The 56,591-nt window shown below is 31.6% G+C and overlaps 4 protein-coding genes across 5 annotated transcripts; 3 read left to right on the top strand and 1 right to left on the bottom strand.

Annotated features, from left to right (window-relative positions):
• Positions 1-13,042: 13,042 nt before the first annotated feature.
• On the top strand, positions 13,043-21,922 carry LOC133702317 (ABC transporter B family member 2-like). The gene is made up of 12 exons (XM_062126637.1): positions 13,043-13,576; positions 13,880-13,934; positions 14,143-14,318; positions 15,863-16,063; positions 16,188-16,447; positions 16,783-17,323; positions 17,507-17,886; positions 18,448-18,863; positions 19,241-19,482; positions 19,568-19,815; positions 20,428-20,840; positions 21,133-21,922. Exons 1-12 carry the CDS (start codon positions 13,313-13,315, stop codon positions 21,687-21,689), a joined length of 3,753 nt encoding a protein of 1,250 aa, XP_061982621.1. The 5' UTR covers positions 13,043-13,312; the 3' UTR covers positions 21,690-21,922.
• Positions 21,923-23,106: 1,184 nt separating this feature from the next.
• LOC133700943 (protein FATTY ACID EXPORT 1, chloroplastic-like) lies at positions 23,107-25,185 on the top strand. Its single transcript, XM_062124682.1, has 6 exons — positions 23,107-23,366; positions 23,436-23,619; positions 23,732-23,899; positions 24,482-24,528; positions 24,625-24,665; positions 24,766-25,185. Exons 1-6 carry the CDS (start codon positions 23,247-23,249, stop codon positions 24,857-24,859), a joined length of 654 nt encoding a protein of 217 aa, XP_061980666.1. The 5' UTR covers positions 23,107-23,246; the 3' UTR covers positions 24,860-25,185.
• A 9,758-nt stretch (positions 25,186-34,943) lies between these two features.
• On the top strand, positions 34,944-36,601 carry LOC133700411 (transcription factor MYB39-like). 2 transcript variants are annotated; one of them, XM_062123928.1, is made up of 3 exons: positions 34,944-35,297; positions 35,386-36,123; positions 36,295-36,601. In XM_062123928.1, exons 1-3 carry the CDS (start codon positions 35,035-35,037, stop codon positions 36,308-36,310), a joined length of 1,017 nt encoding a protein of 338 aa, XP_061979912.1. In that variant the 5' UTR covers positions 34,944-35,034; the 3' UTR covers positions 36,311-36,601. The 2 variants fall into 2 exon arrangements, with proteins under 2 accessions (XP_061979912.1, XP_061979914.1); XM_062123930.1 differs by having other exon boundaries at positions 35,386-36,127.
• An 8,408-nt stretch (positions 36,602-45,009) lies between these two features.
• LOC133700820 (inositol-tetrakisphosphate 1-kinase 1-like) lies at positions 45,010-46,638 on the bottom strand. Its single transcript, XM_062124501.1, has one exon. The coding sequence runs from the start codon at positions 46,474-46,476 to the stop codon at positions 45,421-45,423; it is 1,056 nt and encodes a 351-aa protein (XP_061980485.1). The 5' UTR covers positions 46,477-46,638; the 3' UTR covers positions 45,010-45,420.
• Between the last annotated feature and the right edge of the window lie 9,953 nt (positions 46,639-56,591).

Genomic DNA, 56,591 nt, shown 5'->3' with positions numbered 1-56,591 from the left:
TTATTTTGATATATTTTTAAATAAAAAAATATTTTTTTAAAAAATCACTACTATACTTCTAAACACAACATCCTATAACGGGGTTAGTATCTTTCGGTGCCATTGTTCATGGAGCTTGGATGCTCTTTTTATTGTTTTTCTTCCTTTTCTTTAGAAAGATGATAAATATCATTAGAACGTCTCTCCCCAGAGAAGCTTATCAAGGTATGCTAAAATTTATGATAGTACTGCATGTCAACGTGCGATCTATCTGGTTTTCTTTCCTGATCAATCCTCCAAAGAAAAAACGATCTTGGGTTTTTTCCTGCTCTCCTAACTTGGGATTGGGTGCCTTGTTTTAGCAAAAGTATGCTTCTTCAAGCCAACAAATTTATGGCTTCAATTATTTTTTTTTGTTTTTTACATTTTCATGTTCCTTTTGCAGTGCACATTGGATTTTGTGTATCCCAGTGTGGTTATACTATTCACCTCGCGGATGGGTAAGCACAGTTTTATGTATTTATTTTAAATTTTATACCGTCAACGGCTGATATCTGGTATGATTTCCCTCGAATTTCAAATATCTGTTAAGCTAGTAAACTGATCTGAGTAAAATTTCTTTTATAAATATGAATCGGTGGCATGTTGGATGCATAGTGGGGAATGACAAGTTTGAAAAATGAGAATGGCACAAAGAAAATCAGTGTTACGACAAGCACTTCGCAATCTCAAATACTATACATGCGCAAATCCCAAGCAAGAACACCTATATACCCAGGAAACCCAGTCCCAGTGAAAGAGAATTGAAAAAAGCAAATAAATTAAATCAAACAACAAAAAACCGAACTACAAAGAATAAATTGGGCATGCATATAAATTAACATAAAGAATTAAACCAACATGCCAACAAGAAGTTATTAAAAAAATAAAAAAATTAAATCACTCTTGTTGAAGCGTAGATTAAATGATATAACCGAAGATGATTATTGTCACAAGAGTTGTAACATTTGTATTTAAGACATATTTTGTCTGTCAGTTGCTGCAAGAGATATATGTAAATTGGCTTCGAAGATTCAACAAAAACACTACTTAGTGTTGATGTACTTTAATACTAAGCCTAAGCCAATGTAAAAAAAACGAAATTACTTTTTTTCTACACAATAACCATAGAAGACAAGAGTAAATGAAAATAATTCAAAAAGAATGTACTCTTCTCTTGATTTTCAATAAATTAATAAAAGCCTCCATATATAGGCTTTGAAAAGGAAGAAGAGCTTCTTCTTTTTTTTTAATCTGGGACAAAGGATATATATATATATCAGCCTTGGAAGAGAAAAGAAAACAAATTATTATCAATGTACGAAAAAACTTTATGATTAGATTTTGCTTCTTTTCTTCTTCTTTTTTTACTAATTCTGCCAAGAGTTTATTTTTCTTTCACTTTTAATTAATTTTAGATATTTTAATATTTCATGTTAGATAATATTTTCTAACCAAGTTTTTAACCCCCCAAAAATGGATGAATACTATTTTTAATTAGACCTCAAATGTTCAAATTAACCATGTTTAAAAGCCCTTTTTTGTTCAATTATCCCTCAAATGAATAAAATTTGACTAATCAATATATAAGACATTTATAATTGTAGAGGGTGAATTTGGGATAAATAACTTTTCATTTTGAATCTTCTATATTTAATTAAATATTAGTATTACTCATGTTCTTTTTCACCTCCATTGATTTTATACATTTTAATATTTTATATTATAGTACTCATGTTGGAGAATGTTTTATGACAAAGTCTTAATCTCAAAAAATGGATGGATCCCACTTATAATGATGTCTCAAATACATCCAATAACCATGTCTAAAAGTTTTTTTTTTTTGAAAATACCCCACATAAATAGAAATTGATTGATTGGCATATAAAAACACTAAATTATAAATAGAGTGAATTAATAGGTTAGTACATCAAAATATATAGCTTTTGATCGCAAAACTTCTTAAATAAAGTAATATTAAATTTATTCAGTTATTAATGAATATAATATCTTGAATTATTTAATTTTTTATATAAATTAAAATAATAATACTCGCATAGTTCTTTCCTGGAATTTATTTTAACTCTTATAATTATATTTTTTAATTATGAATAATTTTAAGATTTTATTAATGGTTTAGAGAATTTAATCTTTAAAAATTCTCTTAGAAGCAACTAAATTTATCACTTATACAAACAATCTCGCATACAAAATATTATACAATATTCTAGATACGAAAATCATTACGTAATAGCTATCATTCTTTTTCACTGTAAGAATAGATTTATAGTGTTACCGATTGTATTACACAAATTAGTTTTTTCTTTTAAATCCAGCATCTTGATTATGATAGAATTGTCATCACGACATGTAAAAGACTGAAATTCAAGGTCATTTTCTTTGATGAGGAGCTCTTTCAAAAAAGCTCTAAGAAAATTCAACTTTCGGAGTGAGCCCTATTAAACTTTCCTTCCCCGGCTGGGCCAGCAGTATGACTATGTGGTTGGGACGAAGACTCCTGTCGATTGAGAGTCCTGAAATTGCTCTCAATGGGAAAAAAAGGCCCGCGATGATCCATGTGGGTAGCAAGGTCTACGAGTTGAAACTTCCAAGCCCATAGGCTCTAGAACATTCTCGTCCCGACTGTTCACATGCTTGCTAGGGCCCGGCACACGTGGTTTTCCCAACTCCCTCTGTTCTGTTAATAGTATCTTGATTGGAACAACAGTATCATCTGCATGTGTTTTGTTCTGTAGTATCGTTGGCATGCTAGTGATAAAAGTTTTGGATCAATCCAGGAGAACCTTGGTTGAAATCTGCAGAGAGTTTTGGAAGATCATGGATCATGTTTACCAAGGTTGTCTGGTTGGCAAATATATAAATACTGTCAGCTATATCTTATGGTCTGGTTTATATATATTTTGAGAACTGGTTGATGTTCTTAGACTAACATCAGAAATCTTCGATGAACTTCTCCGAAGGGATTGACAGACCCCAAATCCCATACACGAAAAACAAAATGTACAGCAGTAATTAATTGCATGTTCTTTCTGAACCGAAGATATCTGGGAAGATCCTATCTATCCACTGGAGCTACCATTCGTTTAATCCTCTAGAAGCATCCGAGATACATCAACTTTCTAATTATACAGTTTATGTCATTACCATTATAAGCAAGGGGAAAAAGACCTAGAGCTACTAGCTAAGAGCTACTCTACTAAGCAATTAATATTATCATCGTACGTTGTCCACCATCCCAAGAAGTAACTGATACCAAACATTTTAATTGATTGGAAGGAATCTTGTGTTCAAAATGGATTGGAAAGTGAATGATCTTTCTTTACAGTGACTTCAATTAACAGCATACTTAGCTGAAAAATCCAAAGAGAAGTCCTTGCATCATACAGATTGATCAATTTAATTTCCATATATCCATGGAGATTGGCTTGCCAATTTTCCATATTATGTACCCTTCTTTTCTTTTTTTCCTACCCAAGAAAAAGCTGCATGCATTGCGTTTCTTAGCTAGCAAGATAGGTTTACTTATAAGCCGCTAGCTTTCCATCCTCTCAACCACTGGGGGACTTTCTTGCATGTGCACCCATCGACGAGTTTTTCATGGAAAAACCTTTATGTGAAAATCTTCATGTGGAATTCTTCCTTGCCTGGCTAGCTTAATAATTAGCTGTCTCCGATATTCCTTTAATATAGTGAATTTTTTTATAATTTAATAATTGTGTTAAGAACATAACCCTCACATCACTAAATTAAAGAGTAAATTATATAAAATAGTCCTTATACTAACAAAAACTAATTAGTTAGTCCATAGCTATAGAAAATAATAGTCAATCCTTCTTTTTTTTTTACAATATTTTGAGAGTAATTTTAGTCCTTTAATCAATTTCATGTTCCTTTCAATTTACTTCTTCGCCTTTTTTTTTTCTTTCCTCAAAGGTAGAATGAGAAACCAATAGGTAAAATGTGAAAGTTTGAGTATGAGGGTAGGTATTTTAAAATAAAATTATTAAATTGAGGATAGTCTACATCTTTTAAGATACTATTTAATTATTTCTAGGAATAAAAAACTAACTAACTAGTGTTAATAAACTATAAGGATTAAATTATAATTAACTTCTAAATTAAATAGATGTACTTATTAAATAATTAATATTTACTAAACTAATATTTTATAACTATATAGTGCATCCTACTAAGAGAATATACATCTAAAATAAGATATTAATAAAATACCAATTCACAAGCAATTATATTAATCAAGTCGAATATAATATGTTAAAAATATGATTGTTGGTATTCTTGAAATTTAGTGTGCGCTTAGTATTATGATGTATAGTGATTTTCAAAAATATTTTTTAATTGAAAATGCATTAAAATAATATTTTTTATAGTTTTTTATTTTTAATATCAATATATCAAAATCATCAAAATTAATAATTTGATGTTTTCTTAAGTAAAAAATATTTGATAATAAATGACTACTACAATACCAAATAAATACTTAGTTTGGATGTAAATTTTACTTGGACTCCGTTTATTTTTGCATTTCAAAAATATTTTTTTAAAAAATTAATTTCTTAATATTCTTTTATTTACTTGAAATTAATATTCTGTAATGTTTTTAAATTGTTTTGATATGTTGATGTAGAAAATAATTTTTCTTTTTACTTTAAGGAGATATACATATCAATTTTTCTTCTTTCACAAAGGTTATCCAGTTTTATTCGATATGAAAAATTAAGATGAGATTTCATTCGTAGACCTCACTCTTTTTATTTATACAAAAATATAATATTTTTTTTTGTTTAACGTAGGTGTCCGGGTCAGCTTGCGCACACCTCAACTAATCTCACGGGCCCTAAAATTAACGACCATATAAGTCTCTAGTGGTCATCATATAAGCAACCATATGACTTGAATTTGAAACCATAGAGAAAGCAAATTTTTTGATCCCAAACTCTTATCACTGGACCACCACTTAAATGGTTAAAAGTATAAATTTATTGATCATTCGGGCAGTAGTTTAAATTTATCAGAACCCAACTCGCAAAGTAGAACCATTATATATATGATATTAGTTACAATTTTTCAACTGATCACCTTATAGATAGAGAAGGTGCGCCTATTTATCAATAATTTATTTATTTTTATTTTAATGACATGGATGCACACGTGTAGATATCATTTAATTACTAATCTGGAATAAATTATTGGATATGTATCAAATTTGAAATAATTATTGACTGAATCATCCACTTATAAATTAAATCCGACGTATTAACGTTTTATTCGATATGGAACAAATGCTTTCGAATAAAAGCAGATGAAGAAAATACACACATGTGTTGGGTTGGGTAATATCTGGGGTGGCAATGTAATAATAGTTTTTTTAAAAAATTATTTTTTATTTAAAAATATATTGAAATAATATTTTTTATTTCAAAAAATTATTTTATTATTAATATATTAAAACAATATGAAAATATTTAAAAAATTAATTTAAAACAAAAAAAATTAAAAAAAAATCTCAATTTTTTCAAAAACCTTTAAAATAATAATAATAAAAAACTGTCTCTAAATTTAACCATACATATTCAACAATGATGTGGAGTGCGGAACTTTTTCAAAAAAAAATTCCAAAGTCTCGTGAAGCGTACTAAATCTAATCTGACAACTTGGTTTAGTGAACATCATGATGAATTTATTATTGCTAATTTTTTTTAATCGTTTTGACTTGGAAGCCTTCTTTTATGATCCCCCTCTTTTCCCGTTTCTAGGTGAGTGAGAGGGATGGTTTTGGTTGATACCCATGTACAGCTTAGCTTAGCCTAGCCCTATAAGCACCAATCTTAACCTCTAACTCTAAGCAGGGCTAGTTATGTTTGAAATTAGCACCACCTCCCCTGAAAAGTGTGAATTCTCTTAATTAATTGCTGGATTGGCGCCCAGTAGGAGTGTTACAGTGATGTCACTCAGATCGTTTGCTTGTCCATTTTTGTGAAGGCGACATCATTGAAGCAGTTGATATCATGCCCATCAGCACGCCTTTTAAGGTTTATCTTGTAATTTCAAGATACATTCTTTTAGTTGCTAATATAATAAATAATAATTACTCTTGATTTTAAATATTATAAAATTAATTAAGATGTTCATAGTTAATATCAATATTAATAATATTTTTTTTATCCTATGACCGTCCAAACTCTTTTTGCCATGCCGTGTAAGAAATTATTTTACAGTTAAAAAGTTTATTTTCTTTTTGTTTCCGACTCCTTGAATGCTTTGACTTTTGAATCCTTTCAAATATCGGATACTTCTAGGACAAGACCTATCAGCGAACCTCCATGTGATTTCTTTTTATTTATTTATTTAACATAACAGTAAATAAAAGTGATTTCAATAACAACCTAGATTAAATTTAACTCGAGGTTAAAAAAATATCCTAAAATTTTTTATAGTGCTAAGAAAGTAATTAGTGGTATCTTATTAGTTATTTTCTAGATCTATTTTTTTTAAAAAAATATGTACAAGTATGAAAGATAAATCCTAGATTAAAATATTTTTATTATTTTCAATGAATCAGGAATTTTATTTTTTTTATCCTTTTATTTGGTTTTTTCTTAATAACAAGTTAAAAAACTAACTAATAAGATACTATTAATTACTCAGAGCACAATAAAAATCTCCCAGAATAAATAATTTATTATTATTATTATTTATTTATTTGATCAAGTAGATTTAGGATTTAAACACAATTTCTTTTCTTATTAATTAGGTCCTGTAAAGGATTATATCTTATTGTTCAGAAAAGATTTAAATCTATGGTTTAGATCTTCAATCAATGAGACATGATATATAGAGTGACCAAATCTCCAATTGATATATGATAGCAGGAGATTTGTTTCCATGCTTGATTTCAAAAATTATGGTTCACCCATGCTGTCAAGCATTTTGTCATATTATTTTTTTTTGTCTCAACTTTTAATTTTCATGTTTTTATTTATTTATTTATTTAAATGATGTAAACATATATAGTACCTTGATAGGGAGGAGCACGTGGCTGGTATAATGATCAAATCAATTAGCAACTCAAGTGCGCCGTCCGCCAAAAATATTAGCTGTTCATATAATTGTTTTGCCTCCCGGCGGTGGTTGCACTTTGCTGGTCCCCGTTTCTGTGCAGAACCAATCACCGACCGTTTTTAGTTCGGTCCTGGATGAACCCTAACCCTAAAAAAAAGGTAAAAAGAAAAGAGAGACAAGTCAGCCCGAGGGCCGAGCAATTAATGACATGAGCCTGTCATCCTTGAAGCCAAGCCATGCCAGCTACCCATGGCCACCTCTCCACCTCTCCACCTCTCAACTGCTTTGCACCCGAATTCATTAATATTCATGCCTTCGAGGTAGTTTCCACTTTCCATATCCCCTCCTTTTAATGGCAATGTCATTAATCTTACTAACCTGAAGCTCTTAGTTTCCTTATTCGCGCAAACATGATACTTAATTCATAATTCTACATGATTTTTCCTGCAAAATTCCTTGATGAATTGCCACAATAATTCATAATTCTACTGTGGACTCCTCTCACTCCTCTCCCTTTCATTTTTGGGTTTAAGTTCACCACTTAATTAGTCATTGCTCGAATCTAACAAGGAAATCATTAACTTATGTAGCATTTTTAGTGACTCTCTTCTACTCGTATTAATCTATTACATGTTTTATGTATTATAATAACTGAACTTGTTTTGTACTGTTAAGAAGACACAAAATATAATAACAAGTTAAACAAGATATTTTTAGCATAATCTCAAGCTAAGAACTAGAAAAAATCCTTAGAAAAAATGCATTTGGAAGAGTCATTGAAGTTGAAAAGTGCAAATTAATTCTAATTGCATTAGAAATCCAACTTGAAAAATAAAAAATCCTAGTAGGATTAGAATTGGATCAGAACAAATTTATTAAATTGGATCCCTGTATGCTTTTTAGACCATATCTAGAACTGTAAATGAAATTTTTTACTATTCAAGTAGCTAAAAACTAAACATTTCAAGTTTTCTATCGATATATGACAGGTCCAATAAATTTTCTAGATGAGAGAGAACGACATGTTTATTGTAAGATCTAAAATTTACCAGCAGACTAACACGTCCAACCCAATATTTCCATGTTGGGATAATGATATAACAACCTATTAATGATGTGGAAAGGCCCCCCATATGATCATAAAATCTTTCTAGAAGCTTAAAATCAATACACTAGTTATTAGAATCAGATTACTATAAAGAAACTTCAAAATAATCGGATTAGAAATTAGTTATTTACTAGAAAACTTCTTCACTTCCTCAACTCCATATATAACCAATCTTAATCTCTGAAAAAAGAGGAGATCATGTTTAGAACATAGAAGAATAAAAGGAGAGGTTTTATTATTTTTTCACTAGTTTTTTATCTCGATCCTTTTCTAAATTTGCGACAAAATCAGTTATCAATTTTAAAAGGTTAATACTCTTTGATTTTAAATTACCAAGAGGACTTGTGCTTAAAATTATTCTATATTTGATTGTGATACATAAATATCTTATATTTTTCTATATTAAATTTGATGATTGATGACCGAAATTCTATATGACGTACAACATATATTTTTTATTTTAAATCTATTACTAGTTACTAGCTAGTTTATGATGGACTCATGAATAATTAACTTGAGTATCAAGAGTATCTAATTTTCAAATACATGTTTGATTATTTGATACTTGAAAAATAAATCCTTAATTAAATTAAGTCCATGCATGTTTAATTATCATGAATCAATCACACTCATCTTGATCTCAATGCTATCACATAATTAAATCTTGCATGTTTAATGAAAGTTATTATGTGATTAGAGTTAAGTAGTGCATGAATTCTAAGTTAACTAAAAAACAAGGATAGGTAGAAAAACTTGTTATTTTTCATGGTTGATTTTTTTTATTATCTAAATCATATTAGAAAACATATCTAGTAAAATGATTGATATTTAATTATCATTTACGAACACTTTCTTAGAATTGATGTTAAAATCTTCTTTTTTTTCTTTACATTTTTTATTCTGTTAATTTGCCTCTTATTTGTTATAATTTTTTTTTTTTTAACTTTCTAAGTTGTGTTAGTTAATTTAGATCATAAACAAAACCTCAATATAAATTACTTTCAAAATTAATGTGTTTTTGATTTAAAATTTATATTTTTACTTGGTTTGCTTTAATTTAAACTTAAATTAATAACTTGTTTTGATTAAATAATTAAATTCTAATACTTGTATTTTGGAACGATAACTTTACTTTCTATGCTGCAAATAATTAATTGTAAGAGTTTAAATTTACATGCATATATTTAAGGATTAGGCTCCATGAAAGAATTCTCTTGTGCTTGGTCATCAATTAATTTTAATGCTACACCTACCAATTTATGGTGAGAAAATGGTATGCATAAAATAATTACTTCCATAAATAATTTCATTTTCTTTTTTTCTATAATATAGCTTGACAGCACATTGAAAGTTATAACTTGTTCATATGCGATGGAGTGTTCAATCTGCATCTGTTCTATAATACCAAAAAAGAAGAAGAAGTGTTATATTAGGATATACTCTTATTATTTGAAAGTGATGCCTCACCGGTGGATCGATCATCTAGGTTAGATTCTGAATGATGCAGTGACTTGAAACGTTCCTGGGATTTGTTCGATATCTCAAACCTTTTCACTGAGAAGAAGAACGTCGTACATTCGATTTCAACGATTGTATATTGTGCTAGATGAAGGAATTTCCAGCTAGCCTATTAGTGATTATTTATTTATTTATTTGCACTTGTTTGCTAGAAAGAGAGAGGGTTAAGTCTAAATCATAATTAAGCCTCTAACCCTAAAATTGCCCATGCAGACTACATATTTTCTGGGTCGCATTTGATATGTAATTCTATGATTTAATTTGCAAGGACCGTAATTCCAATTGTGAATCTCAAAGTAGGAAAAGAAAATACCGAGATTGTTTGATATTGTGATACTGATTGTTTTTTAAAATGTTTTTCAATTAAAAATACATTAAACAATATTTTTTTTACATTAACATATTAAAACGAATTAAAAATAAAAAAAACTAATTTAAAATATTTTTTAAAACATAAAAAAGGTGCTCCGTGTAAAATAACAATGTGATGTTAATTACTTAATTATTTTTTTTTGTTTAATGTGGGTATCCGGGCCAGCTTGCATACACCTCAATTAATCCGACGAGCCCTGAAGTTAATGACCATGTAAATCTCTAGTGGCCCTGAAATTTGTGGGACTCGAACTGATGATCTTTAGGAAGCAAACTCAGGATCTGACCAGTTGAGCTACATCTCTCAGAGTTCTTAATTATTTTCTCTTGGAACAAGTAATCACACGAATATGGGGTGTGTCAAAGAACCTACTCAACTTAATAGCTTAAGCTGTTAAGTGAGGTCCCAAGATATGATTTATATTATTTTCTAACATACGCCCTCAAGTGAAAGCTCTTTGGACTTAAAACTTGCACAAACTCACATTACATTGTGTTTAATTTTTATCAAATAAATAGGGATGATGAGATTCGAACTCGTGACCGCTTGATCATCAAGGCTCTAATATTATATCAAAAAACCAACTCAATCTAATAACTTAAGGTATTAAATAAGATTTTAAAATATAATTTATATTATTCTTTAATAGAACTCAAGTCAATTGTTAGAATAAATACCGGACCGTGTTGCCGAAATTTGTCATGACTGCAGTAATATCACAGCCAAGGGAGGAATGCTTACAAAATAGGTTTTTTATATCACCAAAGAATTTGTTCAAAATTTTTACATTAGATGTTGTCAAAGAACCATTTTAACTCAATAGCTTAAGCTGTTAGGTGAGGTCTTATATTATTATCTAAAACACCCTTTGAAGTGAAAGCCCTTTGGGTTTGAAACTTGCACATGCTTATTTTACTTTGTGCTTAATTTTTATCAAATAAATAAGAATGGTGAGATTTGAACTCGTGACTGCTTGGTCATCAAGATTCTGATATCATGTTAAAGAACCATCTCAATCTAATAACTTAAACTATTAAGTGAGATTTTAAAATATAATTTATATTATTCATATAGCTTCATTATGAAATATTACTTGGTGTGGCGGACAATCGATCATTTGCAGGAAATTGAAGCATCTACTGCTATCGCGTGAAAAAAGACAACCTTCAATTATTAGTTAAAGGAGGACGCAGTTTTCTGACCTTTTTCCGAGTCACCTGGGTTTTTATCTCTTTGCATTTCAAGTTCTCCGGCACATCTGTGCGCAAACTGCAAGCCAAAGAATTATGGTATGTTTTTGATATGTAGGAACCAAATCTAACTGATCGATCACTATGAATTGTTGAGCTAGCGCCACACTTCTGCAGAGCTTTTGCAATCCTAGTAATTTTTTTTTTAGGTAATTCTTCCTATCAGATTTGATGACATGGTAGAGATTGAATTGAAGGAATTCAATTTGGTTTATAGAAGCTAGCTATATAATATAGACATCCACAAAAATTATATCATTACATAATATATACCAGTATTTATTTAAGGGATAATTACAAAAATAAAAACTCTGTGAATTTTGTTTCGTTTTTCATTTTCAATATAAATTTTATTAAGAAATTATAGTATTATACACGTATTAATACTTGATATTCTAAAAATTTAATAAAAAGTATCTGATTATTTACAGATTTACTATTATATTTATTTTAATAACTAAAATGTCCATGGATTTTTTTTTATTTTTTTTAATTTTCTTGAGTGATTTTAAGGTGTTTTAAGGTTAATAGATGATTTATAAGGATTCTCATGATGTTTTTAAAGTGATTTTAGAAATATATAGAAAAAAGAATTTTCTAACCAGCATGGTATTGGCAAGATTCTAGACAACACCCTAAGCGACAAGTCGCTTGTCACTTCTGTGACCTATCACTTAGTTAAAAAAAAAAAAAATGGATAACACATTTTTGGCTCCTAAAAAATAAAAATCAAGCGTGGGCCTCGGTGTTTTCTTAAGGTTAGGTGTGTGGGGATGACCCATTAACACCTGACTTTTTTCTCTTTTATTATTTCTAACTAAATTCTTAACTAATGCCCTCCCTATTTTTATGTATTTTTTATTTTGTATTACTTTTTTTATATATTTAAATCTCAATTAATACCCTCTTTCTGATATTTTAAAATTTTTTGCTCATCTTTTTGAAATAGTTGTTATTTTATTTATAAATATTTTGTATTTTTATAATATTTCAAATTAATTAAGAGATTATTTTAATTTATCTTCTAAATTTGATATAAAAAAATATATATTTGCATGATGTATGTATCTATAAAAATAAAAATAATTTATTCTTGGTAAGATAAAACAACCTCTAAGATAAAAAGTAAGAACATATAAATTAAAAAGAAGAAAAAAACTGGAGTTAAATATTTTTAATTATATTCATTTATCATTTGTTTTTAGAAGAAAAATTAGTTTTTCATTTAAGTATTTAATTAGAATTAACAAAATTTTCATAGTTTATCTATTTATATATATATATATATTATTTTATTAAATATAAATAATATCTTTGTGTTTATTAATTAAAAAAATATAATACAATAAAAAACATTCGAACATGAACACAGTACATTAAAAATTTACTTAAAATTCCACTAGGAGCGTAGAAAACGTACTTGATAAAAAATAATCATGATATTTTTTATATATATATATATATATATAAATATATAGACACTACTATCAATTATTTTTATTGTATTGAAAATTCTATTATTAGCGAAGCGCAGGTGATAAAAGTAGTTTGAAATAAATAACATGTTGAGCTAATTCCTAGAAATAATTAATCTCCAGAATCTTAAAAGACAGACTGTCTTCTCTGCGGGATTGCAGTGCACATTATATCTACAACAGTCGTTCAGAGGAGAGTCGTCGTCCTCATTCCCCAGCATATATATAGTCAACCTTCCTTGTTAAACTTGCGCTAATAAATGAGCCATCTAACTTCTCACACTATCACCTCCCTTCATTATGAGTCTCCTTCGCATCCACAAATTTAATTAATTCTACACCTTTAAGCCAAAATTGAACTTAATGTAACACCTAATTTATCAGGAACAGACTCTCCTTATATATATATATATATAGACACACACACAAACTATCATTACTATCATCTTTTCTTTCATTTCAGCCCAAAATGAGTTCACTTTCAGGCAACATTGAAGACACTGATGATGTGGAAAAGAAGAAGGAAGAGAAAAAGAAGCAACGCAAAGTTCCATTCTGGAAACTATTTGCTTTTGCTGATTTCTACGACTATGTGTTAATGGGGTTGGGATCTCTTGGTGCTTGTGTTCATGGAGCTTCGGTCCCTGTCTTCTTCATTTTCTTTGGAAAGTTGATAAATATCATTGGATTGGCTTATCTCTTTCCCAAAGAAGCTTCTCATAGAGTAGCCAAGGTTAGCTAAAAATTGTCCATTTTAATGCATGTACAAACACTCTCCGATTTCCTGGCGCCTCCCATCCTCTTCCTCTCCTTCTCTTGGTTCCTAATTTCTTCCTGAAACACACTTTACTCATTGCATGTATGGTCTTCTTGTTCATGTTTCAAACGAAGGCTGTCTATGGGTTTTCCTCAAATTAATTATATGATGGTGTGTTCAGATATTCTAAAATATGATTTCTGACATCGATTAATTAATTACTACTATTTTAACTTCTGGTTTATACGTACTTATTTTTTATCTTTTATTTTCCTGCAGTACTCGTTGGATTTTGTATATCTCAGTGTGGTTATATTATTCGCATCGTGGATAGGTAATCACAGGTTTTTTAGTTTCTTCAATTAATCATTTGTTGCATGTGATGGTATAAAACAATGTGTGATTAATTCGTCTGTCAATTCCTCCAATCCTTTTCATCTCAGTGACTGTAATTTGTGAAGGTGGTTAGTTAAAATCTTAAAGTTCTTAATATTCTATCAAGGTAATTACAACTTTGATTATGTATATATCAATATGAATAGAGGTGGCATGTTGGATGCATACTGGAGAAAGACAGGCAGCGAAGATGAGAATGGCCTATCTAAAATCAATGTTAAGTCAAGATATAAGTTTATTCGATACTGAAGCATCAACCGGAGAGGTCATAGCTGCCATTACAAGTGATATAATTGTCGTGCAAGATGCTATTTCTGAAAAGGTATTTTTTTTCTTTCTAATTTGGCTTTAAATGGCTAAGAATTCTCAGTCTTCTCACCTAACTTTCTTTTTTTTTCTTCGATCTGTTCGTAAAGGGTGTGTTATGGTGATTTAATTTGACCATGCATGATCACGACTTCACTAGTGTTTGTTAAAAATAGTTTTTTTTTTTTTTCAATTCTATTTGCAGCTGTCAATAAGTTCTGCCACCACGGTCGTTGAAACCCGTGAATTTTTTGGTTTCCTATCCTTGTATATATATCTTCCTAAGTTTTCTTTTTGCGGGGATCATGTGAATTGTGAAATGGTCTATATCTTGCATGCAAGGACAATCTTATCTCCTTGTCCTGAATTTCCTCGGCGACGTGGAAGTTTAAATTTTAAGAGATTTTGTTTTGCCTTCCTTTTAATCACCCCCACAAGTTCATTTGGATTTTGCAAATGATGTCTCTATACAGCAAACTAATTTTGAAAAAGAAAAGAGAAGAAAAATATTTATGTAAACGATAAGGTTTTTACGAGACAGCTAGCAATATCCATTCTTGAGAAAAAAGAAGAAGAAAATCCACTGTCGACACAAAAAATAATAGTAGAATTTAATATGGATGAGTTTAATAACTGGGATTCAACTGTTAAAGTGTCAAAGCGGCGGGGCAAGAGAATCGACCCGTATTCTCCTGTGATCTGATTTCCAAGTTTGCTCCCGGCATGGTTTTTAATATTTGTCTCAGAACCAGAGTTAAAAATATATTGCCCCAGTAGTTGCATCTATTAATTTCTTGTGATGTGAAGAAGAGAGAATAAATTTAGACAAATGGCATTTATAAGCCGGTTGGTTGTTGGATGTGTTTGGTCTTGGCTTTTACCTAGCTCTTTCCCATCTAGATCTGTAGTCCTGTCAAGTAAGAGATGGAATAATTAAAGCCTTCTGAAGTGCAGCAGTGTGTGTTCATATCAGGACATGGAGTAGAAACTTCGTCATAAATTCTCTTAGACGCTCAAATTTTAGAATTTGACAATCATACATATTTAAATCAACAAGGAAATGGATTTAGATTTTAAACAACAAAATCAATTGAAGGCTTGAAACTAAATCTTCATCTTTTGTTTTTCAATAGGAGGCCTAATTGGCCATGGGTTACCCAATCAGGCACACCCCCTTCTGAGCCCCTCAATTCTCATCTCTACCCTCTCAGGGTTCGAGACCTCCTCGTGTAAATTAGAGGTTGTGCTTTTAGGGATGGAACTAGCTTGAAGAGGTGCTAAAAAGCCAATAATAACTGAAGTTTGAACCATTGCAGAATGCACAAACCACATGATCCACAAGAGTAATTTTGATGAGAATTCCATAATTTGAAAGTTGACTTTCATTGTTTGCTGGCTAATTTTCAAGATAACGTAATTTTGTTGTCCCTGTCTTTTATAGTGAACTGCTTTAATGCCTCTGAATGTATTCTGCTACACTGATTATGCTGGCATGTGAAACAAATTAGTAGGTAATTCTCCTTCATTTCTTTGAAATTTGAATTGTGGTGAATGATGCAGGTTGGGAACTTCATGCACTATATAAGCCGATTTCTCGGTGGATTTATAATCGGGTTTGTTAGGATATGGCAAATCAGTCTGGTGACGCTGTCTATTGTCCCTTTAATTGCACTTGCTGGTGGTATCTATGCTTATGTATCAATCGGCCTTATTGCTAAAGTTCGTAAATCTTATGTCAAAGCAAGCCAAGTCGCTGAGGAGGTATCTCTTGTCATGCTAAGCCAAACAACGTTAACAAACTGATTTAAAATTAAGCCATCTGCATCAAACTCGACTGACAAAATACTAAGTCATCATCTTCTCATTGTTTATGATATTGATTCAGGTGATTGGAAATGTTAGAACAGTACAAGCATTTACAGGGGAAGAGAAAGCAGTGAGGTCATATATAGAAGCTCTCAGGAAAACGTACAAGTATGGGAGGAAAGCAGGCCTGGCCAAGGGTCTTGGATTAGGAACCTTGCATTGTGTCCTTTTCCTATCATGGGCTTTGCTTGTATGGTACACTAGCATAGTTGTCCACAAGAATATTGCTAATGGTGGCGAATCTTTCACCACTATGCTCAATGTTGTTATTTCTGGCCTGTAAGAATTCTTTCTGATCTATCTTTGTGGCTTTCTATCATATTTCAGAGATATCGAATCATTATAATATGTTTATTTTTGCTGTTGTGGATTAACATCATAATTAATATTCCATGAAGACCTCGAACTTCTTCACTGATGCAGATTCCTGAAGAAAACAAATTTCTTTCTAGCGTGCTTGACATGACATTTAGCCATCACATAGTTTTTGTATGACCTTTGCCATTTTTAATGGGATTATATAGGGTTTTTCTCCAGGGGAATGCCCTTACTTATCCTTGTCCAGCCAAAATCGTGATTGAGGACACTAATTACTCAGGCTCATTTCTTTTCAGGTCACTGGGAATGGCTGCACCAGATATTTCATCATTTCTCCACGCCACAGCAGCAGCCTACCCTATTTTCGAGATGATAGAGAAGAACACGATGAGTAAAATCAGCTCAGAATCTGGTCGGAAGGTAGATAGAGTTGATGGCCACATTGAATTCAAAGAAGTGTGTTTTCGGTACCCTTCTCGTCCTGATGTAACAATCTTCGATAAATTCTGCTTAGATATCCCTTCTGGGAAGATTGTAGCCCTTGTCGGAGGAAGTGGGTCTGGAAAGAGCACGGTAATATCTTTGATCGAAAGATTCTATGATCCTTTGTTTGGAAAGATACTGTTAGACGGGAATGATATTCGGGACCTTGACCTCAAGTGGCTTAGGCAGCAAATTGGGCTAGTTAATCAGGAGCCTGCTCTTTTTGCAACAAGCATCAGAGAGAACATTCTCTATGGGAAAGATGATGCCACCCTTGAAGAAATTACACGTGCTGCTAAACTTTCAGGAGCCATGTCTTTTATCAATAACCTCCCAGATAAATTTGAAACACAGGTACTAATTCAACAATTTACTCAACAATTCACGTCAATTGTGGTACACAAGAAACAAATTGCTTGTTGAAGTCCAGGACATACTAGGGAACTTTTTGAAAATCGCTTCAATCACAAACTATATATAAGAAACAGGATTTGAGGAATGATTTTCATGTGGAGAAATATTATTATGTACCTCCAGGTCGGGGAAAGAGGAATTCAATTATCAGGCGGGCAAAAGCAAAGGATTGCATTATCACGTGCTATCGTGAAAAATCCATCCATTCTTTTGCTAGATGAAGCTACAAGTGCACTGGATGCTGAATCTGAGAAAAGCGTGCAAGAGGCTATTGATCGTGCCATTGTTGGACGAACCACTGTAGTTGTGGCTCATCGGCTTTCTACAGTCAGGAATGCAGATGTCATTGCTGTGGTTCAGGAAGGGAAGATAGTAGAAATCGGGAGCCATGAGGAGCTCATTTCAAACCCTCAAAGTACCTATGCTTCCCTCGTCCATCTCCAGGAGGCAGCTTCCTTGCAGCGTCATCCCTCACATGGTCCTACCTTAGGACGACCACTCAGGTATTCGTTTATGTTCTGAAAATATTTCATTAAAGATGAAAGGCTAAAACTGTTCAATTTAAGTCTATTTATTTTGGTGATGAATATTTATGCATCATCAAGCAACAACTTAGAAAGTGGTTCCAATAATTAAGTGCACAAACATTATTTTTAAAGTGCTATTTTTTTTGGGGTGGATTGAATGGAAAATTTATGCTGACTAAAAAGGTACTGAGGTTACAAGTAATTAAACCATGCCCCTTTGAAATTTTAAGTTGTTGCTGAGAAATGACAACCATTTCTCACTATGGGTAAGTGAAAAGTCTTTACCAGTTGAATACTTCATACAGACTGCTAAAGTTTTCGATAATCTGACCCAAAATTACTTGTTTCTGCCAAAAGACACTTGGTGGTGGAAACCATGAGTTACTGAAGTGGTATATTGTATTGAGAATGATAGTGCCGTTTCGGTGATACAACAGAGGGAGCTTAAAATAGAATATGTGCACGAAGTATCTTGATTTTATCTGTTATTTGTTAAGAAGCTGTATTTAGTAACTTTTCTCTTGATTACTTTAATAGCATGAAGTATTCTCGAGAATTATCCCACACAAGATCAAGCTTTGGAACAAGTTTTCGTTCTGACAAGGATTCAGTTAGCCGGGTTGGTGGTGATGCTTTGGAGTCCACGAGGACAAAGAATGTTTCACTGAAAAGATTGTATTCAATGGTCGGCCCTGATTGGATTTATGGTGTACTTGGAACCATGGGTGCATTTATTGCCGGATCCGCGATGCCACTTTTTGCTCTTGGAGTCTCTCAAGCTCTTGTAGCCTACTACATGGACTGGGACACAACTCGCCACGAAGTCAAGAAGATTGCAATCCTGTTTTGTTGTGGTGCAGCAATTAGTGTTATCGTCTATGCCATTGAACATCTCTCTTTTGGAATCATGGGAGAGCGACTCACTCTTCGTGTCAGAGAAATGATGTTCTCTGGTAAATACTTGGTCTTATTTTCACCAGTTTTTCCTCACTGATAGCTTTCATTACATCATGCGAAGAAAACCTTATTTTTACATGTATCTTTTCCCATAATTTATTTTCTTAGCAAATATTTGGAGAGCAGCTGCTCTAATAAATGCATAAAAAACTCAGAAAGTGTTCGAGAGAGGGCAGTTAGAATGAACTTTGTTTGAGAGAGTTTGATTTTTCTTGCATTAATCAATGTTTTCATCACAAACACGATGCATCAGTGACTCACTGTGGTGTTCCATGCACTGGTAAAATATAGCACATGAAATGCTGAAGCGCTAACTAGTTTAGAATTTGAACTCTTGTACTCATTTTGACTGTTTTGCTGGCTCTGATTACAGCCATTTTGGAGAACGAGATTGGATGGTTTGATGATTTGAACAATACAAGTTCCATGCTCACATCACGTCTAGAGAGCGACGCAACTTTGTTACGAACTATAGTTGTTGATCGCTCAACCATTCTCTTGCAAAATGTTGGTTTGGTTGTCACCTCATTTATCATCGCCTTTACATTGAACTGGAGGATCACACTTGTTGTCATAGCCACATATCCACTGATCATTAGTGGTCACATAAGCGAGGTTTCCCTGCTTTTCTGTACTTGTCTAGAGACGCCAACTTTCTGTTCAAAATCTAAGAATATTTTTTTTCCCTATATATGTTCAGAAACTCTTTATGAAAGGCTATGGTGGCAACTTGAGTAAAGCATATCTAAAGGCTAACATGCTAGCTGGCGAGGCTGTGAGTAACATCCGCACTGTTGCTGCATTCTGTGCTGAAGAAAAGATACTTGACCTTTATGCCCGTGAGCTTGTGGAACCTTCCAAGAACTCATTCACTCGTGGTCAGATCGCCGGCATATTCTATGGCATATGCCAGTTCTTCATTTTCTCATCTTATGGGCTTGCTTTATGGTATGTTGTTTTATCTTCATCATTTGAACCTTTATTCTTTTAAAATGCAGATCATCAGATAGTGAATAACCAAATGGAATCAGAAATGTTTGATGTTCTTCTCTAAGAAAAAAAATAAATCAAAATCCCATTTATAAACACACCCGCTCTTTCCAGGGAGCAGGACAAAATTTGTTTTTCTAATTATATTGAAATTTATATCCAAGTCAGTTCTATTCAATTTGTTCCACATCACATACAAATCATGAATTACGGACCAATTTGGTGAACAAAGCAGGGACGTTCTTTTATCATGTTCATATAAAATGTACTTCTATGCATTGCAACGACAACATGCATATCTATATATATCTCAACTATAACGAGCAAGCTAGGTACTAGCAACTCTAAGCAAGAGTCAAACTTTAAAAGTCCATTTAAGGAAAGTGTTAATGGCAGAGGCATGTGGTGAAGACAGATTAACTTAAAGGTCTTCATTTTGGTGCTTGCCACCAAAATGCCTGACACCAGAAAATTCATGCATTGCTCCTTTCAATGATGTTACTCTAAAGCAGCTATTGCCTCGATGTTTGAAGCAAATTGCAATGCCTGTTGTTGTTTGATGTTTTGCAGGTATGGTTCTGTTCTGATGGAGAAGGAGCTTGCTGGTTTTAAATCTATCATGAAGTCATTTATGGTTTTGATTGTAACTGCATTAGCCATGGGTGAAACTCTAGCATTGGCGCCAGATCTTCTGAAAGGGAACCATATGGCAGCATCTGTCTTTGAGATACTGGATCGCAAGACACAGGTAATGGGGGATGTAGGAGAAGAGTTGAAAAATGTGGAGGGTACAATAGAGTTAAGAGGTGTCCAATTTAGCTATCCTTCAAGACCTGATGCATTGATTTTCAAAGAATTTGATCTAAGAGTGCGTTCAGGCAAGAGTATGGCTTTAGTGGGACAAAGTGGTTCCGGTAAAAGCTCTGTCCTTTCTCTGATACTTCGTTTCTACGATCCAACAGCAGGAAAAGTGATGATTGATGGTGAGTTTTCTTTGGACTCCACTTGCTATAACTGTGATAAAAATTTGCCAAACGGACATTTTTTTTTTAATTCTTTCAATGGGTTAAAACTGCCACCAGTATTCACAATTTTGTTTTAAGTTCTTGCAAGATCTTTTTCTAGCTAATAAATCATTTCTATAATTGGTGACATCTTGTACCAAACACCAGTCCTCCACATTTTTTTTCAATTGCTGCTGCCATCCGGTTAATTGTCTACACACAATTTCTTAAAGCTGTCTGTCTGATTGACATCTTGTCGGAATTCCCACAGGCATAGATATCAAGAAACTCAAGGTGAAATCTCTTCGAAAGCACATAGGCCTAGTCCAACAAGAGCCAGCTCTCTTTGCCGCATCAATCTATGAAAACATTTTATATGGAAAAGAAGGAGCCTCTGAAGCAGAAGTAATTGAAGCGGCTAAGCTTGCTAATGCTCATAGTTTCATTAGCTCCCTTCCTGAGGGTTACTCAACCAAAGTTGGTGAACGAGGGGTGCAATTATCAGGTGGCCAAAAGCAAAGAGTGGCCATTGCCCGAGCCGTCCTAAAAAATCCAGAAATCTTGCTACTTGATGAAGCCACTAGTGCTCTAGATGTGGAGTCCGAGCGTATTGTGCAGCAAGCTCTGGACAGATTGATGAGGAACCGAACAACAGTGGTAGTGGCACATAGGTTATCGACTATTAAGAATGCGGATCAAATATCAATTATACAAGAAGGAAAAATAATAGAGCAAGGGACTCATTCTAGTCTTATTGAAAACAAAGACGGAGCATATTTCAAGCTGGTTCGTCTTCAGCAACAAGGAGGAGTTGAACAGAATCATTAACAATTGACAACAAGAACACAGATTACTACGACCATTTCTACAGGAGCTTTCTTCTCTGCAATATCATGTGCGGTTTTTCCTTTTCTCCTTCCGGGCCATCAGGATATGTATTAATTTTTGGGTTTGATGTATTGATCATTTTTTTTCCTATGTGAAAATAACAGTATATAATAATCACACATGTAAGAGAATGCTGTATACTAGAAAATGGTATTCCCCATTTGTTTTTTTAAGTTTCTAATCATCTTTTCTCTGTTCTTTTTTCTGAGAAAGCGGGTGAGAAGAAACAAGAAAGCATACTTGAACTTTTCAAATCATTAATTTAAATAATTGGAAAACGTAAAGATGATGAGTCCCAGTTGTATTCAAGAATTCAGGTTCTTGCTCCCAGATAACCTGGTGGTCGAAAATATTTTGGCATATTTCAGTCGAAGTGAACAACGATAGTATCGTTATAGATTTGTCTAGGACCTCTTGGCAAAGACGAGGCGTATTGGACATTTGAGGCGGCCTAGATCAGGATTACGAAATCAGTTTATAAGCCCTGTACATTCAAAATTACAAAATTCAACAGGCTCTAGCTCTTTCGGACCTGGGTCTTTTCATTTTGATAACAGCAACGTGTGATTTGTGTAGATAATGGGACTTGTGTAGAAGGATCACTTACATAAAGCTTGCATTATTATTACTATCTGTTCCTTTTTGCAGTAGTGGAGTGAGTGGTTCAATTATGCGACCATTTTCAACACTACATTCGGGCCATAAGGAAGAGGTTCATTTAGGAGAATTAAAAAGCAATGAGTAAAAAAAATTTTAACTTAATTTGTAACTCAATACTTTTACCTTTTTTTATAGTATGTACTTATATTATGTGATTATTCATTTTGTATCGGGCATTACTTGCTTTAAACTCTACCAAAATTAATCCTATGAATTACATAAAAAAAAACATCCTAAGCATAGACTAGCAATGTTTTCTTTTTTCTATTAATAACATGCGGTAGAGTTTTAAAAATTCAAATAGCCGAGCTCTATGTTGGATAGTTGATTAACCAATTAATTTTAATAATTTCATTTATTTTTATTAATAAAAATAATTGATAATTTATATTTGATACTTAGTAGATCAAGATAATTTATAGTTAATACTTGCAAAGGATATTTTTTAGTGGAGATAAGGACTTTTTAATACCTAAATAAATATTTTTTTAAAAAAAAATACAATAATATATCTAAAGCGCTTAAGCATGACATAATTAACTGATTGAAAACACTTAAAAAATTCTTTACACTTCTAATACTTTTTTATATTTTTTAAAAAATTAATATTGATTTATTACGAAGTAGAGGGCTACAGGCTAGTAGCTCATCAAATAAAGGGACCGGGTTTACGAGTGAACTCTAGTCGAATCAAAGGTCCAAACGGTCTAAAACCCAACCGAAAGTCTTAACACTTTGGTCAAAGAAAACAAAGGTGGGGGCGGTGACCACCTTCCATTTACAGCTTCAAACATCTCAATTTCCTCTTCACCTCATCAGTCTCACATCAATCCCTCCATGGCAACAACATCAACAACAGCAACCTGTCAGCTTTCATGTTTCTCTTCTCTCAACCGCAGATTAAATCATCCACACCGTCGATCCATTCTCTCTCTTCCGCTGTCTCCTCGCTACAAGGTACCAAAAAAACCCAATCTTTTTTACTTTCTTTTGATACAATAAACTGATAGATTTTCATAATTACAGTCATGGGTGGTTGTGAGTAACGAAGGACATAATAATGGAGCACACTCTTTGACTTCAAATATCAAAACAAGTAGTACCGATCATAACTATACAGCTCCTGAGGAAGATAAGGGAATCAGTGATCCAGTGAAGGGAGTATATGGGTCGGCGAAAATTCATGACTTTTGTTTTGGGATTCCTTTTGGTGAGTTTTTGTTTTTCCCATTTGGGATTTGAAAATTTTGAATTTTAAGTGTTTGGTTTGTTTTTGGGAAGATACTGATGCAGCTTTTGGCATATGTGTTTTTTTTTTCCAGGTGGGATTGTTTTAAGTGGGGGGCTCATTGGTTTTGTGTTCTCAAAAAATGCTGTATCTTTAGGTACTGGTGTGTTGTATGGAGGTGCTTTGCTAGCACTCAGTACCTTCAGTTTGAAGATTTGGAGGCAAGGGAAATCAAGCTTTCCATTTGTACTTGGACAAGCTGGTAATTGAAGCATACACTTTACAATATTATCATGCTGTTTCTTTAAATTTCTGCTGTGGGTTGTTTTTAGTTTCAGCTAGCTGGCCTTTTTATTGAAGCAAAAATTTTAGTGGGAGAAAACATATATAGAAGCTTAAAGCTAGAAACTAGTGGCTTGCACCTGATTGGTTTTTTATCTCATGCTGCTCCTTTTGATTTCTTAGAGTATTTGAGAATTTTCAAATGCACAGGAATTCATGCCAGAATAAAAGGAAGCTGAAAAAATCCTTAGATGGTTGCTCTGGCCCTTGCTAGAGGGCATTAACATGCGTTTGTGGGAGACTGTGTTTACTTGATGAAGATAGTATTTGGTTTATAGCCACTATAGGATTGTAAAGTGGTGATGATCTAAAAAAAATTCGTTTTGCAGCTCATTAGCACCTTGGGAAGGTCAATAAGCTCATCCTGCAAACAAATGTGAATTGTGAAACCTTAGTGGTGTTAACCACCTGAAGGTCCTAAAAGTTGATAAATTTATTGCCTTATTGGATTTTACAGAAGATTAAGAGGTTTATCGTATTTTGTTTCTTTCTATCTTTGCAGTACTCGCAGCAGCCCTTTGCTGGAACAACTTCCGGGCATACTCATTGGTTAGTAGCCAAATCAGTATTAAATTCTCGTGATTGATTAGTTTTTTTTTTCTTCCCTTTTTTTCTTTTCTAACTTCATTATTTTGTGAGATGCAGACAAAGAAACTAATTCCAACAGGATTTTTTGCCGTCATTAGGTACTTCATAATTGGTTACTAAACCGTTTTATTTATTAAATTATCCGGTCTCCTTTTTGACACTTCAAACTTATGCATTTTCCCCCTTTATTTATTACAGTGCTGCAATGCTGTGCTTTTATTCATACGTAATGATATCTGGAGGAAACCCACCACCAAAGAAGTTGCAGTCATCTGCTAGTGTCAGTTCATAACAAAAAACTGAAAAGATCACAAGTCTGATCTAGCATGCATTTTCTCGTATAAGGCAGTGTTGCTTAGGTCACAAGTCTGCGGGTAACAATTTCTTAATAGCAATAATGTTTCATTTGATAGAATAAGTTAGTCAGTTTATGAATATTGGAATGGGACTCCAAATTATGATGTAAAAAGATGAGATTTTATCACCTTGCTATGCATTTCCATAATTCAAGATGCTCAAATTCTGGAGTATCTGGGTTTGCCTATTATTTTTTCCATCTATGATCAAGCTAACAACTTAGATGAGGATGTAATATGAACACAAAGAACTATTTCCGCAGTGCTTTTTCTGTTGCAGTTTTCCTGCTCATATGATTTCTTATAATTCATATCTATGCACCTGAGTCTTGTTGTTCTCCATTTTCCATGATTTTTCTCCACTTGATACATTCTTTTGCACCTAATTGGAAGTGAATGCATAAGCACTATTCAATTCTCTGTAGGAGAGCTAAGGATTTCTGAATTGACGTGAAGTAAGTGTTTTGGTCATGTTACAAGTGCGCAAATGCATGACGTTATGGTACTTGAACCTGGTGCATAGATTGTATCATTGTAGTGCTGATTTTACTTCTTGACTTTGTTTTCGTCCTGGTTATTCTGTCACTTTTTAGTTCAATCATTTTCTGAAATTTTGGTGTACAGTGAAAGTTGACACTCTAGTCACTTGCATGATCAATATTATCTCTTTTGTTTGTGCCATTTCATGGGTCTATTGATATTGGCAAGTCTTTCGGTGCTACAATGGTTTCGATGGGTTACATGAGATTGTTGATGATACTTGGGATGGGAATGTAGGTGGAGAGAGTATATTATAGGGCGGTGAGCTTGAAATTCCTTTTCCTTTTATATTCATCACCCAGACCCACCCTGCTTATTCTTCAATTTTTTTGATAAACTAGAGCAGACTGCTTGATGCCATTGTTCTACTGTTTCTCTTATATTGCTTTGATTCTCATGGTACAGAGAAAAGGGAATACCAACGGATTTTTATTGCTAGTAACTTGTATAATTGTTGGTTATGGATAGCATGATTGTTACTGACAGTGCTGATGATCCATCGGGGTATGGATTGCCTAATTAATATTTACGTTCATGCTTCAAAAAGCGGTTTGGAAAGGCAAAATAGTGGAAGCCATTGAAAAAAAATAGAGGCCCTAGTGTGATGCCCCATTTTATATTCTGTAGACCTGTAGTTTAGAGGATGTTTTTTTTTTTTTTTTTGTTACAGCGGAAACAAAGAAAAAAAGACTAAACTACTCTAGGGAAGCTAATTCCCATGATATCTGCTAGAAGAAGCTGTTGCAAGCCTTGAGGAGGCTCATCTCAGATCATCAAACCATTGTCGCAGGAAGTTGCAAGCTTTGCCATAAAATCAGCACAAAAATTAGCCTCTCTAAATGTAGTTGAGAGGAAATGGACGCTCCTATAAGCTGCTTGATGAATTTGTATATTAGGGTTCACTTCCATTTCTCTAAGTCGGTTGTCTGCCATTGATGTGCCTTTTAAACTTGTGTTTTCCTTGGTAAGTGGGGATGATGGGCTTGACACAGTTTAAGTTCAATAAGAGGGCCATGGTTATTGTGCAAGACATGGTTGGTAACACATGTACACAAAAACTAGCATACTAGTATTGGCATGCATATAATTGGGAGCTTAAACAATGGACTCGTATATCTGTAACCAAATAAATTCAAGCTTGATGGTAATTGAAACAAAAAATTTAGAGTTCATCTGTGCATGTAATTGGGGTGCTTTGAAAGGTTGCAAGGTCTCAAAAGAAAAGCTCCAAGAGCTATGAAGTGGTAGTGTAGAAAATGTTGCATGAAGAGTGCTTCTACGTTTTCGCAGAACTCTACAATCCGGTAGGCTGTCAATGGATCAGTGGAGGCTTTTCCTATTTGCTTTTACGCTTCCTTGACCCCGTAGAATCCTGCTTATTATCACTGTCTTCCCTCTTTTGTGCCAAGTGAATGATGAGATGTTAGTCTTGAATTTGAAATTCTTTAAGCAAAAGATATTGGGTTCTCTATTCCTATAAGTGGAACCACAAGCTTTACGAAATGCACATTATAGAGCTGCCAGTGTTTTTCCCCCCTCTGATAGAAAAGTTGCTGAAGCCCTGGCCAAGAATCGCTATTGATCTGTTGATGGTTTCTCTGAAAAATAAGGAATTGTAAACGTTTAACCTCCTTGGAGCCTGTGGACCTCGATTCAAGCCTCTCCATGCATCGACATACAGCATGAATTATGGCTAATAGGCTTAGTACCTGTTTAATTCTGCCTTCTATTCACCACATCACCTTTCGAAGTGAATGAGCACGGGGTTGTGCCTTAAAATATCAGCCAAACATTTAGGTGCCGATTGGAAACACAATCCCAATTTGTATTTTATAAAAAATTTAATTTTTTATTTAATTTTTTTTTGTTTTTAATTTTTTTTATATGATAATATCAAAAATAATTTTTTAAAATAAGAAAATATATTAATTTGAAGTATTAGTATTTGAAAAAAACTAATATTTTGTAGAGTATTTTAGGGAGAATAAACAACTTGTTCTCAAATGAAGTACAGGTAAAGAAATAGAATCACTAACAATTTCATAGCTACAAAACAAAGCCAGTCAACAGTTTCTTGTCCCAAAGAATTTTCATATGATTGAAAATTAATACTATTAAAGCCTGGTCCAGTCCTCACGGCTGACACCGATGGATTTTGGCTTGCATAATACAATCACCTGTGCTGTTGTTTTCTTATATTATATGCATGTTAAATCTCAATTCATTCAAACTTGATGGTTGTAGGAACGAGGCAAGTTCGTATTCAAAAAGTAAAAAGGAGTTGTTTTATTTGGTGTGTGGGTGGTCAACCATGCAATGAACACATTGCTAGAGTTTGTTGGAGAGCTGAATATATAATAGTTGCAGTTGAATAATTCTTTAAGTACGGAACTAAGAACTTCAGAGGATGAGAAAACAATATTAATGAGGATTTGCGAAATTGTGATCATATGACGAGAGCACGACTGCACGAGGATACAGTAGAGTTTTTGAAAATCATAGGAAAGCAGCCCAAACAATTCTTGGGAAATAATATTGCATCATGTAACATTCTGGTATTCAGGTTCAAATTAAAAAAAAAAAAACATTCTATCATCCATAGAAAGAGATTCTAGTTACCTTACAAAATGCCCAGATAGCTATTTTTTTCTTAGCGCTTTCTATTTTGCTGAATAATGCCCAGATAGCTACGAGATTTCATCATCACTGCTTTGTTTTTTAAAACTTAAGTTACCTTACAAAATAAATAACTAGTGTTTCTTGGGTGACTAGCGAGAAAAGGGTATTTCTTTGGAACTTTGGTAGTTGATTATACAAACAGATGCAGCCTAGCAAATTGGAACTCTTGCAAAAACTTGCAGGTTTGAATATATATATATGGATGTGTAAAATGTTGATGATAAAGAAGAATTAGAGCTGCCTTCAAAGTTCAAGAGATTGGTTCAGGGTAAGAATAAGAGTTATTCAGTTTAAGTCTCGTATTCGAGTATCCAGACTATTGCTTTTTGAAAAGGTGGCATATTATTTACATCAGATGATATATATTATGTCAAGGAAACCAAACTAGCAGTAGTGGCTGCGCGGTTTCCACCAGTTCTAGCACTAAGCCGAGACCTACAGTAACAAGGAAACCTGCACCATAAGCTCTTTTCTTCAGCCAAGAGATTGGCTCTATGTTTTGGCTCAATCACTTTCACTCATTCTCGCCGTGAGACTAATCACATGGTAGATCACCTGGCCAAACAAGGAGTGCGCAGAACAAGTGAATTTGTTGCTTGGATTTGAGTCAGCCGGATGTTTTCTGGGTCTAGTTCTGTTTGCGGCTCTTGGTGAAGATGGTTTGTTTTTGTCAGGTTTTGATTGTTTCGCATTCTAGAGAGGTAATGGCTGGTTATAGCAGGTGATTGGTCTGAAGACCTCTATTGATATGGAATAGTCGATGATAGTTGGTTGTTTAGCTAGGCAGTTATGTTTTGTGTGGAGGCAAAGCTGCATACTAAGGCTGTTGCTCTGTTCTTGTGGTTTTTTGGCCTTTTCCTCTTCGTTTTGTTTCTTTTGCTAAATCTGTGTGTTTTGCAGATTTGAAACTCCTCCTTCCCGCCATCTTTTGGCGTTCTTAATACATTTCACTAGCTATCAAAAAAAAGAAGGAAACCTGCAGACCTTAGGCAACTAAGTACAGGTTAATTAGTTGTCAGCCTTAGCTTTCCTATTGTTTATACACTTCTTCTGAATGTATTCTACTCTTTTAGTTGTGTAACTAATACATGTACGACAGCTTTTTGCGTGAGTGTGTAAAGGAAGCAAATACAGAACCCTATAATTTGAACAGTTTCTTTGTCTTCTCTGCATTTTTTCAGCTTCTTTGTCTCTGGTTTTCCTTTTTTTTTTTTTTATTCAAGAACTTAGGTTATAATATTAAGTCTAATTATTCTTTTAATTCGTGGACTTAAACAAAAAATGCATCTTTTAAAGTTAAGTTGTTGAAATGTTAGAAGACTATTCATAAGAAAATCATTTATACTAAATGACAAGCATTTTAATCTTAAAGGACAAACGGCCAATCCTCAACAACATTTTTCTTTCTTCATTCAAGTATCTTCAACAAGTACATTATATCTGCTCTAGTCTTAGTTTAATATTTTAAATATAATATTTTGTTTGTATGTTTTGTTATACATGCATGCTAGAATCTTGTTTGATTTAATTATAATTTTGAATATTTTATTATATGCTTAATATGCATGGAAGTTATTTTAATTCAATTTCAAGTTTATGTAATCTTAATTTTAGTTATTATACTTTTAATTGGTATTATATATTTTTAGTTTAACAAAACAAACTTAAACTAAACAATTGTTATAAACACAGAGAATTAGCTAATTAAACAAGGAATGCCACGACTTTTCAATTCTGTAGGCAGAAGATTATATATTCTCGCTGATTATAAGTACAGGCAGATTTACCTTGACTGTTTTTCTGTTCTCTAGCTAGTAGATTGCCATACACGGTAAGAGTCGCCAGCTCCCTACTTGTAATTAATTAAATAAGATTAGGAAAGTTAAAATAAGAAAAAGGAAGGGAAGAAGATGAAAATCATAGGACTAATTGAGTTGATTTCTAATTAAATTAATTAATTTTACAAAGACAACATTTCTCTAACGTGGAACGGTAAACCATAAATTAAATATGGACAAGGATTTGACCTCTAAAACTTCCAATTAATCATGCACCTGCACTCCTGCTTCATTCATATTACCTTGAGGATTTTTGGTCCCCCACTATAACATCATGATAATGTTTAAAGTCAGATTTCTTTTTTTCTTTTCTTTTTTTCTTGTAAGAAGAGTCCAATTATTTGTTACATATATATATATATATATATATATATATATATATATATATATATTATTAGGTTAGTTATTTACTCCTGTTACAAGCCATTGACTGTGCAGACAAAAGGATTACCAACCGTTAACTACCAAAGGCAAGGAGTTACTCTACCTAATTAACCCATGTATGCATGCCTGCCCGATAGCTAGCAAGCTAGCTTTTGTAGCATTTTAAGATCATACACTCATGGGATGAATATAGAAAAATTAATTAATACTTAACATAAAAAAACAATCCCATCTCCTTGCATGCTTATTCGTTGATTACTTTAAAGATTTGTTTGTATATATATATATATATATAAAAGAATCATCTTCATTTAGAAATGTAAATTATAAAATAAGATTAAAGAATAATTTTATATTATTTTTTAACAATTTTATATAATACAAGAAATATTGTATACCTGGTGAGAGATTTTCAAATGGGAAAGATCTCTGCTGATCGTTGTTCAATCTCAATATTTTAAATTGTACCGTTAATAACAATGATGATAGCTGCTGTCTATAATTTATAAATATTCGAATTGACCATTTACTTAACACATCCTCGTTTTCAACAACTAAGTTATGTAAGATGTTTCCTAGAAGCTTGTTTTTCCCCTTTTCTTTTCCTACGTGTGTGGATATCGAAAGAAAACCATGACCCAGGTTTTTTTTTTTTTTCAAGTGTTTACTTCCTTTTCAATTATTTTCGTCTGGCAGTCATTAATTGTTTTTCCTAAACCTTGCTTGTCTTTGAGGACAATGATGCAATAGAGATTGACAAATTGTCTGCACGTCAGTTTCTCATCATTGTTATTGCCAAAGTCTTTGCGATGATCGGTATAAAGAAATATTTAAAAGAAGTTCATCTTAATTTTTTTTTTTTTCCAAACTGTTAACAGAAGAGGTGGAAGAAGAAATATGTCGATCTTCTAAACAAGTAAAAACCAAGCAATCGTCCTAGGATTTCCCGCATGTTTATCATTTATTTTAATCCAATTAAGGATAGTACTGATCTAAATTAATTATAGGAGGGCATATTTCAAAGCTCACCTGCGCTTTCGAGTCCCGTTTTAATTGATAGACATAGCTAGCTATATTTTTTTGAGGTGTGAATAGAATGAAGGTGAGGGAAGAAAAAAAAAACCTAAGATTGCAAAGTTGAGGTGTAATATACAATAAAAAAAATTAAACTAAAGATTAAGCTAAATTGGATTAGACTACAAGATTATAGATTTGAGTTTTAGAAAACAATACAATTTACATGAACAAATAAATTTCAAAAATTGACTTGATTCAAATGATGAGTTATTAAAAGCCTATTTAATTTTATGATAATAGTTATTTTTAAAAATATTTTTTTATTTAAAAATATATTAAAATAATATTTTTTATTTATTTTTTAAAATTTATTTTAATATTAGCTAGTCAAAGATTATAGATTTGAGTTTTAGAAAACAATACAATTTACATGAACATATAAATTTCAAAATTTGTCATGATTCAAATGGTGAGTTATTAAAAGCCTATGATCTAAAAAACTTTTAAAAAAAAAAACATTTTTCAACCGCCAAAAGAGACCACGAATGAAGTATTGCAGCAGCCAAGAGTACCATGGAACCGTGCATATTGCAAATGGGAGGGACTATAAATATATAATTACAGGATATATGCACTTTAAGAAAAGTTCCATACTCTTATTAATTGCAGGATTAAACATGCTGGCATATATGCACCTTTTAAAAATAATAATAATAATAAAACTTACATAGCAAAAAAATAAGCTTTTAGATAAATAAGTTTAAAACTAATCCTATTATGGGGTAAAATCTTGAAAAAGAAGTAGCAAGTATATATATATATATATATATATATATATATATATATATATATATATGAGAGCCTTGAGTGTTGATATAATTAGACATGTCAGCGGAGTAAATTATTATATATATGATGCTGCTACTGTGTTCATACCCTTCCAGAAAATTAAAGCTCACTCTTGTGTTTACGTATTGGAATTAAGAAATATGTAGCAAATCGAATAAATGTATTAATTTCCTTCAACATGATTTGAATTGATCCCTGATGGGATTTCTCAATGCGCTATATGTTGACCAAAATACCTAATGTCGGCCGAGTGCTCCGAGTGAAGGCAACGTACGTGTCTACGTGAGGTTTGGTGCTCATTGGGTTAGCAACGAAGCTTTACAGAAACTGAGAAAACTTCTGGCTGTACATTAATATCAATTCTTTTTCTTTTTACTGCATTATTAATCCTTTTGAAATTACTGCAAAACAATATTAAATATTTCCAAAGTAAATTATTTAGTTAGTTATATACCTAATTATGGCTGATGTCTCCCTTTTTTTCATCAATTTGTTTTTATTTTAGCAGATAAAATTAATATATAGGGCTATTTTAAACATAAGTAGTGGATATCTTGAATTTGAATCGGAACTGAAACTTTCAGGTAAAAGTGAAGGGGGATGGTTGGCGTCGCGTGAGTAAAGACGTGACACCTTCGGCTGGGCAAATTAATGAATGTCGGCTGATCAACACCATGCAATTTTATTCTTCTTCTTTTTATTTGGGTGAAATGATCAACCTTGCGTTGGCAGCATTACAAGGGCAGTTGGAGACTAATTATATTTTGATAATTCGAGACAGGGGACCTAAAGCTTCAAAGGATGTAAGAACTGCCAAATATGCTGACCAACAAGATGATGCATCAAGAATATTATAAGCAAATAATTAAATACCTCAAGAATCCTAGTTAGTAGCTTTAGTGGAATATTAACTAGTTAATTTGATGCCCGCAGCCACCCAATAAACATGCATTTACTACATGAGTAAAACAATGATTTGGATATATATATATATATATACACACACACACATGTATCAATTTTTAGAAGATTGTGTCAAATTAACAAAGTAATAATTATATTTCAAAAACTGCATGTGTAAAGAATAGCAAATAAAAAATAATTGCTTAATACTTTTTTAATATTCATCAAATTTTATTCAAATTATCAAAATCAGTTTTATATATTATTATTCATAATCCAATTATTTATATTACTACCAAAAAAAAACTCTAATCTTATTTTAATCATTTGATTTTATAAGAAACTTTTAATTTAGAATATTTAAAGATAAATGAATGAATGATTGAAAGAAAAAAAACTATTTGAATCAGTACGTAGGAAGTTTTGTTTGGATGAGAATTTCTAGATTCATCAACTCAATAAGATCGATTTTTTTTTCTTTTGGTTTGAAGATATATTTTCTGAGTTTATTATTATATAGCTGTTAACTTCAACAAAGAGTCAACATGTTAGGTAAAGGTTTTGCTAAAATAAAGGTAAAATGCATTGTAAGAAAACTGAAGCATTTTCCACAAAATTAAATTTTCCTTGTGCATAGACATTTTAATTATTCCAAGAAGAAATCTCCTAAAATCAATGCTGGAGTATACCCAAAAGTACATCAACATTTCCTGGAAAAATCTTGTGCTCGAGGACTTGCTTTGCCATTTTACGGACAGTCCAAATTATATATATATATATATATATATATATATAAAGAAAAAGCAAAGAAACCAACATGTTTATTTCTCGTTTATATATGATCATGTCCTTCCAAATTTGCGTCTTGCCTTAAATTACATAAGATTAAGAGATGTTCTTTTTAATTAATGGAAGTTAAAAGCTGCTAATGAACATCCGCTTGAAATCTAATCGCGTTAGGTTTGAATATCAAAAATTTAATTAGAACTATCGGATAATGGGTCATATATAATTAATTAATAATAATTTTAGATCTATTTAAGATCATATATATATATATATATATATATATATAAATAATAACATCATACTCATTATTTTTTCTATTTAATTTTATATATATATAGTTCAACAAGCATCCCGTTGTAAGAAAAAAAATCAAGAGGCCATTAATGGGCTCCTAAATCTAATTATTTCCATGCTTTTATCTCCAAACACTCAAAAGTCATCCCACAAGCATTAATATAACCCATTTTTAACTTTAAAGCACATCTTAATTATCTTAAAAATAAAAAAAAAATCAAATCAAATTCAAATACTCTATTATGTTTTTCAAATTTCAATTTCTTCGTCAACCCAAATGCAAAGGCATCAAGAACAATGATTTTTATAGCTAAAAAAAAGTTAAACTAAAGCTTTCTCTCTCTTCAATCGTCTTGTCTCTCTAGCATTAGGGACTTAACTGATCACCTAATTATCATAAAAGGATCAATATAAATTGAGGAGAAATTTTATGGGTCCACTTTCTGAAAATTCATATTAATACTTTCACATGACATTTGCAGTACCTAATCTTTGATGGTTTGATTACCTTTATAGTTGCTTATCGATCGGTTTCTCCTTGTTGAATAATACCTAGATGTTCATTATGAGATCGCCCCCCCCCCCCCCCCTATTTTCCTTGATTTTATAAGAATTAATATCGTACTAATAAAAGAATGAAAATGACCTTTATCGTTTCAAGTACGTCTCTCATGCATCTATATAAGCACCGATATGTCTCATAAAAACACAAGTCATAGCACCTTAAGCTTGTCTGCTATATATTTCAGACATCTCAATCCACAACTTCTCCAATTAATCTTGTTTTGGTTTATTTCTATTAAACTTGTCTTGACAGAATGGTTAGATCTCCATGCAGCCACGCCAGTGCCTTGAAGAAAGGGCCATGGACGCCGGACGAGGATGAGAAGCTAATTGATTATATTAAGAGAAATGGTCATGAAAATTGGAAAGCACTCCCTATGCTTGCAGGGTTGAATAGATGTGGGAAGAGCTGCCGATTGAGGTGGACAAATTATCTGAGGCCTGATATCAAGAGAGGGAAATTTTCTGAGGAAGAAGAACGAGTCATCGTCAACCTTCATTCTGCTCTTGGAAACAAGTATGCAGTTCTTCTTTTTCCTTTTCAGCTAGCAAACGTATTTGTGCTATCATTATTTTTCCTTAATTCCATTTACTTGAACTTGCAGGTGGTCAAGGATTGCTAACCATCTTCCCGGACGGACTGACAATGAAATAAAAAACTTTTGGAATACTCACATAAGAAAGAAGCTTCTTCAAATGGGGATTGACCCCAATACTCACAAGCCAAGGACTGATCCAAGTCATTTTTTGAATCTCTCTCAGTTGCTTGGTGCAGCACAATTTGGTAACATTGCAAGTCCTTGGAACAATTTTCTAAAGTTACAGGCAGAAGCCACTCAATTAGCCAATATCCAGTTGTTGCGGAATCTGTTACAGATGATGAATACAACCACGCTAACAACTATTGAGAGCAACAGTCTGTTAGGATCCCAAAATCCTCACCAGTTTAGAGGACTAGTCAATGGGACAACCATCTCCAATACCAATGAACCTACCCCAATATCTCAGGATCTTGTTAACCCACCTGTAACTCCTCAAGTTCACAATGACTTCCAAGCTATCTCAAATTTGTGGGCAAGCTGTGAAGGTGGATTCGGCCCTGAAGGCCTTAACATCAACGGTGACACCTTGAGTAGTTCCTATGGTATTCAAACAGAACAAAATCCACTTCCTGCATTGGTTTCAGCCTCAACTTCCCCTGTTACTTCCATCGATTACCAAACAGAACGCAAGGGTGACCCATCAAACTACTCCACTGGCACGCCTACCTCCACTATCTTTGAGGCCTGGGAGAAGCTGATCGATGATGACAACTATAGCTCCTACTGGAATGATATTCTGGAGTAGGTACTTAGTTTTTCGTTGCATTTATTCATTTCGATATCATTCCTTCTTCTTACTACCATCAGGTTTCCATTGCATTTAAATTTTTCAAAGTTACATCCTTCATTGGCTTTTTATGTTCATCATCTCTATTTGCAAGAAACTTAACATCTTTTTTCTGTTGTTTGCAGTTTGGCATCATCATGATCACATAACTCCTAGTGAAACACTCTTTCAACAAGCATCGATACATGCTAGCTATTGGTGCAGCAAACACAATTCGTTCATTTAAAATCTTATGGAACACGATCATTTTTCTTGTTTTACGTGTAGAGTCCGTTCGGGAAAGATTGAACTATACTTTTCTACAAATTGGATACAACCATATTTTTCCAAATATTTGAAACTGCCTATTTTTACCTGTAGCTGCAAGGTCCTTTTAGAGCAATATTTTTTCTTGAAAGAATCTAAAGCATGAATATAATGTTTTCATCATAATTCTGCTGTAGCGAATTCTTGTACTAACAGGTTTCTGAACATTAAATGACTGATGTCCCTCAGAAAGATTGATGAAACTAACTGATATTTTTCTTTTTACATCTGTGGGACAAACATCAACGTTATTCTTAAAACCCTAAAAATGGGTCCAAGTGAGATAAGTTTTTGACCTACGCATATATAATTTGCATGGCATGTCAAAGTCGATAATGTCACTCCCATTTCAAAATTATTTGAGGACATTAATGTTGTTTCTTGTGGTCTTCCTGTGTAAAATCAAAAGATTAATTAAATAAGAAAAATCATCATCCTTGCTAATATAAAAGATCTACAACTGGATGGTAGTGTATGCATCGTCTCTAAAAGTCAGGTTTTCGTTGCCTTGTTACTTTTTAGGTGAGATTATTTACGTCCAATACAAGTAATTGACTGTAGCAAAATACCATTACCAACCTAACCGCCCAAAGTTGAGTTCCAATTTGCTTGAGCAGAAGATGAAGCCTGGAGATAATGAATTAGGTAAACATAGAAATTCGCATTACATAATTGTCACGAAAAAGTTCTAGAATTACTACAATTTGATTTATCAATTGCATTAACATCTTTGTCAAATAGAACCACAATTTATGAAAAGATTACCAAGAAGAAAAAGTCCAAAAATTAATGAAAACAAAACTCAAATCAACCCAAAAAAAGCATGAAGATCAATTAAAAAAAATCAACTACTGAAAGATAAAATTAAAAATAAATTAATTTTATATAAATACCTAAAAAAAGGTCAAGGTCTACCCATAACATGTGTCAGCTACTTTTTATTTTTAATAATATTTTATATTTTCTAAGAGATCAAATGTTCTTTAGTCCTCATGATAATAACAAAAAAGACAATCATTAAAAGATGAAAAAGCCCTTGTAACGAAGCTTTAATTTTTTTATACCAAGGGCAATTAGGTAATTTTATTGTTTTTTAAGAAATGAAATTTCATTAACAGTCCCTGTGCTAACCTGATTATTATAAATAAATAAATAAAAACAAGCATTTCAAAAATACCAAAACACTTATGACCATTAAAGAATAAGACTTAAATTTTAGAAGTAATTTATTTAATTTATAGTGTATAAGAGATTTAAAGGATGAAAACACCTCTCAGTATTAGCTTTGAAAAATTTAATTCTAAAATTTTAATTTTAAATATAATAAAGTCATTTTAGTATACATAACAAACGTGAGAAGATTAACATACCCTCATTGATGTGGTAATGATTAATGAACCCTTGTAAAAAGATCAAAATACTCTTAATAACAAGTTATTTGGTTTGTTTTTAGAGGGGCAAAATGGGAAAATATTGTGGATATGCATAGTGTTTTTCTCACGCCTTTTAGATTTATTGGCTAGATCATTTACCAACGCTATGTTGTATGTCGAATCAATTTTAAAAAAAATTACAAAAAATATCTAGGCATTGCTAACGTGTTTTCAAGAAGAAAAAATTTAAACCGTGTAGAGATTGATTCAATGTAATACAATCAACTTGGCAAGTACAATGGCAACTTGGATAACAAAAAATATATATAGTTTGACAAAAATAAGTTTCAATACGAAATGTTTAAAAAAAAATTAAGACAACAACATACTGGATCGACCCAAGTTAACCTAGATTAACATGAAAAGTTTGTGACCCGATTCATGAGACCATGATAACTTCATGAAAATTAAATAAAAAAACATATTGAAGTCTAATTTTTAATCAATTCAATGCTGAAAATATATATATATTAAAGGACAAAAAAAACCCAAGTCAACCTAGGATAACCTACCAAACCTAAATCATTAGACTGAGATAAGCCGATAGAAAACAAATCAAAATAAATTATGAAGTTTAAATTTCAACCAATCTAAAATTGAACGATGAAATTGAAAAAAAATCAATTAAAAAAAAAGACAAAAAGGCAAACAAGACAAATTATGAATTTTAATTTTCAATCAATCCAAATGGTGAATGATAAAATTGAAAAAAAAATCAATTAAAAAAAAGAACAAAAAAAACTTGAGTTAATCGAGTTAATCAATAAAACTCATGAATTGGGTTATGGAACTAGGATAACCTCATATAAAGTAAATTAAAATAAATTATGAAACTCAATCTTCAATGAATCTAATATTAAAGGATAAAATTTTAAAAAATAACAGATATTGTTCCAATGAATTGTACTTTTAAGGAGAGGAATAGTAATTTCCCCTCCTCGATTAATTCTAGTTAATATTTGACTCTTTTAGCTCCTAGGTAGTTTTTGGTTATTGTTCTAAGACAGAAGAGACATTGACAACGAAGGTTAGAGGAAATAAGATAGAAAAAGAGACGGGAACAAAATTGTGTTTGGTAATAATGTATAAGATAAATTGATTGTCTTTATATCTTGTTTAATTATGGTGGACAAAACAGAAAAAATAAATTTATTTTATCCTTAATAAATATTATAATAACTCTAGTTATAAAACCAAGACTAACCTAGCGAGTTGACCCTGAACTAGGCTGATTCAAGACCTAGATTGGTCTAAGTTTAATAAAAAATAAAGAAAGAATTGACTCGACTTGACCCGGTCAAAAAATCAGCTTGACCCGATATAAAACATTTGGTCAACCGAGTTGACCCCTTGACCCATGACTTGAACCTTATCTCAGGTCAACTTTTTAGTCAGGTTTTAAAATTATAATAATAATCATCTTTATCTATACATTGACTCGAGTCAACACAAGATGACCCTCTCGGCCCGTGATCTAGGCCTTGCCTTTGTTGAACCTCAAGTCGGGTTTTAAAATTATGATAATAACTCTATCCTTATATTAACTTAGGTTGACCCTCCCGATTTATATCCCCGGACTTGCACCTGATTGGCCCCTTAATCAAGATTTCAAACTATGATAATAATCATTTTTATTTTTATATTGACCTGAGTCAACCTGAATTAACCCTCCAAACATGTGACTTGGCCTTGTCCCAGGTTAACTCCTGATTTGGGTTTTAAAAATATGATAATAATCGTTTTTATTCTTACATTGACTCAAGTCAACCCAACTTATGACCCAGGATTTATCTCAGATCAACCCCCGAGTTGGGTTTTAAAACTATGATAATAACTATTTTTATCATTATATGTTTTAGTTTAACAATTTTAGAATTGATAGTTTTTTATAAGGATATTTTAGAAATAAAAAATAATAAATATTGTTTCTAGAGACATGTCCTATTTGTAACTCCTGTTATGAAAATACAAAAATTCACTCCAAAATTATTTCAGAGATGATTTATTTTTATGTCTCTGTTTTTTCAACTAAATATATTCATATCTCCATTATCTTTGTTCCTTCTATCTCAAGTCAGTAACCAAATATTATCATATTGTTTCTAACAAGTGTTTTAACTTTCATCAATCTAAGCCCACCTTAGATAGTTCATAAAAAATTATGTTGCTTATCTATAACACATATTTAAGCCTAATTAACCAATTTGCAATGCCAAATACTATTGGGCCATAAGAAAAAAGCTAAAATAAAAGGGGAAAAACACTATGGTTATAGACTCAATTTACTATTCACTACTACAAAATAATTATATATATTTTTACCCTTCCTAAAAAATCAATGAATTTTTCTTTAATGGTAATTTGATCCTTTTTTTTCACAGTTAAATTATTGAATTACTCTTAGAAAGAAAAATAAGTTGTCAAACAAGGTTTTTTTTACCCTTTTCCTTTTACTTGACTAGTGAAAAGATTGTGCCCTTTAAAAGCAATAATGGATAAATTATTGCTAGCAAGTTATTTTGCCTTTTCACTTTATTTTTTTTGTTTTATTTATGATGACTTAGGGGCAGTTTAGTCTTTTACTAAATATAAAATGTTAAAACAGAAAAGTTGTTAGTGTGTGCATGTTAGACGGTCTTCCACCTTCAGACAACGTGTGCGGATAATTCCAAATGTTTTTTCTCTCTCTCTCCACCTCAGTTTTCGCACGTGACACCTTTAAAATTTCAAACCTGCCCTTCAATTTATTTTTCATTCAGATTTGATCCATTTTCTTTTCATTACTATTTTCTTATTTGGAATTATTTATAGATTTGGAATTGTTTTTCAATTTCATCGTCCTTTATTTTTTTATGTCATATTCAGTCCTTATCTTTTGATATTTATTTATTTTGTTTTAGATAATGTTTTGAATTGATTTTATTTTCACGATTTCAACCTCCAATTTTTTTCCTATATGATTTGATCTTTATTTTTTTTCCAATTATTTATTTATTTGGAATTGTTTTTCTTAGGCAAGTTATTTTAATTTAATTTTGTAATGATTTCAGCCCTAACATTAAATTTATTTGGAATTGAGATTCTTGATTAAAATCGGTTCTGGGATTTCATGAGTTGTGAGTTTAGAGGATTGATCCAAGTTTAGAAGATTTACATGAGTTTGTTTGGTTTTTTGTATTTTTTTTAAGCTAATGTTTTTTGGTTTCATCTTTTTAATATTTATTTATTTTTCAATTCCATTCTTCTTTAATTTTTTTTCTGTCATATTTGCTTCTTATTTTTTTAATTGTTATTTATTTTATTTTATATAATTTTTAGAATTTAACATTTCTTACAGTTTCATTCTTCTTTAATTTTTTAAATTATGAACAAAAAAATCTAACCGATGTCCCTTCACAGCTATAAAAGGTATAATTAACAGAAAATTGATGTAGATTTTAAACGAAGGGACCTCTACTGCCTAACGAACCAAATTATAGATATTCAATCTGCGAAATTGAAATCATAAGAATATCTTTGTCAAATTAAAATGGATACCATAAAAACTTATGGTATCATTAAATCAGAACTATATATTAGAGTTTAGACTTCCATCTTTTATCAGAAGGAAATTAAAAACAAAATTGAAAAACCACGTCTTGATGAAAAAATGATGAAAAAAATAATAAAGATGATTGTAGTGGAATGAATGATAATAGTAATAATAGTTTATAAAATAACAATACATAATAATATATTTTTAAAATATTAATGCCACTATCATATCATGAGGCGGCAATTAAAAAAAAGAGTGGTGGTAAAATAATAATAATAAGTATAATTTTTTTTCAAGGACGCCCACCTCCTCGCTCCTTCTATCGTGGAATAGAACTATTTTTAATTTCAATAATCAGTGTCATTATCATTCATTGTTATCAGACAGATTTCTCTGTCGAGAGGCGGAGCAAAGCTAAACTTCCAGTAAAGATGTGAACAAGCAAAGGACCTGGCGAGACCATAAACAACACACTTAGCTGTACATATTACAAAATAATGATAATAAAAAAAGATTTTTCACCTTTCTTTCACTGTATATCCACGTCTCACATTTGTATTGTAGATGGCTAATCCATAGTATCATTTTTAATTGTTCACTAAATGTGGAAAAGTTCAATTTAGTCCAATAAGTTTTCAATTTTTATATTTAATTTCTGTAGCTTTCAGTTTTCACATTCCAATCAAAACACACTTTATTTTTTTTATTTTTTTTACGTTTCAGATCTTAGATAAGAGAAAAACTCATCGGAAAAAAAAATCTTATCATTTAAGCATTTCAAGTAAATTAGATTTGAGCATGTAAAGCTTGTTTAGATTTAATTAAGATTGCATTTTTTGGAGAGGATATCTTGGGGTTGGAAATAAAATTAATGAGGTTACTGTAAAGTTTTTTTGTGTGTGTTTTTATGTGAAAAATATATTGGGATTTGAGTTTTGGAGTTCGAATTACTAGGACAGCAACTTCCAGTGGCTGTACTTTATTGTATTGGATGACATGCTGATTGTTTAGACAGGCAGCGTGTCTCGGCTAGCTCTATTTTTAGACAAGCACTTTGGAGATCTACCTCATATGAACTGATAAAATCATCAAGGAAATAGAAATGCTAAATGCGGTGGACCTGCTAGAATTGATTCAAGAACGTATGGCAACCATCTATCTTGCACTGCTCAAGCTCCTACAGTGAAGAGCTGGTTTTGTGCCCTAACTAAAAGCAGCTGTATTAAATTGCTTCTTGGTAATACTAGAGCCCGCCAGCTGCAATTAGTGCAATATACATGCCAATCACAATAATTAAAGAGGTAATGGTAGACAGCAGAGTCGGTAGCTGAAAACATATTATGACAGAACCACAATAAACACCATTATACTAGCTGAGCTTTACCCATCTAAATTTTGACTCTTCATTTCTGATCATTAAGCTAGCTTGAAATCAAGTACACATGGACGAGCCTAATACATAAAGTTCAAGAACAATACCAACTGAAAGCTGTTGAGATGAACCCCATTTGGACCATGAACCATAATCAGCAATTTCTTGACATCACTTAGATATCACTGGCCACGACAGCAATTCTAATAGAATTGCAAAAACAGCTTACTGTTTTTCTTGATGTCAACATCTCCTTTCAACAGCTTCAAACAATCAGTGCTGGCTATAATAAGTACACAACCGTGACCGTGACAATTTATGTAGTAGTATCTTTAAAATCTCATCTAATTTCAGGACCAATCTTCATTTTTACATCTTTACTGCCAACATCTCCCTACCATATACATCCAATGGAGGGAAGAAAACATGGGGAATTAACAGCATACATTATCAAGAACCACGTGCAAGCTACCTTTCCTAACAGCAACTTAAAGTGCTACGAAACAACTGCATTCATGTTTCTATGTAGAGGGTATAACTCCACTTCCAAACAGTGGACAAGCATCACCACATCCTTATGACAGTGGGAAATTTAAACTATATTTCCAGAGTTAAGACAGCTAATCATAACACAGCCACTGTGTGCATCAATAGTAAGTTGATGTTATGACACTACCATTGGCACTCCCAAATTAGACTGATTCCAAATTTTGGGATCAGACACTACTCCCAACATAGTACGAGATTTTAGACTGGTGATTTGTTATAAGTTGGAGACTTTATCTTACAACAGATGTTATGACATAAAAGAACTACCCTTAATACACCCCCTAAAATGACAAGTTAAAGATCAGTAGACAACAAACCCTTCTTAAATATAGATAGATTTTAGAACAGAGATGCTAAGTCCATGCATCGTAGTAAAATAAACAGAACTCTTGGTCATATACCAGTCCAAACATTTATCTATTTTGTTTTAGCATTACCCATTATAACATGGGTCCAGAAAAATCTGTTTCTTTAGCAAACATTGCCAGAAAGAGGAAAAATTAGCTCCTATTAATTAAACAAAGTCCGAAGTGTTTGAAAAGCAGTGTGCATTTAACATTCTTTGGACAGAATATTCAAACCACAAGCAAAGAACATAACGTGTTTCATTCGCATAGGCAGATACTGCTCGAATCTAATATGAAACCAATTAGACTGATTCATAGTGACAGAATCAGACCAAAGCACAATGGCTTGGAATCCGACACATACACATTATTGGGCGATAACACCAGTAAAGTTCAGCTTGATCTTAAGTGTTAAATAAAACTAGTATAAACAGGTAAATTGCTTGAAAGTAGCATCTGAGAAAGTAAAAGAATAATCCTGTGCTAAATACTTAACATACCCTTAACATAACAAGCCAACCTTCTCTTCTATGTCAATACAGATTTTGTAATCAAACTCCCTTCAACATGTATAACAGAAACCAAAGCAATACTCATAACACCTATGCATCATACAAAACTGAAATAAAAGACTAAGTCCAATTTGATCACTAATACCGGGTCACGGATGGTCCAACGATAAAACTTTTAGTCATGTGCACCACTTGAAACTTCCTCCATTCTCGTTTAGCATATCCATTAACAAAAAAAGCTATAAACATGCAGTTCCTTTTCCAGACATTCATAGAAAAAGATAATGAGTGCTTTATTTGAATTCATAGCCTTAGTTTGCATTTCAATTCAGTGTGCTTATAATAGAATTTCTAAAGTCCATCAATAAAAACACCTGCCCAAACGCTCATGCAACTAAATAAAAATTCATGTGAGAGGGTTTCATGGCAATCAAATCCGAGAGTCAAGGATGTGCATTAGCACTTTACCAACTGCGTCTTTTCTCATAGAACCAGTGATTTGGAAACCGGTTTTTCTCAAACGTTGGGCATTATTTCATATTCATTCCTCTGCTACAAACATGCAATGGAAAAATTCTAAATAAATGCTAAAAGCATTCATTTCTCTAATCTGTTGAGGTATATTCTGTCAAATCTACCAAGTTAGTGACCTTCTAGATCTCCAGCAACAGTTTTTATTGTGCTGGAAAACTTCCATAAATTAAATAGTTCAAGCATGGAATAAAACATCCCTTCAATCAACCGAGACAAAAGGCATGGAAAGTAAGATTAAAATTTTCATTTAACTGACAAAAAAAAATAAGGAAATTTCATTCACCAAAAGTGCCAAATTGCGCTAAACAAAAACAACTTCTACAAAGGAAACACTTGGAACGCCTCAAAGTACAGTTTAAACTTTCCTAAAAACTTGAAGAAGAGTATTTGGAAATTACCTAACACCAGAGCAGTTGTTGACAGAATATACATGTTCAACTCCAAAACACCATGTAAATGTTGTCAAGAGGCTAAAACTACCAACAAAGACGCAACAAACCTATTTATTCCACCACTGTACCTCCTCTGCTCCTCCCTCCTACCTAACCCGATTCCCCACCCACCACTCAATGAACCCATTGAGCCACACCCACCGTTATCCCCTACTTTAGTTTTTTGCTTCCCGCATTTCAAACTTGAAGAACGGGTGATTTCTCTTTCTCTTCAGTCTTCCCCATCACTACAACAAGTCTTACTCACAATCTTGGTCAAGTCCACGTCACAATTACGCACCACCTGCAGCTTCTCAACCCCACCTTTCTCTTTCTCCTCACTCAAACTCTTCTTCCCCACCACATCACAAAAGAAATCAGTCAAAACAGTCTCGTAACCGGGCATTTTGGCATACCCAGGAAAGTAATTAATGTCAATCACAAGATATCTATTCCCAATTCTAGCATCCCTAATGACATCAAAATTAAACAAATTCAACTTCAATCCCCTCCTCAACCCTCTAGCAATATCCGTAATAAAACTCTGCGGTGGCAACTCAGTTTCCTCCAAATCCATCAACTTATAGTACTTATCATCATTTCTCTCGTCACTAGTCAAATTGGAGACCTGAGAAAACGGCAATGACCCTTCCAAACCCTTCAGTTTCTCTTCAGAAACATCTGGCAAAGACTTCCTTTTCACACACTTAACAAATTCCCCCACCACGTAAACTTTAAAGATAACGCCGCCGTGATTAACAAACTCTTGTAAGACAATTGGGGGTTTCAGTTTATTTAAACCCTCATGGTTAAAAACCAGAGCCATTTTATGAGATTTTGCGCTACCATCAGCAATCAATGGTTTCGCAATGACCGGATATTTTAGAAACTCCCAAGATTGGCGGTCGAAAAGCGTTTCCTTGTCGTAAATCACAATCTGTTTCGGAATGCCGAAAGTATCCGTTCCCGACTCGATCTTTAACTCCGAAACCGCTTGCAGCATCGAGATTCGGTTGTGGAGTCGTTGGATTGAGACGGGAGAGTCAATTATTGTGGAGTTAGGGTTTTGAATTTGGAACTCCTCGAGTTGTTTCCTCCAATCATCACCGTACATCTTGTGGAGAACGCAATCGAACGGTCCTTGATCGATTAATCTACGGTCTTGATCGATTCTCACCAGATCGATGCCTTTTGATTTGCAGAGAGAGAGTAGCGAGTCTTGGATGAAGCTTTGTTGTTTCTTGGGTAACAGCGCGTAGCCAACAACGCCTCTCATATCGTCCGCCATTGGAATTGATTGGCTTTCGGGAGGATGAAACTGAAAGATCTTGATTGCATTCAATTTGGAAACGTGATTTGTTTAAAGTTTGGGGGTTTAATTTTAAATTTTAGAGACTTTGTAACAAGAATGGAAGGGCGAGAGAGCGTGGAAGTGATGAGCGGGGTGGTATATACTATATTTATAGATATTGTACTAGGGTTAGTGTGGTTTGATAAAGTAATCAGAGTTAGTGAAAATCAGTGCACGTGGCATATTCTTTGACCCGCGCCGCAGGATAAAAGGGAACGCGTGTAGAAGAGGATTTATTAGGAAAGAAATGGACGGTTTCGATTGCGGTTTAAGGAAAGTAGTGAGTAAGTGAAGGTTGAATTTGATTTAATTTTGGATGACCCTCGTCTGACCATGTCTATAAGCTAGGACCAGTGGTCACGATGATTGTGGTAGTTTATTGGGGTTTGGAGGGCCATTAGGCCGTGGGGCTAGTTGCCTTCTCTTCTTGTACTTGCATTTCCTTTCCTGCTGGTCTGGAGTTTTTAATTTTTTTATTTAAAAATACTTTTTAATTTTTAAAAAATTGCTTTTAATATCAATATTCCAACCAATGTTGTAAAAAAAGAGTTAATTTTTAAAATCTTATTATTTTACGAGTTAATATGTTAAATCAAATTAAAACTCAAAAACTAGTGAAATCGGTAAAACTCGGTAAAATCGAACTGATTTTACAAGTTTGAAAAATATATAAAATTGAGCATTCTAATAATCTGTACCTTAATATTTTCATTGTTTTAAATTTATATCTTGTAAAACTTGTACAATTTGATAATCAAGAGCTTGATTTTGACTATAATTATTATAATTTTTTTAACGATACAGGTTATTTATGGATTTCATTTCTATAAAATTAAAATACTTATTCTTTACAATTTTTTATGTAAACTATTAACATATCAATTTATATATTACTCTGTTTTAGCGGGCAAATATATAGAATAAAAGTTGTAAATTGACATGCTTTACACTTTGAGTAATTAATGTTAAATGGTTTATCAAAATTTGAAGGAACTCATTTCTTGTAAATGATGAAGTAAGTGAGTCGATTTGTCCAAGAAGTAGAGGAATCAATATAAATAAAATAAAAGTGTTTGGAATTTTCCATTATTTATTTTATTTTTATTTTAATTATGTTGTGTTGTTAATTACTACTTGATTGAAATTATTAATATATAATTAATTAAAATATTTTATTTATGAATTTATAATTCAAATTTATATTATATATTTCATGTCATGTCATGTCATATAAAAAAATATTTTTAACCACTTTTATCCTAACACAATCTCAAAACATAATAAATAATAATAATTTAAAAAAAAATCAGACTTTTTAAAATTCTCAGTATATGCTATGATGCTCTTCACCCCACTCCACCTGGTGTCTTTGCCAATCTTCGATGACGTTACTTATTTTTATTAAATTTGTTTGCCACGTGGGTTTATGCGGGCCGCTGACACACACTTTTAGGAATGATGCGGATGGTTTTCGACTTTTCGTTCTAAATTAGCTCGTTTTCTTAATATATTAATGGCACATTCACATCAATAAATAATGTACTCGAATATTCATATTTATGAAATACTTATTTCTTGAATTTAAATGTCCATTGTAGATTGTAATACAAGAACGTAAAGAGGAAAAAAAAATTGCTTGAGGATTACTAGCTCAAGAGGCTTGTGTTCATCCAAGGAGGTTTGGCCAGAAATAATTGTTTATTGGTCTAAGTGTATTTAAAATATAATTGTTATTGTTTTTTAAAATGTTTTTTATTTTAAAATATATTAAAATAATATTTTTTTAATTTAAAAAAAATTAACATCAACATATCAAAATAATCTAAAAATATCAAAAACATATTAATTTAAAATTAAAATTAAAATTAAAATTTTTTCAAAAATACTTTTAAAATAAAATGCCAAACAAGGCTAACTTGTTTCAATTCTTACTTTCACAAATTCAACGATTAATGACGGCATCTTTCTATAAAACTCCCCAGTATCAAAATGTCCAATGCTTAAAATAAAATCCATATAAATTTAGTTCAAATCTCAATGAATCTGGGAGGCATTTTAGAGAATATGTTGGAGATGGTATTTATAAGCAAATAATTAATTAAATAGATAATCAAGATCCGTTAAAGATCATAATCAAAGGATCTAGATTATATATATATATATATATATATATATATCAAAATAAAAAAGAAATGCATGAATAATATAATAAAGTTTTGATTAAGAAACATAAATTTTTTCCCTTCTTAATTTCAATCATGAAAATTTTTATGAGTATTTTTTTTTATGTCTTAAGTTTTTACTTAAAAAAACATGTTGGTGATAAATATAACATGCTTTTTTTTTTGTCAAAACAACGATAAGAAATAAGATTTTTTACTAAAATAGTCTTATAAATAATTAATTTAATTACCACATAATTAAATAAAAATAGATTTCATGAGCATGTCGTTACAAGCCAAGGCTCATCTAGGTTGTAATTTCAAGCCCATACACTCGTGGCCTTCACTGACTTGACCCTTCACTTGTTTTTTTGTTTTTTTATGTTTACAATAAAAAAAATCAAATTAATACTATATTTAAAAAAATCGTTTGATTATACTATAATTCTTAAATAAGACTAGAGTGTTTTTTATGATAATATTTGCAATCACTTTATAAATAGTTATATATAAGCCGAACATGCAAAATGTTTTTAAAGAGATTATACATGAATATTTAATGAAAATAAAATATTTTATTTTATTTAGTTTTATGAATATTTAATTATTCTGGAAGCCCAAATCCGTGCCCTGCCATGCATGCATGCAGTCTGTAGGAAAATGAAGGATGCCTGATAAATAGTTTGTTTTCAAGTGGATTGTTTATTCTGAGCCCTGTGCGAATTTAGCATATATTTTATGATCAGGAAGTCAAAATTAACAGCATGTAGAAAATGACATGGAAAAAATTGATCTGTTGTTATCAATCTCGATTTATACAGGATATGAAATCTCTCTCACGGTGGTGCGCATTTTCCACAGCCACCGAACTCCATAATCGTCCAAATTTAGTGGAGAAGGAGACTCGTGGGTCCACCAAATTCCTGACACTAGACTAGACCGACAGGGTGAACTTTATGTTGTCTGTGCCTCTGTGGTGGGGTTGGATTTTACTTGCTGGGCTACTTGTTACGTGCATTTTCCTTGACCATCAGGATCACATGCTATCCTCTGATGCAGCAGCTACCAGATTAGAACGCCGAGCACTAATAATCATGGAAAGAAAATCATAAATCGTTTAAATGCCTTAGTTTTGTTATTAATTTACAAGAACTCCTTGTGAGAAATTATTTTATTTCCTTTCTTAGGAGAAAAATTATTACACCTTTGATTATCTGCTATTTTCTTTTATGCTTCAAGTGTTTGTATAACTAACATGGTTTTTTTTAGAAAATAAAATGCATGATATTTTATTTATAGAAAAATATAAAAATTTTATAAATAGTAAAATATCAATTTATTTATAAATGTCTATAAATATGACATTTTTATGCACTGTCAGTCCCTGATTACAGTGTCTTGGAATAATCACCACAAAATAAAGCAGCCGTGTTTCATTATCAAGGATATAGAGAGCATCAAGTGGATTTAATTATTCATAATAAAAAAAAATGAAAATAAAGAATAGGATTATGTAATTAATAATATAAGGAAGTATGGGACCAAAAACTTGTACCAGTACCCAATTCTCGAACGAGTGATAGGGTTTTTAAAAAGATTCCACATGATGGGTTGCTGTATGGATAAGCATATCTATCTTTAATATAAAAAAAAACAATATTAAAGAAATGCCTACTTTTTTCTTCTTTTTTTTATTCTTTTTTTTTACGTCAAATTTATCTGCTGGAAAATATTTTTTTAAAAAAGTGATTTTCCATATAAAGTGAATTGTTTTTTAATATTTAGTAATATTATGAAAAATAAGATGAAATATATTTTTCAGTACTTAGCTATGTTATGATAAATGAGCTGAAAAATAACTTTTAAATTTTTAATTTTTTTATCGAGATTATTGAAAGATAAGGACCAAATATGTCAAATAAAAAAGCTAAAATAGGATGAAATTGAAAAAAAAATCTAATTTCATAAATTATTTCAAATAAAACAAATGGTAATTAAAAGAATAGAGATCAAATCTGACAGATAAAAAATTAAAAAATAATGAAATTAGAAAAAAAATTCAATTTCATAGATTATTTCAAATAAAATAAATAGCAACAAAAAGAATGGAGATCAAATATGATAGATTAAAAAATTCAATCAAGAAAATAATAAGAGAATAACAAATATCAAATAAAAAATAATAATCAAAGTTTATACAAAAATCAAATTAAATCAAATCTTAAATGATGAAAATAAAAGAAATATTCAAAACAAAATATATATCAATTACGAGACCGAATATCAAATTTAATATAATTAATAAATAACATGATATTTTTAAGTTTTTTGCAACTTTTAAAAAATATTTTCTATCCAGAATAAAATAAAAACATCTTTCTATAAACTAAGTTAATTTTTTTAAAATTAGAAAATATTTTTCATTTATCAAATGCTAATAATAAATAAACATACATCAAAGTTTAAGAAATAATTTTTAGAAAATAATTTTAAAACGAGGTCCATGCTTGTGCTTTCTATTATTATCTAGTTGAACAACCGATAAAGCCATGGAATCATAAATGATAGTGATATATCGACATTTGACCTTGTCTAGCTACCTGGTTGTAAAGCTGAAAATGATTCGTTTTGCTTTCGCGTAAAATATGGGCAGCATCTTGACTATATAATATATACGAGGAAGTATATATATTTCCCTCGTCCATATATATTTTATTTTCCTTAAGGGAAATTCGCTCTCTTTTTTTTTTTTTTTTGATTTACGTGGGATGTCCGGGCCAGCTTGCGCGCACCACGACTATTCCCCACGGCCCACTGGATATCCTGCAAGCCCAGGGGCAGGTTAGGCACCGCGGGGGTGACAGGTGTGTACATAGAGGGTCGAACCCGGGACGGGGACGGAACAAGTCACACGGTTGACCACAACAGCTAGACCCTCAAGTGCTAGTAATTAGTAGAAGTCGTCGTCTTGTAATTCGCCACTAAAGATGGCTGGATTGGAAAACGAGATAAACAAGTAAACTCAAATTGCCTCCAAATTAATTTTATTCAATTAATAAGAACTTATCCGAATTTGTTCTGAGAAGAAAAGACTTAATATAAATGAGTTTTATACGAATTATCATTATGTTTATAGGCACAAAATCTATTGATTTTTATTGTTCTTGTATAGCAATATTACATTCAAAGAGAGTATCTATCAACATACCGGATCTCACGACATGATTGATTGTTTTTTAATGTATTTTTTATTTAAAAATATATTAAAATTATATTTTTTATTTTTAGAAAATTATTTTTGGTATAGCACATTTTAATAATTTGAAAATTTAAAATAAAAATAATAATTTAAAAAAAACATTTTTTAAATAGAAAAATAAATATGTCATTTTAACCAAGTGCAATGACGAGGCTTGTAATGGGATCATCCTCCGATGCCCAGACCGTTGCAACCTATAGGGGAGAATCTATTCTACAGAGCACATTGCTTTTCAATCGTAGGGTAGGCATAGTACTAATTCCCCGCTTTCCGTAGATGCCATAGACACGTGCATTGTTAAAATACTTTGTTCCATTGGATAGCATTTACTTGAGAGATACACCACTAAAGCCGGGAATACGGTTTCGGGGCTCAAGGTTAATTGTTTTTTAAAAGTTTTTTTTTTAATTTTGAAATATATTTTTTATTTAAAAAATATATTTTTTATTTAAAGGTTAATCTTATTTCTTATCCATTGGATAGCAATTTTTACTGGATCAGGTTAATTTTAAACTCAAGTCGAGTAAGTAGTCAACCCTAGAGATTTTAGGGTTGATTTGCTGGATCAGGCTCATTATTGTTATCTCAAACAAATGTTTTGCAATTCGATTAGTGTTAAATTTTACAAGTTTTTATTTTTGTTATCATATCATTAAATATAGTTTAAAAACAAATTAAAGTTGTTAAACCAAGTGGAGTTCATTATCTGAATTGTGGGTCTGGCAGGTTAAGTTGCAAAGCTCGAGTCGATCCAAGATGTTATCATCTTAATGTTAAAAAAAATTGCTATCTTGAAAATAAATTAAAGTCAAACCATTGTTTTTTACGGATCATTCAATTTGTTTTTTGACCCATCAAGTTGACTGGTTCATGTCAAGGTGACTTCCAAGCAGATTAATTCTAAACATGAGCTAGGTAAAGAGTTATGTTAAAAAGTTTTAAGATTGACCCATGAGATCTGATTTAATAACAATATCAAATAGTTTTTCATGGCTTGAACTTATTTTCAAGTTTATTTTTTTTATCCGACTCGCAGCATAGCACATGCCAGTAAATTAATACCTATTACACTAAGGGTTTGTTTGGGAACGCGGTGCAAACCGTGTTCCCTTAAATTTTGAATTTTTTTTTATTTTTTAATATTGTTTTGATGTGCTAATATCAAAAATAATTTTTTAAAAATATTATTTTTATATATTTTCAAATAAAAAATATTTTAAATAACAATTACTATCACAATCCTAAACACATCATAAAAACTAAACCAGTTAGAGGTGTGATTTAGTTATTTCATTGTTCATGTGAATAATGAATGGGGTTTTTTTTTATTTTCTATTTTTTTTCTTTCAGTAAAGCCCTTTTAAAATATAAAAAATCATTAAAGATTGTTTTTTCCTTTCAATAAAGCACTTTTTTTGAGGATGTTTTGGTTGGCATTTTTTAAACTATATCTTATCCAATTCAACCATTAAATATAGTATTTCTTTCATTTTAAAATATAAAAAATCATAAAATTGTCAAGGGTTGATTTCTTGATGATAACTTTATCATATTAAAAATGATATTTTTATCATAATATTGGTGGAAGTTGATTTTTTTTTGTTCCTTTCGAAGAATTTTTAATGATATCTTGATGTTTTAAAGAAAACATATAAAACTCATGTTATTTAACAAAAAAAAAAAAGGATGGAAAGTAAGGAAAGAAGCATGAATTAAAACACCCTATAATAAAAGAGGATTGTGAATGTATAATTTATAGAGAAGTTGTGCTGATTAAATAAATGCCAGCCTCTCCTGCGACGGATCCCTCCCCCATGGGTCATTGGATCGCAATTCACAAGTGGGTCCTTGTAGGTTGCTTTCTCGGCCCTTGCCTGAGGGCATAAGAAATGGGTCTTAGCCATGCTCAACTATTATTCATAGAGGTCCAATTTGAGGACACCGGTCAATTTCCTATGACTCGGACCAGAAAGCCCACGAGTCTAGTTTTGCTGGACTTAAAGTATATCCGGACATCTTACTTTCTACTATTTCCTAGGGTTTTTAATTATTAGATACCAGATGTGTCCGTTCTGGCAAATTCACAATTTATTATTTTTTTTATGTTTTAAAAATATATTTTTAAAAAATTTATTTTTATTTTTTTAACTTTAAATTAATAAAATATTTTATAATGTTTAAAATCCAAAATTGTCTAATGTCAATTGAAAAATAATATCCCATGCGCCTATAAATTAGAGGTTGATTAAAATAAACGAGAAAATAACATCTAACAGTCGGTATTTATGGAGATTAATTAAAATAATTTTTATTTTTTAAAAAATATTTTTAATATTAACATATTAAAAAAATAATAAAAATTTAATTTTAAATAAACCATAAAATATGCTAAACAAGAAAAAAAAAATCCTTGTTAAAATTTGTCACGAGGCTCCTTAAACTTGATGCCCTAACTACATATTTATTTTTATTTTTTTAAGATTTCAAGAATTAATAAACACTAGCTCAACTCATTTAGGATATCAGAATCAAATTAAATAATAATATATTTGTTTAGAAGTATTATTCGGTTCTCCTTAAATTTTTTAAAGTGTTTTTTATATTGAAATATATTAAAATAGTATATCTTTTATTTTTTAAAATTAGTGTATGAAACTATGAAATATATATAAAAAAATTAATAAAATATATGCTTATATTTTGACTGGCTGGCTCCAAATCCAAATGAATGGAAAAGGACAAAAGGGTGATTATAAAGAGGAGACAATATACGTGGGACACAGCAGAGAGGCTGTGCCGTGAGGTGTCGAGGTCAGCACGTGCCTCCTTTGACGAACGGCAATCATCACTGTCCCTCTCTGTTCGTGGCGTTTCGCACCATCCATGCGCTTCTCATGGCTCTACTGTTTATTAATCTCTTAATTATTCTATTATTATTATTATTTGTTCCCGGGCCCCTCCCTCCTCCTTATTCACTAATTCACCTTTTTATTTGCTTTCATTTATTTATTTAGAGGTAATAATTATGACCTGGATGAATGAGTCATTGTTGTTTTATCGAGGCTACTTTCTTCTCTTTTGGTCAAACTTTTATTCTTTTTATTTTACTTGAAAATTAAGTTTAAGTTATCGCGTGGAAGGGAGGGAGTTTAAGAAACATGGTGCGTTATTTTCATTAGACTTTTTCAATCAAGAGTGGTTCGGGGTAGGTTTGTTTTCCGTCAAATATTTCCCAAATAAAAAATCTTTTCTTATAATACTTTTTAATGGTGTTTATAAAAATAATAAAAATAATAGTGATATGATAATAGTGGTGAAATAACGACCATAATAAAAAATAATAATCATAATAATAGTTAAAGAAAACATGATGAAATAATTGTGGTGAATAACCGGATGATATTATAAGTTGATTATCATTTATAAAATTACAGAATTTTATTAATTAAAAATATTTTTAAGTAAATAAATTAAATTTGAAAGTTCATTGTAAATATTTTTCATTAATTATCCTTTTGAAAAATAATTTCAAAAAACAAAAACAAGAAAAATACAAGACATGGAGTTATAGATGTTGATAAAATCTTTATTTCTTAAGAACAAGGAGAAGCATAAAGGCATTAAAAAAAAACAAAATAATATGTCAAAGATTAGAAGATACTTCATCTATCTCTTAACATAGTCAATGGTTTCCATCTTGGCAACTTCTCATCTTTTAATACTCTTAGACTTATCCTTTATCGCTGAGTTCATTTCAGAAGAATAGATAACAACACCACCGCAAGCAACGATACCTCGTCGGAGCCCGTGGCCGCATACTCCATCGGCACAATAATAATACAACTCCTCCTTGTTTTTTTTAGACTTAGAGGGTATTTAGAAGTGTGGTTGCTGTTGCTTTTCAAAATATTTTTTATTTAGAAAAGCATGCTAATAATATTTTTTTTATTTTTTAAAAATTATTTTTGAGATTAGCATATTAAAATGATTTAAAAACATAAAAAATATAGTAATTCAAAGAAAAAAAAAACTTTCAAAATTTTTGAAAAATACTTCTTTACCGCACTACCAAACAGAGCATAAAAAAAATCCTCTCAGCTTCGCTTTTCCCATTAATGCAATTGACATTTAAAAATTGGATCATCCTCTCGTTTTACTATCAATTACCCTCTGAGTTGACATTATTAATAAATAGGTATTGTTCGATCAAGGTTAGGGTTGAGAGGGAGGGAGGACAAAAACTGAGATTCATTGATGATTTTTAGGGGAAAAAAAATAGAGAGGAGCGGGAGATAATTAAGAGAGGAAGAAGTGTACCTCTCATTCTATTATAGAGCCTAGAAAAGGTATTTTTTAAATTAAAATAATTTAAAATCTTGTTTGTTTTATGAAAATTAGTTTTTTAAAAATTATTTTTTAATTTTTTTATATTTATTTATTATTAAAAAAGTTTGTCGATAAAAAATACTTTCTAGTAAAAAACATTAGTCTAGTTTTAAGAAAAATATTTTCATTTTATTTTGGATGGGTTATATTTTTCAGAAGTTGTAAAAAATATCTTGTTATTTATTGATTATATCAAATTTGATCATTAATATTTTGATTGTTATATATTTTGTTTTGAATCATTT

Source organism: Populus nigra, chromosome 8, assembly GCF_951802175.1.
Source record: "Populus nigra chromosome 8, ddPopNigr1.1, whole genome shotgun sequence".
Taxonomy (NCBI): domain Eukaryota; kingdom Viridiplantae; phylum Streptophyta; class Magnoliopsida; order Malpighiales; family Salicaceae; genus Populus; species Populus nigra.
The sequence above is the reverse complement of the archived record's forward strand: the minus strand, read 5'-3'. Positions and strand labels throughout refer to the sequence as shown.

Coding starts and splice junctions, on each gene's coding strand:
- LOC133700820 (XM_062124501.1), bottom strand. CDS start 46,476: ATGGCGGACGATATGAGAGGCGTTGTTGGCTACGCGCTGTTACCCAAG.
- LOC133700943 (XM_062124682.1), top strand. CDS start 23,247: ATGGCAACAACATCAACAACAGCAACCTGTCAGCTTTCATGTTTCTCT. Junction 23,900..24,481: donor ATTTGTACTTGGACAAGCTG/GTAATTGAAGCA, acceptor CTATCTTTGCAG/TACTCGCAGCAGCCCTTTGC. Junction 24,529..24,624: donor ACTTCCGGGCATACTCATTG/GTTAGTAGCCAA, acceptor TGTGAGATGCAG/ACAAAGAAACTAATTCCAAC.
- LOC133702317 (XM_062126637.1), top strand. CDS start 13,313: ATGAGTTCACTTTCAGGCAACATTGAAGACACTGATGATGTGGAAAAG. Junction 13,577..13,879: donor CTTCTCATAGAGTAGCCAAG/GTTAGCTAAAAA, acceptor ATTTTCCTGCAG/TACTCGTTGGATTTTGTATA. Junction 18,864..19,240: donor CAGAGAAATGATGTTCTCTG/GTAAATACTTGG, acceptor CTCTGATTACAG/CCATTTTGGAGAACGAGATT.
- LOC133700411 (XM_062123928.1), top strand. CDS start 35,035: ATGGTTAGATCTCCATGCAGCCACGCCAGTGCCTTGAAGAAAGGGCCA. Junction 35,298..35,385: donor CATTCTGCTCTTGGAAACAA/GTATGCAGTTCT, acceptor TTGAACTTGCAG/GTGGTCAAGGATTGCTAACC.